The following is a 72,089-nucleotide window of genomic DNA, read 5'->3' as shown; positions in this document are numbered from 1 at the left end:
TTTTGTTTCATTCGTGTTCGTGTGTTTTGTTCCGTTATCCGATCCGAAGAGTTTTGTACCCGTGACCGTGTATGCATGACTTGTTTGTTCCTCAGCGTGCGAAATATGGATAAGTATTTAGTAGGATCGTACTCACTGTTAATATGGAGCCTTTTCTCCAGTTGAACGGTTAATAGTGCTTTATTTTAATGAGATCCACCTATGCTGCCTAGTGTGAAGGTTTTGAGATGACGTATGTTTAATATGGACGTTTCCTTTAGATATGTGGCTTTGGGTGTCACTTCTTATTGATTGGGGGGGGGGTGTGTGGGTGAGGATTGTTGTTGAGCGAGCGTCTTCTTTCGTTTTGTGTTCCAGGGGCTTGTTGAATCCCCCTCTTTGTGTGTGTCCCGTCCGTTGCTTGTAGGGTGTGTGGGGCGGTTTTGTGTTCTTTTTTTTTTGTGTTCCGGGGCTTGTTAAATCCCCCTCTTGGTGTGTATCCCGTCCGCCCTTTCTTGCGCCTGCGCAGTACGTCTTTTTGCAGCTACGGCCCATGGCCGGATGTGCCTGCGTCCATCATCCGGTTTAGCATTCTCGGTTAGTAATATGGATATTTCTAGGGCTCATCAGGGGCCTCATGAATAAAGGGTGTGTACGCACAAAAAATGTTGCATACAAATGTTGCTACGTTCAAATCGCGATGTGTAAAACCTAAACTTGGCCACGTACATTTCCACAGTAGCTCATACCCTGGCGTACGCAAGTTCTCCGCTTTGTTTTGCAGACTGGCGGTACCAAGCGTCAAAGCTGTGCTACTGTTCCAGTGTGGTTTCCCTTTCTTCTTTAGATCCACATCCCTGACGCGGCTTTATAAATACACTGAAATTAACCACATATTGTTTATTAGTTTAATGCATCAGATTGTAATTAACCAGTAACAATATAATGGTCCACAGAATAGTCAAACGATTCTAAATACAATAGCTGCTTTAGTGTTGTTACTCTCACTGCACTTTCTTCTTCTCCTTTCAGCTGCTCCCGATAGGGGTTGCCACAGCGGATCATCTTTTTCCATATTACTCTCACTGCACCAGTTGGAGTATTTATATCACTGTATCTGAGTGGGGAATCACAGCTGTACAGCAGCTGATCGGAAAGAGAATTATCGGTATACAGCATCAAGCACATGCTGCCTATTGAACTGCTCTCATATGGCAAACGCTTCAGAGCCTTTCCTCGTGGTTCAGAAACAGTTTCATCTCAAGAACTATAAACGCACTCAATCAGTCCATCAAGTCCTCCTTGTAGAACTGTTTGTACTTCTAAGTACAATTACCTCACTGTAAACTTGCGATACAGTTATAATATTGCACAACCTGAACCACTTTATAAAGTATGTATTTACATATGATGCCAATATCATTTTTAAATGAAATGCAGCAAAATATGTTTATTATATTATACAGTTAAACTTTAACTTAATTTAAATAACATGTGAGGACACGGTGTCGGATTGTTCCTGACTCGCGTTGTATTCTTGCTGGGACTGGCGCGACACTGGATGGATAGACTAATTTAACATGCACTACGAAGATATTTCAATGTTCCTTAAAAATTTTGAAGAATCGGCGTTTTAAGCTTACAGATGGCTTAACGTCTATTACCGAGCTGATTGTGTGGCAATTGGGTATTTGGAGAAAGAAAAATAAAGACAGGAATTGGGGGTTAGTACATTTGAAAGAGACAGTACTGCTGCAATAAATTATTTCATCGAAGGTCTCGCATGGCGAAGCAAGCATCCTGCATGAGGAATGAACAATTACTGCGTCATCATGTTCCCATGTTTAATAACATGCTTTAACTCCATCAGGAAAATGATATCAAGTATACATCTCAGTATTTTAATTATTCCCAGAGCTGTATTATCACGAATGTAATGGATTCTGTGTCCTATCGGAAGAAGAGAAAGCTGGTTTAAGAAGCACATAGTGATTTACACGCATAGAGCACATAGAAGATCAAATACAAAACAAAGCATTTAACGTGCTACTTTAGTTACGATGGGATTTGAGAAACTAGTAAATTAAACGATTTTAAGATGAAGTTTATGTTGTTCTACATTAAAGAGGAAATTTAGAGATGAAAGTTGACATTTCGTGCTTTTTTCCCACTGTGTGCCTATTTTTTTTTTCTCTGTACCCTAATAAGCTTTCATATGACACTCAGACGGTGGGTTACGACTCGCCTTTTCACAGCGACTTTGATATGTGACAACTTCTTTTTTATTTTGGGCACTGTGCGACTTTGTGAACTTGAGCTTTCGAGTTTCTCCGGCACTCTATGTCACTCAATCAACTTCCTTTTGTTGTTTATACCACTGTTTAAACCAACAAATAGTACATTTTTCCTTGCCTCCACTTGGTATTCGCTGAAATTCTTCTATTTTCCCCCATACTGTTGCCATTGCCTATTCACAGAACGCTGAGCTTAAGGGCTATTTATATGGATTTGCATATTCAACGAGTCGTAATTCTGGGAGGAGACAGGGCAGGACAGCAGGCGCGTGCACATGCGTTACTTTTCACGCTGACCAGGATTTATGTAGTGGAAGAACATGGAAGTTAGTGTTCGCACGAATTTATGCATCTGGATTTTTTTGTGCATAAGCACATTTCCGCTTTTGTTCGTATGTCATGTTATAGTGTGAACTCTTCGCACGGCGTTATGCATAAGGCCCCGGGTCTGCAAAAAAAATTGCACATGAGAATGAGAATGCTTGCTAGTTTATAACTGTAATAGGATTTTCTTTTGTTTTTTGAAAACATGTTAAGAAAATGCTAGGATTGTCCTGTTGGAAGTAATGTACCTTATATTATGAACAAATAGTATAAACGAATAACACCTTGGAGCAGTGATCCACTTTGCATGAAAATTAGCATGCAGAACAGTGTTGCCTAGTAAAAAATATTTTTAAACCCAGAGCAAAGAAACAGTTCCTTTATCCGGAACTGACATACACATGCAGTGGCAAATATCTGAATAAACAAAATGTGCAGTGGGTCAAATCCAGCAACACATTGTTCAGGAATGATCTGACCCACAGAGAGTGTAAAGTGGGGTACAAATGGCATCCCATTATATGTAACACACACACTATTAGAACTGGGTAAAGTTCTGGGGTCTTATGTATAAATGGTTCATACACACAAAAATGTTGGATACACCCGTCTCCACAAACTTTGAGATGTATTAAAACTAAACTTGGAGTAAAGCCATGCACATTTTCATGGCAACCTCACACCATGTGTATGCACTTTTCTGCTTGGTTTTGTAAATGGTCGGCACCCAGCATACAAAGCAGTACTACTGTTTATGGGTGGTCTCTACTTCTTTTTTATATTTGCATCCATGATGCTGGCTTTATCAAATACACTGAAATTAAATGCATAACATTTACAAATTTAAGGCACTTGATTGTAATCATTCTGTAACAATATAATAGTGCACGGAATGTTCAAGCTATTCCAAATATCATAGCTGTTTTAACGTTGTTACTCTTAATGCACCAATGGGAGTACTTTAACACATTGTATCTGTGTGTGGTATCACAGCTGCACAGCTGGTGATTGGAAACCTCTACAGTGGATTGTGTCAAGAGCAAACAGGATTATCAGGATATAGCTTCCAGCCCTGGAGGACATGTATAGCATATGCTACCTTAGGAAAGCCACTAGCAGTTTTGTTCCTGTTTTGATGATACATTGCAATTTTTTCATTTTATACTTTTATATATTCATATTTTGAATAGGAGACTAAAGGTTCCAAAACATACTTTAATGAAGACAACATGGTTTATACCTCGTTAAACTTGTTTAGTGCTGCAACAGAGACCACCTCAACTACCCTCCGATGGGGTCTCCTGCTAATGATTAAATATCCAGAGGTGCAGGGTGAGTTTATTAATGGAAACAAGTCCATAGAACATCTTTACATTATCTATCTATCTATCTATCTATCTATCTATCTATCTATCTATCTATCTATCTATCTATCTATCTATCTATCTATCTATCTATCTATCTATCTATCTATCTATCTATCTATCTATCTATCTATCTATCTGTCATATATTTTTTGCCAATAAAAGCTTACAAGTAACATGTAATTCTCAATAGTTCTGTGCAATACCAATATAGCCCATTTGCTCAGTATTTGATTTTGCACTATATCGATTTTTTTTTATCCACTAGAAAAAGTCCACCAGGAAATAGAAAGTGTGATTGGAAAAGAGCGCATCCCAGAGGCTAATGACCGGAAAAACATGCCTTACACTGAGGCAGTTCTGCATGAAATCCAGAGGTTCAGCAACGTTGGACCCATGGGCTTACTGCACCAAACGGCGGTGGACACAACCTTCCGAGGATACACAGTCCCCAAGGTGAAGTTGCTTAGGTACATCTCTAGGTGAGCTGCGAATGTGTTGTCGTATGCTACATGATTGATTTCCAGGATGCTACACCAATAAAGCAATGCTCTTTCTTAACTGTATAGTATGTTATCTTCCTGTGTATTTAGTTAATTGTTTTATTATAAAAAAAATAATTTGTAAGTAATTATTTTTCTGGCTGTTTGATCACTAATGAATGACCATTTTGATTAATTTCTCTATTCTACAGATAATAAGCAGTTAGTAAGCTTTCAATATAAACTTGCCTTGCATACTTACATCCAGGCAACTTGCTTCAATTTAAATAAACATGTCAGTCTTTTTTCTTTTCTAAGCAGTCTGAGCATTTTCTTCCTCACTGTTTATAAATGTTAACTGGAATTATTGACATTAAGAAGTACTTGCAATAAAGACTGAAGACACCTTAGTTAATTATAGGTTTACACTAAGTAAAAGTGGCACAGTCTGTCAGAGTGATATTTTTGCTTGCATACAGTAAAGTTTATTTTAAAGAATTTCCTTTGGTCAGCTTTACTCAGTAAGGATCCAGCTAATATTTGAAAAGGTGATGACAACACTGCAAGCTGCAGGCATCGAGTCCATCAGCTAATGAGTTGTGTCACTCATTATCACTGAACCTGAGAAATTCACATCACTGGTTTGTGTACCAGTTACTTGAAAATAGATTCCACATCATATCAGTACAATTCTGTTTTTATTTGCAGAGCAGTGCTTTTAATTATAGGGCTTGCTGTCTTTACTAAAAACTAAATCTGGAAAATATCTGTATAAGCAAAAGACTCAACCTTCTTTGTGAATCCAACTGAGGTCAGAAATATCATTGTGAATTATCTGAATTTAAGGTTAAATATAGATTTTTAATATTACAAGGGTATACTTATAAGGGTATATCGCAATTAAAAAAAAAAAGTGGGGATGCTATGTAAAATGTAAATAAAAACAGAATGCAATGATTTACAAATCTCACAAACCCATATTTTATTCATAACAGAATATAGAAAACTTATCAAATGTTGAAAGCGTGGCATTTTAAGATTTCATGAAAAATATTCACTCATTTTGAATTTGACGGCAGCAATGTGTCCCAAAATAGTTGGGACAGCGGCAACAAAAGGCAGGAAAAGTAACATTTTGCAACTAATTAATTTAACTCTCTGAGGGCAGAATATTTTTTTGGCTGCCGGCAGGAATGCTCAGCAGAGCGGGTTGCTTACCACCACATCTGTCTTCATGCAGGTGCCAGGCACTGGAGATAAAGGTGGATCTGGCGAGAGAGTTTAACAAATGCATGAAGCAAAATACTCCATGGGCAATGTTTTGAGTATTACTGCTGAATTGGACTCTGACTTATCAGACTCCGATTTTGATGCAAGTGATTTGGAGATCGAAAACAAAAGTGATGTACCAGCATAAGCTGATCATCCCCTTGCTGATTGTAGTGCTGAACTCGTGTAGTTGCTGGCAGTTGAAGGCACGGCTACATGTTTTGTGTCGACATTCACCTCAAAAGAGTTAATTGGCAACAGGTCAGTAACATGACTGAGTACAAAAAGAGCATTTAGAGAGGCAGAGTCTCTTAGAAGTAAAGATGGACTGGGGTTCACCAATCTGCAGAAACTGCACCTACAAATTGTGGAACAATTTCAAAATAATGTTCCTCAACAAAAAATTGTGAAGCCTTTTAATTTCTCATCATCTACTTAAATAATATTATTAAAAGTTTCAAAGAATCTGGCGGAATCGTTGTGTGCAAGGGACAAGGCCAAAATTCAACATTGGATGCCCGTGATCTTCGGGCCTTCAGGGGAAACTGCATTAAAAACAGGCCTGATCCTGTCATGGAAATCACTCCATTGGCTCAGGAACATTTTCAGAAATCATTGAATGTGAACACATTGTGCCATCTACAAATAGAGCTTAAAGCACTATCGTGCATCTTCTCTAGGCCAAAGCTCTCTTAAAATGGACAGAGGCAAAGTGGAAAACTGTTCTGTGGTCAGATGAATTGAAATGTGCAATTCTTTTTAGAAAAAATTGAATGCCGTGTCCTCCGGAGAGGAGAGAGGGACCATCCGGCTTGTTGTTAGCGTTCAGTTCAAAAGTCTGCATCTCGCATGGTATGGGGGTGCATTAGTACCTATGGAATTGGCAGCATGCACACCTGGAAAGGCCGCATCAGTGCTGAAAGGTGCATAAAGGATTTAGAGGCACATTTTCTCCCATCCAGGTGACGTCTTCTTCGGGGAAAGCCTTGCACATTTCCACAAGACAATACTAAACTGCACACTGCATCTATTACAACAGCATGGCTTCGTAGTGGAAAAGTCTTGATGTTGAAATGGCCTTCCTACAGTCCACACCTTTCACCAACTGAAAACAAACCTAGGACTGATGAGCAGCTAGAATCCTATATCAGACAAGAATGGGACAACAATCTTTTCTAAAAGTCCAGTAACTGTTCTCCTCAGTTCCTAGACGTTTACGGACTGTTTTTAAAAGAAGAGGGGATGCTACACATGTGTAAACATGGCCCTGGCCCAACTTTTGTGAGACGTGTTGCTGCCATCCAATTTAAAATGACCACCTTATTTTCTTAAAATGGTACATTTTCTCAGTTTAAACATTTAATGTTTTCTGTGTTCTGAATTATGAGTAAAATATGGGTTTGTGAGATTTGCAACTCATTGCATTCTGTTTCTATTTTACATTTTACACAGCACACCAACTTTTTTGGAAATGTATATTCATAAAAGTGAAATTAATGATTCTGCATGAAAAGCCACAGTTTTCATTTTGCTGCACAGACATCATTTAGGTCATAATATAATGTGAACTTCCCCTTGGGATTAATAAAGTATCTATCTATCTATCTATCTATCTATCTATCTATCTATCTATCTATCTATCTATCTATCTATCTATCTATCTATCTATCTATCTATCTATCTATCTATCTATCTATCTATCTATCTATCTATCTATCTATCTATCTATCTATCTATCTATCTAGTGCTAGCCCTGTAAACAGTAAACATGCTACAACTTGGCACTGTCACAAGAACATTTGGGAAAAAAAGAGACCCCTAAAAAGATGAAACTAGGAACAAAAAAAATGAGTTAGCAACCCGGCATCCTTCAAATGGATCAAAACATTTCAGATGATAAATGGTTGAAAGATGATTCATGTTCTTTCAGAATATGTGGGTGATAGGTATAAGTAGACTTTGCAGTATTGTTTTCATTCTTTCTTCGGTTGTAAGTGTGGCTGTAGTTGCTGTTGATGTTTTATATGACTGTTAAGATGTTTAGGTAAAAGCTGTAAATGTACAGAGAACATGCCTGTCACTGAGAGTGCAACATTTCTGCCTCTACATTTACAACAGTGTTTTATTATGTATGCTTGGAAATGTTATTGATGTCTAGAACTATCTCTATATATAATCTTCATTTGGATCTTGATCTTTGTTTGTCCGCGAATGAATTAGAAGAAGAAGCACTAGATGGCAGTAGAGAGACAGCTAAAACATAGGCATTGCATTAAGAATCTCCTCCAGGCTTATACTACTGAAGACTGTAGTACTCCAGTCACACCTCAAAACACAGACATTCAAACTAAAGAAATTGTTGTGCTTTAAATTAACTAATCTTTATATATAATCTTCATTTGGATCTTAATCTTTGTCCGCGAATTCCATGCATGCGTAGACCACCTTCCAGTTTAGTACATTGTTGTTACTCACAGATGTCAACAATGTGCCGGAATAACGAAAGGGGTGGTGGACAGTGTTACGCTGGTTAGCTCCTGAGGCCTGGTTAGAGAATGAGATTGCCAAAGATAAAAGATACGTGCCTACATAACATATGAATGCAAGAAAGACAGTGGGTAAAACGAATGACAATGTAACAGCACGTTCCGGAAATTATTATTGTTACGTTGTAGCCGGTGAGTGCTGCGCATCTGCTGCGTTGTACCCTGGCTTGCTCACATGTCAGTGAAGTGATCCCTATTTATGCTTTAAAGAGCCTGGATACCTATGTGTCCCCCTTTTATAACCATTGTTCCGTGTATATTGCCTTACTCTTTGGATTGCCACAAAGCAACCTGCAAGATTGGAGAAAGGTTGAGAAGAGATCATGAGAGGAAACGACAGCGTCATGAAAACGAGACGGACTATGAACGGAGAGAAGCAGAAATGCTCCTACACCACCACATAATTACTGTTCGGACAGTGATTCCGAGTAGGCCGTTCCTATCGAATCAATGTCCAAGGGTTTTGTTTTGTAATTTTGTTTCCCTTATAAAAAATCATAATGCTGTGCGATGAAGGGCCCAGTTAACGACTGGCAGCCGCATTTAAACAGGGAGCCCTTCATAGACAACTTTAACACGCGCAACATAGTTGGGCGCACATGGCTAGTACTGTATATTTTTTAATGTCATTTTCTTTTCCTCATTTTAGGGCACACCCGTCATCACTCTGCTCACCTCTGCTCTCTACGATAAGACTCAATGGGCCACGCCTTATCAGTTTAATGTTAATCACTTCCTGGATGACCAGGGGAAATTCATCAAAAGAGCAGCTTTCCTGCCCTTCTCAGCAGGTGAGTGTTTCTAGTCATTTTGTAAACACTAAAGGACAAAATGTCACATAAAGACATAAGACTGTCAAAGAGATGTTTAAACTTTGACATGCTGGATGTACCATTTAACTTTACAAAATCTCATATCTTTTTAGAACGAGGTCCCTTTTCCTTGTTGTTTCAGAGGAGAGAGTCATTCAAACAAAAACATGCCTAATTGGTGGGAGTAGAGTGTTGTACTGTATTAGCCATAGATTGATACAGGAGAAAGTAGGGTGAAATGACACCTTTTATTTTTCAGTTTCTTTGTTACACCTTGCCTGATGAAGGGGCCTTAGCTGCCTCGAAAGCTTGCACTTGTAATCTATTTAGTTAGCCAATAAAAGGTGTCATTTCACCCTACTTTCTCCTGTAATTGGTGGAAGAAATACTTTTAGGATCTTCCCCTGATAAGCAGAATGGGACAATCTTGAATAAATTCAGCCAGAAGTTTGAGCTCCGTCATTGAAGACCACCATAGGTGCACTGCCAATTCTTGAAGAATTCCTCACTCTTGAGCTGACTCCATAGAAGCTCCAGACATCCTTCACGTGCACAGAGTTCATGACATACTGCCAATCCCTGATGCAAAAAAGAGCAGAGCAGTTTTGGAGGCAGTAGGAGTTTTCAGTTCTATTTCCAGTACTGTCCTCTGTGCTCTCGACTCATTTTGCATGAGAAATCAGTGAGAGCTGTGATAATGTAAGATGTCACACCAGTCTGCAAGAATTAAAAGTTTCGTTGTTTGGTGAAAGTGAAATCCACATACGTGCGTGGCAGAGATGTGAATTTGCTGGTGCATAGTGCAGACAGGGTGGTTGGCAAGCGAAGTGAGCAGGGAGTGACGCCCCCTAGTTTATTAAAAAAATCAAAAACTGAGATAGTGGCTTAAGGTTTTGGACTTCAAACCCTGAGGTGGTGGGTTCAAATCCCACTACTGACACTGTGTGACCCTGAGCAAGTCGGTTTGATCTGCCTGTGCTCCAATTAGAAAAACAAAAGAAATTGTGTCAGCAATGTTGTAAATCACCTTGGGTGAAGGTGTCAGCAAGTAAGTAAGTAAATGTAAAGAAATCTCCATTCATGTACAATAAGTGTTCAGACCCTTTGCTGTAGCACTCCAAATTGGTGCATCCTATTTGCTTTCACTCTCATTGATTTGTTTATAGAACTTGATTGGAGTCCACCTGTGGAAAATTGAATTGATTGGACATTATTTAGTAAGGTGCACACCTGAGCATATAAGATACCACATTTCACACCACATTTCAGGACAAAAACCAAAGCATCCAGTCCAAGGAGCTCTCTGTAGACTTCCATGATGAAATGTTAGTTTGACATAGATCTGGGCAAGGGTTCAAAGCCATTTCTAAAGATTTGAATATTCCCAGGATCACAGTGGCTTCAAAAAAGATGTAACATATTTGGAATCACCAGGCCTCTTCCTAGAGTTGTCCAGGCAAGAAGGGCCTTGAACCCAACAGTCAGTCTAACAAATTTGTTTAGAAAGGAGTACTAGTTGGAAGGATGACCCTCTCAGCAGAATTATATCAAAAAGGCATTAATGGTAGAGAGCCAGATGGCATTCAAAGGACTCTGGAAGCATGGGGAAAAAAGATTCTTGGGTCTGTTGAGACAAAAATTGACCTGTTTGGGTGGAACTTCAAGCATGATATCTGGCGAGAACAGGCCTTGCTCGTCACCTGCCTAATACCAATCCTACGGTGAAGCATGGTGGTGGTGACATCATGCTGTAAGAATACTTCTCAGCAGCAGGGATAGAGAGACAGGTTACAACTGAAAGAAGGATGAATGTAGCCAGAAACAGAGACCTCAGACAGTTCAACTTTTTAGTGTGACAAAGACCGAAGCATACAGTCAAGACAATGCTGGAGTGGCTTTGGAACAAACCTCTAACTGCCCTTGCGTTTACCGACATTCCCCATCCAGTCTAACAGAGCTTACAAGGATCTGCCAGGAAGAAGAGGATAAACTTCTCAAATCCAGTAGAGACTTAGCCAAGAAGACTGATGGCTGTAATTGCTGCCAAAGGGACTTCTACACACTGCGAGATTAAGGATCTGAGTACTTACATGAGTGAGAAATTTGTTTGTGATTTTTAATAAAATTCCTAAACTTTCTGAAAGCAGTTTTTCGATTTGTCATTATGGGTTACTGAGTGTAGATTGGTGAGCAAAAATGACATGCTGATAAATTTAAATTGAAGTCTAGATCACAATAAAGCGTGCAGAAAGTGAAAGGGTCTGAACACTTTTTGAATCCATTGAATTTTGCTTGCAGTCTACATTTGAACTTTAGTTTTTACTTTTAAACACAATTAAATTAGACAAGTGTACAGGCAGTCTCCCGGTTACATACGAGATAGGGACTGTAGGTTTGTACTTAAGTTGAATTTGTATGTAAGTCGGAACAGGTACATTTCTTTAATAAATGTTATTGTTGACCGACTGTAACCAAGTGCTCTGCCAATGAATGATGGAGTTTCACCTCTCTCTGACCTTTTTATTATTTCTACTTTATTTTCAATGGTGATGGTTTTTCTCTTCTTTACTGTAGCACCAGCACTTGCATCAGATTTGTGTTTCAGAGACATTCTTGAAGGGTGAAGACAAAAGGTTAAGATGAGCTCTTCTGTACAGCACTGTACACGCTATCACAGCAGATTAGGCACCAGTCGTCAACGCGTTTGATGTATAGGGTGGTCCAGATCTAATTTTGCAATTTTCATTACGCTATAACTTACTCAGTTTATTACATAGAAAATCACACAAAAAATCCCAGACCATTGAGAAGCGTGTGAACTGACAACACGAAGAATCATCTTCGTGCCGAACTGGAATCGTCCCCGCATAAATCAAAGTCATCCAGACGATCTGGATCTGCAGAATTAGATCTGGACCACCCTGTACTGACAAGAGACAACTTTCTGCTATGTGTGTAACAGTACAAGCAGGCTTGCTATTGAGAATGAATGGGGGCAGCGAGGGGCGGTTCATCACCAGCCCACATCACAGTCACCTCCACTACAGTATGCTGCCTGTAGTGTCCGCCACACCACCTCCCCCATTCAACACGCAGTCATCCGAGGCACACTACAATGCATTACCCCCCCCCCCCCCCCCCCCCCGCTTCCCCGTTCACCCTCAATGGCCTCCGTTCAGCCACAACAAGGTCACCACTTGCAGCATTATCAGCCACCCAGCTAGAACGAACGGGCCAGCCATGTGTGGTGGGCGGGCAGTGAAACCGCTTGCCGCTGGGAGCCACCCGACGGACACTACACTGCGCGAGCAGCGAAATTGACCCCCTCCAGCCTTCGTCCAGCCACTGCTTGCAGCATCCCCAGGCCGAAGATGATGGAGCGGCAGTTACTGAGGTGCATGCGTCGCACCTGCGGCCCCGTTCGTATGTCGTAGGTCGGATGTCCGTAACCTGGGGACTACCAGTATATGACAAATGAGTCTACATTACAGTGCAAAGTACTGCCTCAAAGCACTGGAGTCCTGGGTGCAAATTCCCATCTTATCACTATCTAGGTAGAGCTTTTTTGTCTGGTTGTGATTGACCATCAGCAATCCAAAATACACAGATTAGTTTGGCTGATGTTTCTAAATTGTCCCAGTCTGTGTGTATGTGCCCAATGCTGGACTGGCATAACTGCCTTGGGTTAGTTACTGACTTGTATGGATTTTTACCCCCACTTGCATCATATGTGATGAGTGGTCCATGGCACAGGGCAACTTTTTAAATAAATAATCGTGTGCAGAGCTCCAGTCTGGTGTATGTGTGTGTGCAGGCACGCTTCACTCTGTGGTTAATTGGGTTCCTTGCCCAATTGCACCGCATACACGTGTGGTGGTGGGTGGAACTGTCAAACACCTCAGTTCTCTGTTGCGCCTGTACCCGGTTAGAGAGGAGAGATAAAATTGAGGCAACATGGGACAAGGGGTAGTTCGAGAAAGATGAAAAGAAAAAACAAGAGTGGAGGTTAAATGAAAGAATGAAAGGATGGACAGCAGCAAGAGACATAGAGAGATAGCTGATACAAGAAGGGAGGAAGGTGGACAGGAATGGCTGGCGCTCAAGAGGGGTCTCGGAGCAGGAGCAACTGCAAATACTCCAGAGGACCCCTACCACAAGACCAGATATGGCAGCAGAAGTCAAAGGAGTGGAGGCTTGGCGGCTTGGCGGTGCTCCATGGAAAAGCCATGGGATGGGCGGTGGGGACATGTGCAGGACTGAAAGTTGTCTGCGCCTTTTGGATGATGTCTCTCCATGCTGTGAGACACAAGTAGGGTATGCTGGGGACACGTCGGTTTTAAAGGGATGAACCTGGGCTCGTTAGTTTTCAGAAAGGACGGGTTCCTACCAACGTTTTAACCTTGTTTTTATGGATATTTATTCATTGGATTTTTAACCTCTACATTTCACTGTCATTTTACAGATCATTTATTTACTGAAGATTTTACCTGCACTTTTTATTTGGATGCTGTTTATTTTAATAAAAGTATTAACTCACTTTTGCACCTACCCCTTGCCTGGATGTTTGTGTCCTCAGTTGTCCGGCTCATCTCGGTTATGAATATTGACGATCCAGGTTCAAGAGGCTCCCGATTGTAGCAGGTAGCATGGACCATCACATCGTATTAAAAATCCATTGCAGAAAAAGGAACTAAATTGGCCACTAATGAAAATGTGGGTGCATATGTGAGCATGTAAATGTCATAGAAATGTATCAAGTAAGCATAAGGGTAAAAATACATGTCCATGAAGAGATTGCCTTTTGGGATTCCAGCCTGAACAAAAAATTGAAACTAGGTCATTTCTGTGGTTCTTATACCAAACCTTGTAGGGAGCTTAAAAATGTATTTGGATACAGGGCTTTCTTGCTCTAATTCCTCTTTTTTTATCATTTGATTCTGCAGGTCGGAGAGTGTGCCTTGGTGAAACGCTGGCTAAGACAGAGCTGTTTCTCTTCTTTACAATGCTATTACAGAAGTTTGTCCTTCGTCCACCACCAGGGGTCACTCCTGAACAGCTGGATCTCTCCCCTGTGCCTGGCCTAACGTTATCCCCTCAAGACTTCAAATTGTGTGCTGTGTGCCACTGATTTTATACAAGCCCACTGCAGGACACATACACACACAACCACACACCCACACACCAAGCACACACTAGGGACAATTTTGAATCTCCAATACACTTAACCTGCATGTCTTTGGACTGTGGGAGGAAACCGGAGCACCCACAGTCCTCCATGACACTGTAGTTAGGATATAGCGGGTTGGATAATGGATGGATGGAAGTTTATATTAGCAAAAAATGTCTTGAACTTGTAATAGTTATAATTTGGGATGGGAACTTTTTGTAGTTGGTATTACAGTTTTTCTCAATCGATTTGACACATTTCTCACACTGAAAAAGCCATTCTCACAACAGTTCTCACAGCAACAATGCATGTGGTCAAAGGAGGCTTTCATTTCTGTTTGTTTTTTTAGAAAATGTGAATGCCGAGGCACATGTTGGCCAGCTCTAAACACATTGTTCATTGTGTAGTGCATTTCTCATTCGACCCTGAGAAACGCATCGTAACGATTAGAACATCCAACAGTCAACTCAAAGACCAACTCTGTCACACTGAGCTAGCAGCTCATTACTATAGATTACAGAATATTAAACAAGTCATACGTGCAGCTTCTGCATAATGCATTCACAAAAGACAAAGCTGGTGAGAAGAGCAAATGTTTCTAGTCGTGTTTCCCCTGTGTCAGACAATTGAAAGCTGGTATGTTTATTGTGTTAATGGATCTACTTTTTTGTGGTGTATGGATACTGTTAATCATTATGTGTGGATATGCGCATTGATATAAGTTCTCTTGTGAATATAACAAGTTACAATAAAAAGAAAAACAAAGAAAGCGGTTACCTCACAGCGTTTCTCAATTTTACATAAGGTAGAATGTTGTAAGACACAACAATACACATGCTGTCAACTTCTCTCACTGGTGCATATCCATGTGAGTTTCTGCAGTGTGTAGAGCTACATGGATCAGCAAGCTGTCGCACAGGGGCAAGAAAAAACAAAACTGACATCCAGCCACTCATCATTGGCGGGGCCTGTGTGGAGAGGGTCCCGGTGTTCAGGTTTCTGGGTATTGAGCTGGAGGATGACCTGACCTGGAGCGCCAACACCAAGGAGCTGCTGAAGAAGGCACAGCAGAGACTGTATTTTCTGAGAATTCTCAGAAAGAACCATCTCCCCAAAAATCTGCTCCTTGCTTTTTATCACTGTTCCATCGAGAGTGTGTTCCCTAAGCTGTCTTCTACTCTCTATTGTCTGCTTCTCAGGGAGATGACTTACCCTGTTCTTCTCTTCCTCTACTTAAGTCTCATCTGGGACATCACTACTCTCTGTTATTTCTTTTATTTTTCCAGTACTTGAAAACGAATTACACTATTTCCTCCTACTTCGTCGCTTCATTCCTCTTCTTCTTCTTCCTCTTCATCTCTTCTTAGCTGTATGTTTACTGTATTGATCTTTTTGCATTTGTTTGCATATGATAATGGATAAATCTTAAAACTATGGCTGTTTTCTCTACACAAGTGGCAAATTATCCTCTCCCAACAATTTCTTGTCAGGTGACCTAACTCTCCACAATTTCTACATTTCTCTTGTTAACAATCCACTGTTATGTGCCTTCTTGTTCGCACTTTCTGCACATTTTACGTTATATTGTACGTTACTTTAGATTGTACGTTATAGAATAATATACCTCGTATAGCACCAATTTGTATAGTTGCCAGCAAGTGCTTTAAATCTCCTGCCTCACTAATTGTGAAAATTTCACTTGGAAATTGTAATACCCTGTCTTTATGCCGTGTTTGTCTCTTCCTGTCGTACCTCTCTCTATCTTACAAAATCTTTCCAACAACTGTTGGATATCTTCTATCCTTATTTTTTCAGATAGCATAGTGATTGCAATGGATTTTATATATCTCTGTGCCAAAGACTGAATGACCATATCTGCCAAAACCACTTCAACCCTCCTTTCCTCCATTCACAACTTACATCTTTCCACTAACAAGTCTCTTTTTTGGGGATGAGCATGATGACCCCATCTTTCCAAGTCTGTGGGGTGTCTTTCCATTCTGCTACTTCTTAGAGGACTTCCAGTAGTCCATATTTAATTTTGTCACAGAATGTCTTGTAAAATTCGGTTGGCAATCCATCGACTCCTGAGGTTTTACTTTGGCAGTTTTTCAGGGCTTCTTCGATTTCCTGTAGTGTTATTGGTTTTCCCATTTTTCCGTTGGCTTCCTTGTCCAATTCTTTCGTGAAATTGCAAAGTATTGGGTCATCATGTGCACTGATGTCTCCTTCGGGTGTAAAAAGCTCTTGGAAGCAGTTTTGTGTTTAGCTTCCAATAACTTTTACCCCTCTCTTCCTTTGCATTTTTCCTCCACATAGAAAACTTTTAAATGTGCGTTTCACCTATCTATCTAACTACATACCTACCTCTTCCGTCATTTTTTAGGAAAACTCCCAGAATCTATGCAGTACTGGGATCATGCCACGTCCTGGTAGAGGGAACCCCCCACCTGTCTTGTCCACTGTTCCCTAACTTCTGAGTAATGGTCACACATTTTTGAACACCTCAGTTTTTCCAGTTTTCCTTCAGATTTTATTAAATGAAATGCAATGAATGACCTAAATTGCTGACAAGGTATGCAATAAACTGCCAGAGGTTTAAATGTAAAGTTTTTCGTGGCAAAAACCAAAGAGAAGGAAATTTTGGAATATTACAAATCGGTCTTCCTCAGGGAACAGCCAGTAGGTTACGACCTACAGATTTGCTGTAGCAATTAAGAGAAATTAAGCTTTTCAATTTGAAGCAGGCAATTTGCACAGGGGTCCGAATTTCTGTTGATTACTTAAAAACCCTCACTCTGTCTTAAAGCAGAGTGGGAACAAATAGAAAAGAAAACGGCAATTAACAACTGAAATGACACAGGGCATTATTACCCACAGAAGTGTAAGCCTTTCAATTATAGAAATTGAAAAGAGTGTCCAAGTATCATTGAGTACAGTGGTGTCCAACACAATCCAAAGGCTATTGGAAAATGGAAGAAACTGTGATTGGAAGAGATCTGGAGGACCCAAAGCCACAACCCAATCAGAAGACAAGTTTCTGAAGGCTATCAGCTTGCACGATAGGCGCCTGACAGCACTTCCACTTCCCACTTCTGCAGGACATTCAGATGAATAGGCAGAAAAACATAAGGCACTTCCTCTTCCTGGTACCTACTGAAGTAAGATCAAACATTTCCTGTTCAATTTCCTAGCTAATGCTGCTTTTATTAATAAGTTGGCATGATGTATTTTCATTGAAGAAATTTCAGAAAATCTGCAAATGCTCAACTGGTGAAATAGGTAAAAAAAACCAAAACAGAGAGAGATAGAGAGAAATGACAGCTGCGAAAAGAGGGAGTTTGCTGGTGGGCAAGTAGATGAGCCATCTCATCAGTCACACAGGGGTTTGACGCATTTAGACCCATTTTTCTTTTGTTTTTTTGTATTGTTATTAAAAGCACTTTTCATTATACTTGTGTCACTCCTTGAATGTATTCTGGGTTAAGGTTTAGTTCAATAGTCCCCTCTGTCTTTCACAAGTACAATATAGTCACAAATTACACAGCACCTACTTTTTATTACAGTGTTAGTTTATTTTGTAGTGATTAGTTGGTACTGATTAATGTTTCTTATTTTTGTTACTGATACATTACATCATTCAAATAGCATGACTTTCAAATAAAACAAAGGCTCACTGAGGGCCTTCCTTTAAAGACTTGTCCTTTAGTTCTCTTCATTTAAATTTCATACAACTTCCCTGATCTGCATCATCCTAACAAGAATCATTTTTATTTACATTGAAAACCATAAGATTATATTAAAACCAGATTTGTCAGCAGACTGGAGAATCTTTCAGTGGATTTCAGCACACAGTTGGAAGGGCTGTGGGCTAGCAGTGAAGCCAGGAGATGGTGACATATCAAGCTGATCAACAGCAACACCTGGTGCTGGATGGAATTTAAATTTCTGCATCAACAGAGTGAAGTACAGGAAGAGTTCCATCATGGCCAAGGTTTCTCCAAGACATGCTCTACGACCTGTTAAAGATGAAAGAATCGATGTTGAATAATTAAATGAATTACATGATCAATTTAACAAATCAGAAGGAAACATCTAACTCAGACAAAGTCTATGGCCATGGCTTGATCCAATTGGCCTGGTTTTGCAGGAATTTATGCTAAGAACTGGAGTCAAGGCTTCACAGAAAAATTCCTTTCTGAAATTTCCCACCACAATGATAATACAGTGCCTGTAAAAAGTATTCGGGCCCATCAAGAAGTTTTCACATTTTGTTATTACAGAATATTGAAACATGGCAGATTTAATTTAACTTTTTTGACATTGATCAACAAAAAAAACTAAATGCCAAAATGAAAACAGATCTCTGCAAAGTGGTCTAAATTAATCACAAATATAAAGCACAAAATAATTGATCACATATGTATTCACCTCCTTCAACTCAGTATTTAGAAGATGAAACTCTGGCAGCCATGACAATCTTAAGTCTGTGTGCAGAGGTCTCCATCAGCTTTGAACATCTGGACGCTGCCATTTTCCCCCATTCTTCTTTGCTCTGTTCTGTCAGGTTATACTGTATCAGCACTGTGAGTGAAAAACCTTCTCAAGTCCAGCCACAAATTCTCAAATGGCTTGAGATCTGGACTTTGACTCAGCCACTCCAGGACTGTAACAATGTTTATAAACCATTCCTATGTACTGTAGCTTTGACTTAATACTTGGGTTTGTTGTCTTGCTGAATAGCACATCCTTCCCATGACATAGGTTTCTTGTAGACTGCATCAGGTTATTCTCTAGGATTTTTCCTTATTTTTCTGCATTCATTATACCCTTCACCACACAAGCCTTTCAGGGTCTGCTGCAGAGAAGCATCTTCCCGGCCGGATTCTTCCACTGTCATATTTCACAGTGGGTGGTGGTGTGTTTTTGATAATGCGCCATGCTCAAACATGGTATTTAGTCTGATAGCCAAACAATATAACCTTTTTCCAGCTGACATTAGGGTCTCCTATGTGCATTCTGGTAAACTCTCCTGTGAGTTTTCTTTGTTTGTTTTTTTAACAGTGACTTTCTTTTTGCCACTTTCCCATAAAGCTGTGACCGGTGTAGCACCCAGGCAAAAGCCTTTGTCTACGCAGTCTCTCCAATCTCATCCACTGTAGCTTGTGACTCCTTTAGAGTTCTCATAGGTCTCTTCGGGGCCTCCATCACTAGTCTTCTTCTTGCATGATCAGATTTACAGATTAGCAGATTTACAGCTCTGCCATATTCTTTCCCTTTCTTAACAATGTGGTCTAATTGGGCTCCAAGTTATATTAATTGACTTGTATATTTTCTTGTCTCCATTCCCTGACTTATTCTTTTCAATCATCTCTTCACAGAGTTACTTGGAGTGTTATTTTGTCTTCATTGTATAGTTTAGCCCAACACACGAACTCACCGCAAGTTGAACCTTTTACATACAGGAGCATTTAGACTGCAGTCCATTGAGACCCCAGACTGGCGATCTCCATTTAACTGGTGATGTGACTTGGCTGCAGCAGTGATGATTTAGGGGTGTCATATAAAAAGTGGTGAATACTTACTCCATCAGTTATTTTGTCTTTTACATTTGCAATCAATTCAGACCACTTTGTGGAGATCTGTTGTCACTCATCTGCTCAGAAAAACTAAATTAAATCCACTAATTCAATGTTATATAACAATAAAATGTGAAAATGTCCAAGGGGATGAATTCTGTTTTAGGCTATAGACACTGTAAGTTCTTAAAGCTCAAAGAAAAGGGCGGACCAGTGCCTGTGACTGAAGCTCAACCAGTATGCTCTTTTTAACTTCAATTCAGATGGTTCCAACCTATAACTCCTGCAGATATTGCCTGACAAATTTCAAGGCTGGGCAAAGGTACACTTTGACTCATTCCAGGTTCCTCTCAACAACCAGATCCTAATATGTAGCCATTTGAGAGCCACTATTGTTATGTGTGCAGTGAAGTTTTCACTTGTACATGCCAATCAACATGCAACACATCACCACTCTGCACTGTAAAAATACTGAGCATAACATAGATACAGTCTACATATAAAAATATATATATATTGCAAGAATGCTAGGGGTCGCTGTTGCCCCTTTCAACCCAACAGACAGATGTCCAGGACACAGGGTAAAAGCAATGAGAAATATTTTAATGCTTTTCCTCTCCTTAATAGTGCCCAAAGCACCACTGCCACAATAGATAGGCAATTCAATAATAATAATAATAAACAACACAAATCCATTCTATTCGCTCTTCCACACATCCCAACTAGCTCTGTCCTACTCCTCCCGACTCCGGCTCGCTTGCTGGCTCTCCAACAGTCCTTTAAATAGTCCTTGACCCACGTGACTTGCTAGCACTTCCGGGTCAGATGGAGAATTAGCTTTTTCTTCAGCCCGGAACTACTTCAGAACTCCCATTCTCATGACTTAGTAGATCTTCCAGGCTATGGTTGAGGCATGGCTCCTCCGGTCCTCTCACAGCTCTTTCTGGTGGCCCTTACGGTACCCAACAGGGCTGAGAAGCCACACTCCAAGTCTCAGGACGCCCTGTGGGAATCTGGGGCACTGTTACACTCCAGAGGAGCTGACATCTAGCATTTTGGGGGAGGCAGCATCCTGGAAAAGCTGCCTTCCCGCAATCTTCCATCTCAGGGGCATCCCAGCTGGGATGAGCTTCTGGCCGTCCGCAACTATATATATTAGTGAATAAAGGCACTATATAAGCATCCGACCTGGCACAGATTCACACTGAGGCACGTTTAAATGGAACAGAAATCTTTTATTTTTCTTCACCTGTGGGGCACGTCTTCCCCATGAACCCCACAGGTATAACACAGTCCTAAAGTACCTTTTTGTCAAGTCCTCTTTCTCCCGATTCTAGCCCTGAGTGGTGGTTGCTGGCTCCTTTTATGGGCCTCCCAGAAGTGCTACTGGTGCTTGCTCAACTGTTCCCAATTGCACTCCTGGGTGGGGCCGATGATTAGACCAGCTGGGCTTAACGATCTCTGCCTCGCCCCCTGGCAGCCATCCCAGGTCCCCACAGGGTTGGGAAGAACTCCATCTCCCATGAAACCCTGCGGGAAACTGAGGCATCATCATCAACCAGGGAGGCTGCCACCAAGCGTCCCGGGGGAGGTACTGAGGAGTCCATGGCTGCTCCCCCGGAACATAAGCAAAAGGGGCGCCCTGGCCGGGCATGGACCCTGGCCGTCCTCCACAATATATATATTACATATATATATATTGTGGAATATGGCCAGCCGTTCATCCCGGCCAATACCCCCAAGCGGCCAGGTGGAGCCCTGCCTGCAACATAGAGGTGCCCCGAGTTCCAGCAGGGCATCATGGACAGTGGAGTTTTTCATCACAGCCCTGCTGGATACCATGGGAACCTCCAGGGGACGCTGCAGGAAGACCCAGAGACTTTTGTTTCACCTATAACCCAGAACTGCGTATTAGTCACGGTGACAGAGCGAATGACTCACTTCTGGGTTGAAGAAATGAGTTTTTATCTGACCCGGAAGTGTTAACAATCACGTGGACAGAGAGAAACACTTCCGGGTCAAGGACTATAAAAGGACTATGGGAAATCCCAGACGTCAAGCTGAGCTGGGTGGAAGGGTGGCAACGCGTCTGGGAGAGGAGGATTGTTTTATTGTTTTGATTATTGATTAATTTATGAGTATTGTGGAGAGAAGAGTGCTTGGTGCACATTATTATTATAAAATAAATAATAATTGGATTTTTATCTGGTGTCTGACGTCTGATCTGAGGGTTCAAGGGGACGACAGTGCCTCTATATTTCACAATATTATATATATATATATATATATATATATATATATATATATATATATATATAAGTTTATATTTGTACAATTGCTATTGTTAATATGTTATAGCCACAATTATTACAATTCCATAACAAGCTGTTTTCACATCAGAATTTGAACATTTCTTAGCATTTACCTCACTGGTCTACAAAATTATTTGTTAATCATTACTGTAAATAAGGGTGGAGTGGTGGCTCTGAGACTAAGGTTCTGTGCCGGTATCTGGAAGGTTGCCATTTCAAGCCCCATTGCTGCCAGAAGAGATCGTACTCTGTTGGGCCCTCAACCTGAAAATTGCTCCGGGGCACTGTACAATGGCTGACCCTGTGCTCTGACCCCTAGAGGTTATGTGAAAAGAAATTTTCCCCTCTGGGATTAATAAAGTATTTCAAATAAAAAAATATATAAATGAGAAACACTGAGTGGTATCATACTTTCCTGAAAAATAAAGGTTGATGGTTTGGAAATTTCTTTATTATAGCATCTTTGTGGTGTAGAATGTGTGGAATAAGCTGTTGTGTTTAAGTTATTCGTGTTATGGGTATAGTTATGTGTTAATGGATGCCAGAGTGGTTTTAGTTTCAGCCCTAATCCAAGATGTACTTATTAATTTTAACAAACAAGAGTGTCCTGATTGGAAGATAAGCCGTTGGAAACCATAATTTACCATTCTCTGCCTTTTCCTCTAACATTTATGGCACTTTTGATTAATCATAAAGGCTACATTGTCCTTCATTTTATGGTTAAGCAGTTTGTAGCTTCTAATTCAGGAAATACCATTGTGTCCTGGCATTCATTTAGACAATTAAAAGCTTACCTGCTGAAAAGGGCATGAAAGCATCTTTCTTGACAAACTTGCCATCAGCATCCAGGAAGTGAGCCGGGTTAAACTCAAACGGGGTGGCCCACTGGGTCTTGTCAAAGAGAACTGAGGAGAGGAGCGGAATCACTTTTGTGCCCTGAGTAGAAAGACAAATAAAACAATTTGTCACATACTGTATGTGATATCTGGAGAGCAGTGACTACTCTGGGTGTGATCTGTAAAAACAGAAAAACTTTCACACATTTAATAAACCATATGCTGTATATGTTGTCTTATGATAGTAAATATTTAAAATACTATTTTAACAGACTTTGAAACATTTTCATCAATCTTTAGTTTTTATTGTAATTACCTTATTCTTAAGTGTGTTCATCTTTTTTTGTTTTCAATTTTCTACTACATTTTTTCAAGTGATTTTTATGCTTACCTTATGTTTTGGCTAGGCTGTTGTTACAACCTCAGACTTTAGTCATTATTTTTTTCTGTGAGTAGTGTCACACACGTGCGCATGGGAAACAGCTAAAGGGCCTAAATAATGGTAATTCTATGGGGTGGTGGAGTGTGCTAACTGTCTCTCTCAGTCTCTTGCAGACCATTCCCGGGAAATCCTGCTTGATTCTGGCACCACTGATGACATCACTTTCTGTTTCCAATGATGATGTAATTTCCGGCTCTGGCACCAACAGTGAAGTCACTTCCGGTCATGAAGACGTCACTTCTGGCTCTGGTGCCAACAATGATGTCACTTCTGGTCACGAAGATGTCACTTCCGGTTCCGGGGCCAGTGATGCCATTTCCCCTACTCTTGCTTAAAATGGCTATTTTGTCTCAAGGCCGGTCAGTTCTGTTTTGGACTCTGCTCTATGCACATTGTGCTTATTTCAAATCAATTTTTTGCAGCCAGGAAACAATATACGGGTGGCTGCCCCAAACCTTTATGATGCATATAACTTATTCTTATGACAGTAGTTATTGAGCATTTTCCATTTTGGCACTTAAAATTCTTATTATCCATCCATTATCAAATTATCCATCCACCCATCCATCCATCCATCCATTTTCCAACCCGCTGAATCCGAACACAGGGTCATGGGGGTCTGACTCAAATTAATATATTTTTATAAAGTTGTTAGCTTTTAGCGCTCCAAAGCGTAACAAGAGTGTCAAACTTTACAAAATTATCTCTGGCAATAACCATGTGAACAGAAGGGTACATGAAGATTAGTTTTCAGCGGGGTGTTAATGGCAATTCCAAACTATTGTATTAATACAGAACGTAACAGATTAATGGCAGAACTAAAGTTAATCATCACACAACAGTTTAAGAAATGAGGTAGCTTATTAGCATTCTTAGCATATGAATTATGAATTGGGTCAAACGTATTGTTTGGGGAAGACCTACTCAAGAGAAAGTGGAGTGCAAACAGAGCATTCTAGAACGGAAAAATCTTTAAAGCAGAAATGGATTTAGTTTGGTGGGGAGCGTTCATTCTAAAGCAGTGTTCAAACATTTTTCCATTCCGGAAAGACAACACAGCAGTAGCTTAATTATGATGGGTGATGTGGCTTTCGACTTACATTGTAACAAAGTGATCAATGAAACACTGCATATCATTGACAGGTTTAACACGTCTGCTGAGTCTGTAAGTGGAATAAACTGAAGTTTCACTTAAAAGTGGTGGTGCAGAAAGTGAAGAGAAATGAAGACAAGTGGAGAGCTCCTGTGTTTCTAACCATATTGTCCGATACATACTATAATCCCAGAACAACAACAACTGATTCATTCACGAACTTTAATGAAATTACATATGGTTGTTGTGACTTTACACATCTGTAGACTCAGAACATTCCTGGCTTTTATACTAGAAGTCATAATAAGAAGTAGCAGTGAAGATACTGTATGGTGGAGTACACATTTTGGACAGGATGAAAATGGTGCCAGGACTTTATTTCCAGTAGTGCTCATCCACACATTTAAAGTACTACAAAGTTCTTAGGGTGGTCTGTATTTGTAAAACTGGAATGGTGTTTCTGAAAATAGAAACATCGTAACACTGATAGGAGAGCAACGTGATCACTTGCCAAATATGTCTCAGTAAGTGTCAATAGACAGAAATATGACAGAAACAGCTACAGTTAGTGTCTAACTGGTTAAATGGTGACTTAGTTCATGAACTTGTGTCCATTTTAGGATTATTAAGCACAAGTCAGGAACCATTCCTGGAGGTAATGCGAGTCTGCTACAGAAGATAACATACCTACAATTATATATTTTATTTCTTTCTTGACTTATTCAGCTACGGTGGGTTGGCACCCTGCCCGGTATTGGTTCCTGCCTTGTGCTCTGTGTTGGCTGGGATTGGCTCCAGCAGACCCCCATGACCCTGTGTTCGGATTCAGCGGGTTGGAAAATGGATGGATGGATGGATGGACTTATTCAGTCCAATGAAGCTGTTTCAGGTTATAAAGTAAAGTACTAATCTTCCCTCTATAATTCCAATAAACCATCAAAATCAAATACAGTACCTCAGAATAGACATTTCCAGCTCAATATACAATTTTGTAGGTTCAATTTATTTTTTTAATTTGTTCTCAAAATTACAAAATCTTCTCTGTCTAACTGCTCTAAATTATCACAATCATTTTGGTCTTGTTTAGCTGTTATTGAAATGAATATTGTTACTCACATACTGTAAAGTTCATCAGTTCTATGATTACTCTTCCTCCACCTAAGACGTACTGGGTACATATTGTATTAAATCTCTTGTCTCACAGTTTATGTCGAGTGGCAGGAGACCTTCTATTAAATATTACACTTTTCTCCGTGATGGACCTAACTGGGCCTGTCTATTCCAGATCTGGACTTTTATCATCATGCTTATATTCCCTAGCCACGTTATTACTGGATCTCCTCTCCTGCACTTCCATTTTCTTGGAGTCTTATTGAAATAAATCTGGTTGCCCCCAGCAATTGTATGTTCTTCCTTTGGCTTCTTTAAAACTAAAGCCCTTCCTTTCTATATTAAGGCCCTCTTATTCTGTACACTGAAAAAATTTGAGATGGGGTCACAAAGCTTTGGGCACAGCTCCCCTCTGGCACACCCACACTTCAATTTTCAATAATGATGCCCTCTGAATTGGAGGGCACTCCATTTCTTTTTCTGCCTGGGCTGATTAGGGAGTGGGAATTCTTGGTGATATTTTCAGTGGCATGGGGCTACGGACATCTCAGTCTTGAAATTTGAGTTTCTCTCTTTTTTTTCTTTTTACTTCTAACTTCAGTTTATGTCAGTTCAGCTCTCGGGACTTGTGGGGTCACCCTCTCATAGTTTTTGTCTTTCCCTTTCCACTTCTTAAAAGTCCATCTCCTCACTTCATGCTGAGCTATTCAAAAACTCTTTGAGACCTTTGTGCTGTCCTGGTTATTTTTAAGATTTGAAAATAAGAAAAAAATTAAGATTCACACCATCTAGTAGTGAAGTTCAGCATTACTTAGGGAACAGCCTGTCTTAGGGCAATGATGTCAACAAGCAGAGCCTCAGAGAGTAGAAACAAACAGAGAGCACTTGCTTGTCTCACTTCTTTTGCTTTAAATGTTCAGTTTGGCTTTTGAAGGCATTGTCGATATGTAGAAATGTTTTATAGGTGTTTATTTCTTTGTATTAATGCACATTTGTGAGTCTGTTAAGTATTTAAAGTTATTTAGTAAAGTATTTTTAAAGTAAAAAGTTCTAGCATCTTATTGTTGTTATAGGAGTTTTCAAAGCATTAAAAAAGTACTTATGAGCATACCTCTTTCATACATTCTTACCAAGTTTGCCAGAGTATGCACAGATAATGTTTGCCATTTATTTGAATGTTATTTTTTATATATATATTTGTAAAGAATAAATTAACAGAGCAAGATGCAGAGGACAGGAAGATAATGGAAAAAGATGAGCCATTGTGGCAACCCCTAATGGGAGCAGCCAAAAGAAGAAGAAAAAGAAGATTTCTAAAGAATAAGTAATTCTGCCATTAAGTTTATTGTGTGGGTTTGTATGTAAGGATTTCTCACATTATTGTGTTTATAATTTACTTGTAGTTTTATCCTATTCCAACTGGCTTCAGTAAAGAAAGAAAACTGGAAACTCTTGTCTGCGTGGTCATTAGAAAGGACTGTTGACTCAGGGAGGTGCTTGAGGCAGAGGGTAGGACAGATCTAATTTTTCTTTTTTCAGGTTTCGGCCCAAGGCTGAATATATTTTGCAAAAAAATTCAGTTTTCTGGAAAGCACATAAAACAATAGTTTCACACATAAATCAACATAAAATATTTACTTATGACAAATGTCACTGTGTCTTATGTTCAATATTGCTGTGCGAAGGCAACTGGCCACCACATAGCTGTGTTTGTGCAGCTGGCTGCGCCCGGTGGCAGCCGCAGGCAGCTGTCCTTGACACACAACAGCTCTCTCAGTCTGCAGCAACAGACGCCTGAAACTGCGGCTCCAGTGTAACATATACTGTAAGCAGCATACTGCTAGCAAAGAAAGTCGAACTATAATGTAACAGCAAATTGTCAACGTTTACAGCTGATCTCCACCCTCTACCTCTGGATGTCGACTAATGTCAGCCCTATATGTCAATATAAGTCGACACCTGCCCTGAAAGAGTTAAGACCAATTCTTTTAAACTCAATATGGCAATGAGACCTTCCTCCTAATTTAAACCTATCTTGGAACACCATTTTTAAAACATCCAAACATCCAAATTATCAGCACACCCAATTACAAATTATTCATTGATTAATATCACCTCTCACAAGTGTTTTACCATGAGCCTTTCTCTTCATCCTTCCTGACAATCTGACCAATTCTCTCTACAAACATCGTTTTCTCTCCCCATATCTAGTTTTGGGCCTTTCTTTGCTCACTCTTACCTCCTTCCAGCAGAAAATCTTTTCATTGGGCACTTTACTTGTCTAACTACACCCTTGCATCTTGTTGAAGAGAGACTGATTCTTTATCCCAGAGTCTGTGGAATTCCTCCTTTTATAAAGTTTTGCTTCTTGAAATAACAGTCATGAGAATCAATGGAGCTTCAAAAAATAATCAGAATTGGTCCTCTGCCATATGTCACGTCAGGAATAAGATCACCTCATAGTGCCATCTAGATTATGTAGATATGGATATGGCTGTGTTCACAGGGTTCTGAGAGGAAGTTGGGATTTGCCTTGATTTTTTTCTTCTTTTGGTTTGGGTATTTTACTTATCAAAAATAAATTTTCTGTAACTTGTATGTTCTACTTTTTTATCTTTACAATAAAAAAAACAGATCACAAAACATTTTATATTAAATTTCTAAGATATGCATGTGCCTGAGCCATCTGGGGGTACACAAATGTGAATAGCAATCAATATAATTATTTTCAGTATTGTTTGCCAAACAATTCTCACATTAAAGTGCTAGATGGTGTAGGCATAAATTGTCAGGGAGATGCATTAATTTACAACTTGTTTGACATGGGGACCAGAGTCTCTATATAAATAACGTGAATAAGTAGCAAACTTTGCTTAAGTACCACTTATAACTGACACTTAAATTATTACGAATACCATATTATTTTTTAAAATCCAGATCCTCCTTAATGCCAAAAGGACTACACTTAATCAGAGAGAATGCAGAGCACTGCAGCTGCTGACCTTAGGGATTTTGTATCCTTGGAAGGTTGTATCCTGTGAGGTCTGATGTAACAGGTTCAGCGGCGCCACGTCTCCAAACCGCTGGATCTCATGAAGAACGGCATTTGTGTAGGGCATGTTCTTCTTATCTTCATACCTTGGACAACGCTCATTTCCAATGACATTTTCTATTTCTTGCCGTACTTTTGCTGAAAGATAAAAGCTCGCACTTTTAGGGCAAACATTTTTATAGAGAAATGCAAGTAATGCATGCTGTATCTAATAAAATAACTGTGATGTTAGATTTGAAACAATATCCACAAAATATTGCAGAAGCAAAGTTAGTACTGTGGTGCATGCAATTTCATTTTAAGCTTAAGCGGTGATTGAATGCAAGACTATTGCTGTGGTTTACTCATCAGTGACTCCTGCTTGCTGAATTGAAGAATGCGATACGATGGTTGCTAGTGTGAAAGGACAGAGTGGCAAATACAGTAGTTTAAGATGATAGCACATGCAGGGTAATAACATCATGGACAAACTGTTTTACAGTGAACAATTGAACATTAAAAAGTAGTGAACTTACCATGTCATAGTTTCTTGGGTTCCCATTTTTCATCATCTCTGGCAAGTATGTCTCTCGAGCGTGACTGAGAAACTGAGACCCAGATGTGAAGATTTTTCACTGTAATTGTTTATTGAAGCCAGAACTGTGAGTTCTTCTTAATGACTGTGTGGAATAAATTACTTTTTTGCATCTACATCTGCTATCTTTATTAACTTTATTTGGGTCCCAGTTGGTACTGAACTATTAACAGAGCACTGTGACTAATAATATTCTTTAACATCGACTGTACAAATGAACAACTTGAAAAAAGTGGCACATGAAGTACTGAAATCACAGATGTGGGTAGAACTGACCAATCTTTAGATCTGGATTTTCATTAAAATAAGTGGATTACATCAACTTGAAATATTCCAAGAGCAAATTAAAGGATATTAATATTTTATAATAGTTTACAGGACTGAACAGTGGTTCAGCTGCCTCATAGCTCCAGATTCCTGTGCCAGCTGTGTCTGCATAGGTGTAGACTAATACTTCAGTTGTCCTTCTATATTCCAAAGACATGTTAGGCTAATTAGCAAAGATAAACCGACTCAGGGAAGTATGGTGGTGTAGTACTCAGAATTAGTTTTTACTGTGTGTTGTGGTGTGAAATTTTGTATATAAGTTGATAGATATTTTGTATGTCTTTATTTGTAACTTAGACAAAGTAATGCAATATTAGTATTTCATTGGTGAGAAGCTTTCATGTTTACAGAACCCAGTCTTTAGGACTTATTGAGGAATTTTATGACAGAGTTGGGAGAAGAGCCTCAAACTGGTTTAGCAAGTGATTCTCTGCAGGACAGGAAGGACATCTAGTTGGAAAGCTTCACCTTATCAGATGGCCTTGGATGGTGGTGTGAAAAGGAAGTGTGTGGAATGGAGCATCAGACCAGATTTGGCAAGAGGGACTGTGTCTGGACCAAGATCCTAAAAACCAATAAACAGGCAACTACTAACCCCTACAGGAAAGCCAGTCTACCTAGCTGGCAAGCATCAGCTCAACAAATGGCTTTGGAGCAGGTGGGAAAGGTATTGTGTGCCCCCATTATTCTCAAGTATGGCTGTTTGGGATTGGTGTGAATAAGAGGCCATTTAGTAGCATGACACCCTATTGGTGTAAGGATTTGGACAAAGAATGTATACATTTGCTTGCTTTCCCCCTTTCTCTATCTCTCTCTCTCTCTCTCACACACACACACATACACACACACACACACCCCATCATGATGAAGGAGCTTCTTACACACCATGGGCTGAAAAGAAGACCACACTGAGGAGCTCAACTTGGCAGCAATATTGAGACAGGCAAGCGGCCTGTTCTGAAGAAAGCTGACTAAAAATGATGACTTAACTAGAGACATTTTAAGTAACTAAAAAGTCTGCATGGCACCTGAAATTACACATCAGCATTTATCAAGTTGTATGGTTGCCAATATTCACTTGTACTTTGCTTATTGATATCATTTTATGAATATTATCAATAATACATTATTTAAAGTTGTAATGTAACTCCTGCTTGTCTTTTACTCTATGTAATTGCCTGAGGTTATAGATGTAGAAGGGAAGGTGGGGAGAAGTTACAAAGTACAATACTTTATAAACAGTGTTACGTCTATGGGATTTGAGGCATTCTGACAAAGGCTACCCAATAAAGAATACAAAAAGGGGAAAGAAGAGTAATACAGAACTCTACCAAGGTAAAACACTGCTGAACAGGTTAGGGTTCAAATCCATGCCCAAGAATTGTTTGTATAATTTTTGCATCTTCTCCATGTGGGTATTCTCCAGGTATTTAGGTTACCTCAAATTCAAAAATCATCTCTGTTAGCTTGACAAATGACTTTTAACTGGCCCTGGTCAATCATGTACCTGCTCTATGATAGACTGGTGCATTAACAGTTGCTTCCTAATTTCCACACTATGCCTTTGAGGTAAACTGTGGAAGGTTGGCACCTTACTTATCTGTCTAGAGCAGTGGTTCCCAAACTCAGCCCTGGGGACCCACTGTGGCTGCAGGTTTTTGTTCCAACCAACTTCAGTTTTTCATTGGACTCCTAGCCTAATTAATTGAGTCATTATTTCTGAGTTTCTGTGTTTTGGAGTAAAAGTAGATATTACAAATTAAGTTTGGTAGATTTTTATTAAAATGTAATAAGCAGTTAAATGGGGAATATGTAGTTTTTTTAAGTCATTAACTGTATTTTCAGCCTAAGTTTTATTCTGCTTTTCCAGGTGTTCTGGTTATTTAATTGATTACTTACTAATTAGTGGATCTGACACTGAAGTCGTTGCAGCTTTTATCATCCTGGATGTCTTCTATGCTGGTCGCTAATTGTCACTGTTAGGGTTAAATGAAGGGTGCAAGCTACACAGGGAAAGGGGAAAATAATTGGAAAATAACAAAAGAGAGTTAAGCATTTATAGCTTTAGAAAAAAATAGAAATATTTCTAAATCTATACTAATAAAAGGCAAAGCCCTCACTGACTGACTGACTGACTGACTGACTGACTCACTCACTCACTCATCACTAATTCTCCAACTTCCCGTGTAGGTAGAAGGCTGAAATTTGGCAGGCTCATTCCTTACAGCTTACTTACAAAAGTTAGGCAGGTTTCATATCGAAATTCTACGCGTAATAGTCATAACTGGAACCTGTTTTTTGTCCATATACTCTAATGGAGGAGGCGGAGTCACGTATCGCGTCATCACGCCTCCTACGTAATCACGTGAACTGAAAACAAGGAAGAGATTTACAGCACGAGTCAAACGCGGGAACGAAGGTAAATGACGTTAATTGTTGAGTGTCTTTTAATACTGTGTAAGCATACATATTAACACATGTGCAATTAAACGTGTGCATTTACGGGGTGATTTCTCAGGCTTAAAAGCTTGCCTTTTATTAAAAAGGTAAATGCAAACTGTTTTCATTCTGAAGGGCACAAACCACGTTGGATTTCAGCCGTTAAACTCGCAAAAATGTCGGTACACCAGATAAATAAGCGCAACATATTATCAGTTGTATTGTATGCTTACAATACATATAGAAATGTGTTAATCGTTAATTAATAGTATGGGATGGTGTTTTTCAACTCACGCCTTGATTTAAACGATTCCATGTCTTGGTGGGTTTGCGTAGCTTATTGTCAATATCTTTACACCTGTTTTTAAGACTTATTGACTGAAACGGGCTTTCACGAAAAAAGTTAGGGCTTTGCTACAGGATACACCCTCCACAAGTTAAGGAAGTAAAAATAAAGGTGTATATTTCTGTTTTATTTAAACCTTTTAAGTTCGTATGCATAGCCCCATTTGGCTGTTTTAGTTTTTTTTTTTTTTCTTTCTTCAGTAATATTTAACCTCCTTAAAGAAAAACAACATAAGCATTTTACTTTTTTTGTATCTCTTTAGTAATATTTTAGTGTAAAAGGATAACCAGTATTTAAACCTTTTATGTTACTTTATAAAGTTATTTTACACAATGTTGAAAAATTAATAAGAAAGCTACATATTTTGGCAGCTGCTGCTTTAATTTTCAATGAAATGAAAAAAGCTCTCCAAGAGAAAATCTCAACGAAGAAGAAACAGTTTGCACTATTTAAAAAGGAGAAACCCACATTTATAAAGGTTTGCTGCAGATGACTTAACTGAAAATAAATGAATAGTTCCTATGTGTATAATACATATTTATCTATTTGACTTATGCCTTTATTCCAGCAACTTGCAACATCTGAGGTACAATTTGTTACATTACTTTTGTTTTTTGCAGCACAGGCAGGTGAAGTGACTTCCTCAGGGTCACACAGTGGTGTCAGTACCAGGATTTGAACTGACAAGCTCTGGGTTTGCTGAAATATTACTGAAGAATGAAAAAAAACGAAAACGGGCAAATGGGGCTATGCATACAAATGTCCATCCATCCATTATCCAACCCGCTATATCCTAAATACAGGAGCCAATCCCTGCCAACACAGGGCACAAGGCAGGAAACAAACCCCGGGCAAGGTGCCAGCCCACTGCAGGGCGCACACACCCACACACACCCACACACCACGGACAATTTAGAATCGCCAATGCACCTAACCTGCATGTCTTTGGACTGTGGGAGGAAACCGGAGTACCCGGAGGAAACCCAGACAGACACAGGGAGAACATTCAAACTCCACGCAGGGAAGCGAACCCGGGTCTCCTAACTGGCACCTTTCACTGCGCCACCATACCGCCCGCATACAAACTTAAAAGGTTTAAATAAAACAGAAGTATATACCTTAATTTTTACTTCCTTAACTTGTGGAGGGTGTATCCTGTAGCAAAGCCCTAACTTTTTTCATGAAAGCCCCTTTCAGTCAATAAGCCTTAAAAACAGGTGTAAAGCTAAACTTGCAGCACCGCTATTCAATTACACTTGCCTAACGCCTCTCCTAAGGGGAGATACTGTGGGATCTGGGCATCAGTCAAAGCACCAATCACAGGCCCGATTAGAAAGTGGGAAGCTGTGATTTGTCGTTTCCCTCCCATGTAACAATCACAGCCCGTGTTACAGCGCACTATGTATGTATGTGTATGTGTATATATGTGTATGTGTGTGTGTATGTATGTGTGTATATGTATGTGTATATATATGTTGATATGTATGTATATATATATATATATATATATATATATATATATGTGAATGTGTATATGTATATATATATATATGTATATGTAGATATGTATATATGTGGATGTATATATGTATATATATATATATATATATATGTAGATATGTGTATATGTAGATATGTATATATATGTATATATGTATATGTATATATATGTTTACATAACCTCTTTAACACACTACTTCTCCGCTGCGAAGCGCGGGTATTTTGCTAGTGTCTTATAAATGTAAAAGCCATGCTGCTGTGTTTTTCTGAATGCAGAATAAGAGAAGAGTAAAAAAGACCAGCTAATTAATAAGATCAGTTGTTATCGATTATTGTCACCAATTGTGAAATCTGGTTGGAACCAAAACCTGCAGCCACAGTAGGTTCCAGGACCGTGTTTGGGAACCACTGGTCAAGACTGTCATGTGGTATCAGGGGGGTAAATACCAAATCGGTACATTATGTGCAATAAAGACTTACCCTGAATGTCAGGATATCTCATCATCAAGAGCAATCCCCAAGCCAGAGTAATTGCGGTAGTCTCTGTTCCAGCAGCAAATAGATTTATTGCAACAATTTCAAAATTTGTTTCATTAAAGTAGGTGTCCTGCAAAAGACCATAAACTTGTTTACTATTGCTTTTGATAATCTCATATCATAAAATCCTTTGAGAAGTTAATTAAGAAATAACTACTAAATAAAATCCAAGGTTATGTGGACCCTTTCTAATCAGCATACAGAGCAAATACGGGGGTGGAGGAGGCCACAGCAACACTTCTCAATATACTGTTTGAGCATTTGGAAGGATAATAATACATTTTATTTATATAGCGCCTTTCCCATGGTCAAGGCACTTCGCAGAGTTTAAGATAGAACAGCAGGGTATACAGTATATAGCATTGTACAAACCAGATAAATAAATAAAGAAGATTAAGACAGTAAACTCAGAGAAAAAGCCTAACAGACAACATAATTGGTGGTACAGCACACACACACACAGGTTACATGAGCATCTTGACAAAGAGGTAAACTGAAAGAAGGGTAATAAAGTCAAGTAGAGCTAAAAGCCTTCCTGAACAGATGAGTTTTGAGTTGTTTTTTAATAGAATTCATGGAGTCAGCTGACCTGATTAATTTCGGTAGGTCATTCCAGAGTCTGGGCACTATACAGCTGAAGGCCCTGTCACCCATGGAGTGTAAATTAGTGTGGGGTACAACAAGATTGCCAGAATCAGAGGACCTTAGTGGGCGGACAGGCACATAGTGATGGAGAAGATCACTGATGTAGTTTGGTGCAAGGTCGTTTAAGGCTTTGTAGGTTATTAGTAGGATTTTATATTCGATTCTGTAAGACACAGGGAGCCAGTGAAGGCGGAGCAGAATGGGTGTTATGTGCTCGCTGCTGCTGGTTCGAGTAAGGACTCTTGCAGCTGAGTTTTGAATAAGCTGGAGCTGTGATAGAAGATAAGAAGGGGCACCTGCCAGTAGGGAATTACAATAATCGATGCGGGATGTGATAAAAGCATGGACGAGGTTCTCAGCATTAGAGAAGGAGAGGAAGGAGCGAACACGGGATATGTTACGGAGGTGAAAGTAAGAAGGTTTCTTAATGTGGTTTATGTGGGCGGAATAAGAAAGGGAGGAATCAAAAATGACACCAAGATTCTTTGCAGTAGAGGCAGGTCTGATGAAATCACCGCCAAGATGGACTGGGAAGGAGCTCATTTTATTAAGTTGCACTTTAGTCCAAATTTGCAGGAGGTCAGTTTTGTTGCAATTAAATTTTAAAAAGAGTTCCGCTCCATCCAGGTATTAATTTCACTGAGGCAGGTTTTAAAAGTGAGCTGTACAGAGCCAGTGTCAAGGGATGAGTTTATTATTGTTGTAACAGTTGGGATTATGGCATGAAAGCAGGAATTAAGTAGTGTGCTGGGGATGGGGTCCAGTACACAGGTAGTCGGCCTCATTTTACAAAACAGGTTATTAACAAACGTAGATATGACTGGTGAGAACTTAGAGAAGGAGCTGGATGGAGTGGGAAAACAAGGAGAGACAGATGATGTATTTATGTTAGTTGAATTATTTAGACCTTTAATTTTGTTACGGAAAAAGTGGAGGAATTCCTCACAGATTTCAGTAGAAGAGGTAGTTGGGCCAGATGCGGGTTCAATTAGTTTATTAACTACAGAAAACAAAGCCCTTGGGTTTTCATGGCCACTTTCTATTATTCTGCCATAATGGGTGTTCTTGGCAGCAGTTAATGCTTCTCTGTAAGCTCTTTGGTGGTCAGAGAAAGCCTGGACGTGCACAGTGAGGCCAGACTTATGTGACATTTTCTCAAGGCGTCGGTCAGCTGCTTTAATAGATCGCAATTCTGAATTATACCAAGGAGCTGAACACTTAAAGGAAACCTTATGTTTTAATGGAGCTGTTTTATCTAATGCTGAATGAAGGGTTGTGTTATAGTGGTCAACAAGACTATCTAGTGTTGACGGAATAGGTGCAGACAGTAAAAGATCTGAAATGGATCCAGAAAGGATAGAGGGACAGATATTTTTAAGATTTCTGTAAGAAATTTGTTGTTTACAGGTAAGAGGAGGGAGAGGTAATGAGACAGTGAAAAGTACTGCTTTATGGTCAGAGAGTCCCAAATCAGTGCTGTAAATGTTGGCAACAGATAGTCTAGAAGTGCTGATCAGATCCAATATATGACCACCAGAGTGGGTGGGAAAATCAACATGTTGTGTCAAGTCAAAACAGTCCAATAAGGATAAGAATTAATTTCTCAGTTTAGATGTAGTAATGTCAATATGGATGTTGAAATCACTGAGAAGGATAATTCTCTGAGAGTAAGACCTTAGGTGGATTAAAAGTTCAATCAGATCGGATAAGAAGGATGCACTGTATTTTGGAGGACGATAAAGAACAATGAGTGAGATGGGACCTGATTCCGTTATTAGTTTAAGAGCCAGGCACTCAAAAGACAATGGACAGTCAATTGGGATTGGTTTGATGTGTAAATCTACTCTGACAATTACTGCAAGTCCACCTCCTTGTCTTGAGCTGCGGGGTTCTGTGTGGAAAGTGAATCCAGGTGGTGTTGCCTCCATGAGAGATGTAAATTCATTCGGTTTTTGCCAAGTCTCCGTTAAACACAGCATATCAAGTTTGGTGTCAGTGATGAATTCTGACAGCACCAATGCTTTGCCATTAAGAGATCTCGAATTAAACAATGCAATATTAGTTAATGAGGCTTCTTTTTGCACAGAGCCGTGATCTGAGTTTATTTCCACATAATGTAAATTTGGCACACTGACATTTCTATTTCCAGGGCCATGAGAAGGATAGCATATTCCTGAGCAAATGCTGCCGGAGGTCTTTTCATTCACAGCCCGGCGGTGGCGGTGACCTACATATTTCGGGTGCCACAAAATTCCGGCGTCTTTTAGGATGTTCCAGTCAGACTATTTGATCTGGACAAACTGTTTAATAAGAAGGAGTTTGTCATGAGAGTATTTTAGCATGATAGTGAGTAATAAGATCAAGAGCAGTGGAGAAGCAGCACAGCACAGCACAGCGGAGCCGGTAGGACAGGCGGGTGTGGTAGTGTATATAAGCAGCAATAGCAAAGCAGCAGGAAGCATAGCAGAAGGAGGAAGCAGGATTTGGAGATTCCAACATACAGCCATAAACAATAATGCTGGGTATTAAAGGCATGATCACCGCAGAGCCACAAGCCAGGTGGGTATGAACATCAGATCAGTTCTTAGTCGTAGAGTACTGTAAAATGAATCGGGAGCAGACCAGGATAGCAAAAATAATCAAGGAGAAAGATTATCCCGAGGTTCTAGATCGACAGGTACAAATAAATGTTCGTAGGTCTCGTCCCGTGATCCACAGGCTCAGTTGTTCCCAGTCAAAATAGAGTCCATAAAATCTGTAAATATTAACCAAATCCATACAATTCGAGTCAGCTGCATCCACGAACTATACGTACAATAAAGGAAATAAAACAAGCATAAGAAAGTGTAGAATTAAGGTGAGTTTTGCGAAAAGTGTTGTTAGCAGGGAGGAGCAGTAACAACATGCGTACGCCAGCGTCCCCTCCCTGATAGGATCACAAAACCATGCAAGACTGCCTTTTATAGATTTTTTAATACAATCCAGCCCCACATTTAGTTGATAAACTCATCAGTTTCATATGGAACGTAACTTAGTGTCGTGTATTTTGGACTTTTTAACCAACAAAACACAAAGAGTGAGTGTTAATGGCTGCTTTTCTGATAGCCTAAATGATAGCCTGGTATAAAACACCAGAACTAGCTATGTGCTTTCAATTTATAGAAAACGTTTCATTTTAGAGCACAATTTTGACTCTGAAAAAAAAATTTTTGACTTGAAAAATACCAAACTTATACTTCAAAGGGGAGACAGTGGATATGGTAGAGCACTACAAATAACTAGGGACAATAATTGATGGCAGGCTAAACTTTAACCTTAACAAAGAAAACATTTGTAAGAAATGGCTTTCTTTCTTAGGTTTATGTTACATTACATGACTATTCCTGCAATTTTCAGTCATAGCCTTCATTTACATAATCTTAGACAGTTGGAAGCAGTTGGTAGCACACCCCCATGAAGCTAATCATCTAATGTGACATACCTAATGACTGAGACCAACTAATCTGGAACTGGCTTGGATTAAATTAAACAGGTTTGATTTTCTGTACGGTCGAAGTGGTGGGTTATTTGCATGTGAGAGTTGAGAACTAATGAGCACTGAGCTGGCAGAACAATGTATAGAATGTAGCAATAAGAAATAAACCCCGAGTGGGGTTTGAAACACATCCTTCATTGTCACCATGTTGACAAGACTGTAATTCATGTGAAATGAGAGGAATGGATACAATCTTACTTCATGGGCTCTTTTTACTGTTGGAGGTATATGTGTAATCTTTAATTGTCAAGCTGAAATGAGAAAAAATGGTGTCCATCATAGAATAAATTGTGAGTTTTCTGAGCCACATTTGAATGATTGATGTAGATGAGAAATTTCAGTATTGATGACTTTGGTCTACATTGATTTCCATGAGATTCATGGCATCTCTCTGTTACTGGGGAAGCATCATGCAGTGAAAGGAATATAACTTCTTCTAAAAAAAGTTTAACACTTTTGTCATTCTCCTTTATTATTCTCTCTCAATTAAGTTCAGCACTCAAGGACACAATCTAGTACTCCAGCATTTTAATCTGTTTATTAGTTTTATCATCTTTAATATTGTACTGAAGAAATCTAAACTTCTCCTAAAAGCTCTGCTGAACAGAACAGTGCTTAGTGACTAGGTGGTTCTCCACGGGTTTCTTCACATGTTCAAAGAGAGCAGTGATCTAACAAAATGTTCTGGTTGTCTCCTTTCAGAGCGTTTTTTGTTATTATTGATATGGGGACTTCAGCATGTTTTTATAACTCCAGGCAGCAGCATCAGAAATCACAGGGGAAGTAGATAGATAGATAGATAGATAGATAGATAGATAGATAGATAGATAGATAGATAGATAGATAGATAGATAGATACTTTATTAATCCCAAGGGGAAATTCACATTCTCCAGCAGCAGCATACTGATACAATAAATAATATTAAATTAAAGATTGATAACAATGCAGGTATACAGACAGACAATAAATTTGTATAATTTTAACATTTACCCCCCCCCCAGGTGGAATTGAAGAGTCGCATAGTTTGGGGGGGGTACGATCTTCTCAGTCTGTCAGTGGAGCAGGACAGTAACAGCAGTCTGTTGCTGAAGCTGCTCCTCTGTCTGGAGATGACACTGTTTAGTGGATGCAGTGGATTCTCCATGATTGACAGGAGTCTAATTAGCGCCCATCGCTCTGCCACAGATGTTAAACTGTCCAGCTCTGTGCCTACAATAGAGCCTGCCTTCCTCACCAGTTTGTCCAGGCGTGAGGCGTCCCTCTTCTTTATGCTGCCTCCCCAGCACATCACTGTGTAGAAGAGGGCGCTCGCCACAACCGTCTGATAGAACATCTGCAGCATCTTATTGCAGATGTTGAAGGACGCCAGCCTTCTAAGGAAGTATAACCGGCTCTGTCCTTTCTTACACAGAGCATCAGTATTGGCAGTCCAGTCTAATTTATCCTCCAACTGCACCCCCAGGTATTTATAGGTCTGCACCATCTGCACACAGTCACCTCTGATGATCATGGAGCCTGGGCCTCCTAAAATCCACCACCAGCTCCTTGGTTTTGCTGGTGTTCAGGTGTAGGTGGTTTGAGTCACACCATTTAACAAAGTCATTGATTAGGTCCTTATACTCCTCCTCCTGCCCACTCCTGATGCAGCCCACGATAGCAGTGTCGTCAGCGAACTTTTGCACGTGGCAGGACTCCAAGTTGTATTGGAAGTCCGATATATATAGGCTGAACAGGACCGGAGAAAGTACAGTCCCCTGTAGCGCTCCTGTGTTGCTGACCACAATGTCAGATGTGCAGTTCCCAAGACGCACATACTGAGGTCTGTCTTTAAGATAGTCCACGATCCATGCCACCAGGTATGAATCTACTCCCATCTCTGTCAGCTTGTCCCTAAGGAGCAGAGGTTGGATTGTGTTGAAGGCGCTAGAGAAGTCTAGAAACATGATTCTTACAGCACCACTGCCTCTGTCCAAGTGGGAGAGGGATCAGTGTAGCATACAGATGATGGCATCCTCCACTCCCACCTTCTCCTGATATGCAAACTGCAGATGGTCGAGGACGTGTTGAACCTGTAGCCTTAGGTGGTGAAGCAGCAGCCTCTCAATGGTCTTCATCACATGTGATGTCAGAGCAACAGGCCGAAAGTCATTCAGCTCACTAGGACGTGATACCCTTGGGACTGGGGTGATGCAAGATGTTTTCCAAAGCCTCGGGACTCTCCTCTGTTCCAGGCTCATGTTGAAGATGCACTGTGGAGCCCCCAGCTCCGATGCACAGACCTTCAGCAGTCGTGGCGATACTCCATCTGGACCCGCTGCTTTGCTGGCACGAAGTCTCCTCAGCTCTCTGCTCACCTGCGCTGTTGTAATTGTGGGTAGGGATGTCTCTCCTATGCCGGTATCAGCAGAGGGATGTGTGGAGAGTGCAGTACTCCGAGGTGAGAATGAGAGTGGGTTAGGGTGGTCAAACCTGTTAAAGAAGTTGTTCATTTGGTTTGCTCTCTTCACGTCTCTCTCGATGGTGGCACCCCGCTTCGAGCTGCAGCCAGTGATGATCTTCATCCCATCCCACACTTCCTTCATGCTGTTATTCTGCAACTTCTGCTCCAGCTTTCTCCTGTACTGCTCCTTCGCCGCCCTGAGCTGGACTTGGAGTTCCTTCTGCACGCGCTTGAGCTCATGAGCTCAGCGCTTTGAGTACTGAGAAAAGCGCTATATAAATGTAATGAATTATTATTATTATTATTATTATGCTGATCACCACTTTTAAAAGCCATTTTCTTCTGGTTCAAAAGGCCCTTGATGTCACTTGTAATCCATGGCTTGTTGTTAGCATAGCAGCGTACAGTTCTTACTGGAACTACAATGTCCATACAGAAGTTGATGTAGTCGATAGTGCAGTGCAGAACATTTAGAACATTTAGTTATGTTATTAGTGAGCTTTCATGAGAATGAAGGTACAAAATAGACTTCTGGCACTACCATGAGCAACTACCTGCCACAGCATCTTCTCTGTGTGTTTGTATTCATTGTTGTTTACTAATGTTTGATAACTTTTTTTGGGTAATATGGATAATAGAAGTTGTGTGGATCAGTATTTACCTGCAGGCAACTGCTAGACCTGCGCCCTTTGTCTCCAAGAGCACCAAAGCTAATTGCCAGACTGCCAGTAGAACTACTGTGTAGATGCTAAGGAAAGAGTACAGGAGCCCGACTCCATAATAAGAGGAGAAGGTATAGACCCTACCTGCCTTCTGTCGTCATAGGCAACGTAAGATCACTGGTGATTAAAATGAATGAGGTCTCAGCACTGATCAGGAGTTAAAGGGAATACAAACTCAGCAGTCTCATCTGTTTCAAAGAGAAGTGGCTTTGAGCTTCTGAAACTCTGGACTATGTGTTTACACTGGATGGATTTAAAATTGCATGGGCAAGCAAAATCAGGAGCAAAAATGGTATAAAGAAAGGAGGTGGACTTGCTGTTTTTGTAAAATTCCCCTTGGTATTAGTAAAGTTTATCTAATCTAAAGAAAAATAAAAATGTAAAAAACAGGTGGGCCCATGGGGGATGTTCAAGCAAAACTAAGGGTCACATGGTTATTACTATAAAATAACATCTTGTTAGGTACTTGTCAGCAAACAAAACAAAATAAATAAATTAAGAAAAGAGGACTTCCAGAATTCCACTGTAAAGTTTTTCAACTTCAAGGATTGAGCATATTTCTTTTCCTTCCAACAAAATACAATACTAAGTATTGATTGAGCCTTAATGGGGCATTCTCCATCTTAAAACAAATATTTTAGTTGATTATAGAGTTTGAAATTGAATATAAGAAGAACCCAAAAGAAAACTGTAAAACAAATGCCAAATTTCAAGGTCAATTTGCCAAATTCTAAGCAAAAATACAAAATACAATATGCTCTAAAGGAGTGCAAACCTTACAACAGGGACCTGATCCAAAGGCAGAAGCAACCAGTGTGAAAACAACATGGCTGTGGCTGCAGATGTCTTAAATAGCCCTCGGATAACTTTGTTCTTAATGAGTACCTAGGGCTGAAATTTAATTAAAGGCCATAACCCTAATACAATTAAGCTACTGAAATAAATTAAATAACAAACAAAAGACAAAAGATTATTTGTAAGCTTGAAAGGTAAATTCATACTAATGAATAGTTACAAACAAATTGAAACATTAAACACAAAGGCAAACAGGCACAAACAATTATAATTGTTTAATTGGTTAAATATAATCATGCATGATATAAAAATTCCTTCCTTCTTTTAATTAACAAAGAAAAAGAAAATGCATTGGAATGCAAAGACAAAGGCTTTTTCAAAAAGTGTTGGATTCTGTTACCTCCATCTGCTGTTTGAGCAAGAATGCATCTGTGAAACTCCTCAAGTCATTCTTGTCCACTTTATCTTTGTGATCATAATAAACGATATTAAAGTATTTTCTAAATTCAGTTATGTTTTCAGCAGCACGTTTGAGGTCTGACAAGAGAAATCCCAGAAATGGATACATGTTGTAAAGCTGAAAATAAGTGAGATGTGAACAAGAAGGTAAGAGAAACTTAACAGATCTTTAGCAATTGTGGACAGTTTCTTTATATGTATCTATATACTAATTTCTCCAATATGTTTCAGTTAATAAATACCATTAGTTTTGGGTTTTGGCATTATTATTCCAGGCTAGAATGATCATATCATAACAAATGTCACATATTCATTAGCCTGCCTAGTTTTTACCAAGATACATTCAATCCCAAGAAAACATAGTTAACTACACAATAAAACAAAATTAAATATCTCCAAAAGAGATCTCCAAAAGAATTTTGATATTTTTAAACTAAAAATAGAACGCTTGTCAGCCATATAAAAAAGTTAAACCTGTAAAAAGTCATCATGCATGATATAAAAATTCCTTAAGCAGAGTTGAGAAATCACAAAATGTTCTGGCCTTGCACATTTTGATAACTCACCTGCAGCTGTGGACTGCCAAGAAATCTGTGGTATTCGTTTAAGTGCTTTTGCAATCTGTGCAAATCAGAATCTTCATAGTCGAACCGCCTTCCAAGAACAATGATGAAAATGATGTTGGAGGTTGAAAATTTTAAGATGTTATTTGGACTAAATGCTTGGCCTGTTCGGGGGAATAAAGGGGATAACTCATGTAAAATAAAGTCAATGCTTTGACATCACTTGAAAGAAAGTGAAATTTCCAGAACCAAAACTTGTTCTGGTTTTACACAGCACATTTGTTTTTGTAACATCAGACGCATTCTCTTGGAGTATGTTTGTGCTATTTTTAAAAAAAAAACAGAACAAAAACAAAAACCAGAAGGAGCCTTTAATCATTCCTATCAGCTCCTATTCATTCCAGAGCTTGCAGGTTCCTACATGAATATCACTAGAAAAAGAAGGTTCCTCTTTCAACCAAGCAAAGCCTAAAACAAAAGTTCCTTATCATTCCCTACCCTCAAATTCTTGTTTAATGTCTGTTTTGTTAAATTGTGATATTTTTTCTATCTTAATATTGTTATTTACTTAGTTTCTGTGCATCTACTGTAAGTAGCTTTTGTTATGTGCCTTGTGTTTTGTGGGTGCTTCTCCAAGAGGTGGGACCACCTGCCCATCACTGCCAGGGACTGCTGCAACTCCTACAAGGGTGAGGATTTCCCAAAGTTTCTAGTCATTCATTTGAATACACTAGGGAGTCGGCGAATGTGTCTATGTGTCTCAACAATAACATTTATTTATATATCACATTTTCATACAACAGTGTAACTCAAAGTGCTTTACAAGATGACAACGAGCAAAGAGAAAGTTAAAAGAAAAGAAAAACAATTATGGTTAGGCGATAATATTAAAGAATCAGTAACAACAAAATAAGGTAAGGTCAAATGGCCAGGAGGACAGACAAAACAAAAAAACTTCCAGTTAGCCTGGAGAAGAAAAACAAACTCTGCAAGGGTTCCAAGGCCAAAAGACCACCCAGCCCTCACTGGGCATTCTACCTAACATAAATGTTCTTAAATCAGTCCTCTTTGTTTTTATGATTCACATGATAGGATTCTGATGAAGTTGGTCTTATGGACAGCTGGGGCTTCAACACAGGGGGCTCCATGGTGCCTTGATCAGGTGGTGGTGGCACAGCGCACCACAACAGAAGAACCGGAAAAGACAGCAGAGAATAGTGGAGATTAGAACAGATTGCAGATCCCTGAAAAATATAATAATTCTATACCCATATAGTCTATTGGGAATACAAATAAAATGTAAGTACGAAAAAGCCAAATTAAAATATTGGGTTTTTAGCAGTTTTTTTACAGTGTTCCATAGTACCCTAAGTTCTTGTCAATAAGCCGCGGCTTATCTAAGGAAAAAAGTTGTGAAAATGAAAAAATAGAATATCGGCTTATACATAAGTCCGGCTTATACATCCATCGCGGGGGTTGCGTTCCAGAGCCACCCGCGAAATAAGAATATCCGCAAAGTAGAAACCATATGTTTATATGGTTATTTTTATATTGTCATGCTTGGGTCACAGATTTGCGCAGAAACACAGGAGGTTGTAGAGAGACAGGAACGTTATTCAAACACTGCAAACAAACATTTGTCTCTTTTTCAAAAGTTTAAACTGTGCTCCATGACAAGACAGAGATGACAGTTCCGTCTCACAATTAAAAGAATGCAAACATATCTTCCTCTTCAAAGGAGTGAAACAAACAAATCAATATGTCTGTTTGGCTTTTAAGTATGCGAAGCACCGCGGCACAAAGCTGTTGAAGGCGGCAGCTCACACCCCCTCCGTCAGGAGCAGGAAGAGAGAGAGAGAGAGAGGGAGAGTTTGTTTTTCAGTCAAAAATCAATACGTGCCCTTCGAGCTTTTAAGTATGCGAAGCACTGTGCAGCATGTCTTTTCAGGAATCAGCTTTACAAAAGATAGCAACGTGAAGATAATCTTTCAGCATTTTTAGACGAGCGTCCGTATCGTCTAGGTGTGCAAACAGCCCCCCTGCTCAATCCCCCTACGTCAGGATCACAGCTAGTCAGCGCAAGAGAGAGAGAACAGTAAGCCGGGTAGCTTCTCAGCCATCTGGCAATAGCGTCCCTTGTATGAAATCAACTGGGCAAACCAACTGAGGAAGCATGTACCAGAAATTAAAAGACCCATTGTCCGCAGAAATCCGCGATATATATTTAAATATGCTTACATATAAAATCACAATTTAAATGACCGCTACGCGCTCGTGTTGACTCGGCGACGCCCAGAGCAGAAAGAACGCGCTCCAACCGCGCCATGCGGGGAGTGAGAGAGACGGCAATATCTCACACTCTCTCCCCCCTTAAAGAAATTAAATGGGCGCGAGTGAGACCACTGACCTCCCTCCCTTCTATTAGTTATAGGTTATAGTACGTTCGGCTTATCCATGAGTCCGGCTTATCTATGATACGATTTTATTTTAAAAATTCGTATGATTTTTGGTCTCCGGCTAATACATGAGTCCGGCTTATAGACAAGAACTTAGGGTATTAGCCTGGTGAATTTATATTGGTAAAGTACTCCAGATTTTAGGTGGATGACAGGAAAAGGTTGCCTCACCGTGTCTTTTAAACTTGGTACTTTGAATTATAAGAAGACCTCCATTCAAAGGTCTAAGGTTACAACTTGGAGTGTAGGGGGACAAGCATTCCAAAATACAGGATGTAGCAAGATCACTTAATGCTTCATAAACCATTAGTAGAATTACAAAGTCAATTCTGAACAACACAGGTAACTGATGTAACGACACTAAAACTGGTGAGATGTGTTCAAATTTTCTTTTCCAAGTTAAGATTTTGGCTGCAGAATTCTGCACTAATTGCAATCGATTGATGCCTTTCTTAGGTAGTCCTGTTAAGAATGCATTACAGTAATCTAGTCGACTAAAACAAAAGCATGAATTAATTTTTCAGCATCTTGTAAAGTTATAAGAGATTTAACTTTTGCTATATTCCTTAAGTGAGAAAATGCAGTCCCGTAATCTGGTTAATATGTGATTTAAAGTTTGGTCAGAGTCAATGATTACCCCTAAATTCATTACTTCCACCTTGACTTTTTAACATAAGGGATCAAGTTTTATTTCTCACTAGGCTCACCCGCCTTTTAAGGCGACTGACTTTTATCCTCAATTTGTGTGCGCTCCATGTATACATCAGGCATGTAAGTGTAGGGAGTGAGAACATCAAAGTGTCCATTCATCCCCTCGAGTGCCTGTCCAAACTTGGAGTGTAGGACTCCATAATAATATACTTGAAACTCATAGGGGAACAACTCTCCCGCTGCCATTAGCTCAGAAATGGTAGATAGATAGATAGATAGATAGATAGATAGATAGATAGATAGATAGATAGATAGATAGATAGATAGATAGATAGATAGATAGATAGATAGATAGATAGATAGATAGATAGATAGATAGATAGATAGATAGATAGATAGATAGATAGATAGATAGATAGATAGATAGATAGATAGATAGATAGATAGATACTTTATTAATCCCAATGGGAAATTCACAAAAAGTACCATAAGTTTGAGACTTTGACATTTCAGTGAGATACTGAAGCTCATTTGTATAAGAGATTCCTGACGGCATCATTGTAAATGGCTGAAACCTTGACCAATTACTTAAAACATGCCGTACAATGTCAGCCCGAATCTGTACCGTTAAAGACGGAGTTTCATGCACTAAATAAGCTATAGATGAGAATAAGCAAGCACCATCATCCCTGATATTTACTACGCCGTGAGGCATTTGTACTCTATCAAGATTAATTCTTTCCAGAGACATAATTTTGTCTATTTTTCCAGCGCATCGCGCACAAAAGCAAGGAAACAGTGGGAGCACCAGAACTCTGCTCACATCGCATCGCTTCGTACCGCAAGCCGCAAGTAGTAAGTCTGTGATAAGCAGAATACTGCTACACTTTGTACTCATGGGACAGAAGGACAATCCCGACCACTTTTATATAGTAGGATATCCTCACTATACTCATGTTTACTAATCACTAAGATTTCTGTTTTCTTCTTATTTACTTTGAGAAAGTTTCTACTCATCCATTTGGAAATTACTACTAAGACATTGGATGAGAGAGCCAAGAGCATCAGGGTCATCAGGTGCTATCGATAAATGAAGCTGTGTGTCATCTGCATAGCTGTGGTAGCTCACCTTGTGCTTTGAGATAATCTGAACTAATTGAAGCATGCAGATTGAAAAGTGCAGCAGACTCAGAATAGATCCTTGTGGTACACCGTATACAATATTACGGGTCTCTGAAGTGCAATCACCACCTCTAACAAAGAATTTTCTACATGGTAAGTAAGACTGAAACCAATTTAAGATGCTGCCAGAGAAGCCCACCCCATTGTCTAAGGTGATTTTTAAGAACACTGTGGTCTGTGGTGTCAAATGCCATACTCAAGTCGCAGAGAACAAGAAAAGAGACAGCCTCAGTCTGCATTAACCTGCAGATCATTTACTATTTTAAACAGTGCAGATTCTGTACTATGGTTTGTTCTGAAACCTGACTGAAACTGATTAAGAATAGAATGTTTAATCAAATAATCATTGAGCTGCTTAATAATGGCATTTTCTAGAATTTCACTTAAGAAAGGCAGGTTAGAAATTTGTCTATAGCTGTCAAAGACAGAGGAGTTGAGATTATTTTTCTTGACCAGGGGTTTACCAACTGCAGTTTTAAGGCAGTCAGGGAAGACCCCTGTATCTAATGAAGACTTCACTATGTCAAGTACATTATCAATAAGGACACTGCAGACTTCTTTGAAAAAGCCTGTTGGTACTGCAGGGTCTAGGGCGCAGGTGGAGAGTTTCAACTGAGGAATTACTCTACATAGTTTGGGTCGATCTATTCCAGGGACGGAATTTCATTCACTGAAAAGGGTATGCTGGGAGTCAATTGGATTAACTCTGGGGGGATGTACTATATTATTTCTAATTTCACTTATTTTGTGTTTAAAAAATATTGAAAAAGCCTCACAAGTTTCACTAGTAGTTTTTAGGAGGCATTCCATTGCGTGAGATGGGTTTAGAAGACGATCAATAGTTGAAAATAAAACTCTTGGATTACCAGCATTATCATTTATAATTTTAGACAATATTTTCTCTAAAATTATAAATGATAATGTCACTGCTTGTGCTTATTGTGTTTTATTTGGGATTTTTGACATTCTGCTCTGTTTTTTGATCTTGCCTTGGATTACTGTACTAGAGCTTTGTTTGCCTTGAATTGCCTTTTTAGCCTTTTTGTGTTCCACAGAGCTTCATGTTATTTCAGATCATTTTCTTTTAAAATAAATCTTTTATTTTATAATAGATTCTACAGTATATGGCCCTCTTTGTTACTAGCCTGTTTTTTGACCTCATTTCCCCCTTTTTGGAACTGATCAGGACTTATGTACTTTGGATCTCGCAAGCAGCACACGGGTACTGATGTTTTTATTGTTAAGCAGTAAAATAAAAATAAATTAATTAATAAAAACTACCATGTTCAAGGTAAATTTCTGACACAGGGAAAAAGTGTGGTTAGCTTTTAAACAAAATAACATTTGCGACATCATACACCGATATATGTATCTAGCAACATAGCCTGAGGCATAGCAACTTGTCTGCTTCCTAGCTGATGTAAATTTTTAAACAAATCCACAAGCATCAAGAAAAAAAGAAGGCAACAGAATGCAGAAAGAAAAGAAAACAAACAAGTGAATATCCTTTAGAAAAATAAAACCATGCTACAGCCAAATTGCTCCATATTGACCTTGGTTTGATTGTTATATGTGAAGTGTTCTTTTTAATTTTGCATTAATTTAGCCATTCAATTAACTTTAGAGTCAATACATACATAAAAAGACCATGTCACCAATTATAAATATTTCTACCTATACTATTTATGGATTGCAAATTCTGGTGGGGCTGTTCAGTCCTGGAAGTGTGAGAGGAAGAGAGAGAGAGAGAGAATGAGAGGGAGACAGAGAGAGATGATCAGGAACGTCAAGAACAACATCTACAAGAGCCACTCCTCTGCTTAAATCAATCGGCTTGAGAACTTAAAGGTTAGTGAGTCTCCACAGGATCCTGGGTTGTACCTGCTAACAATGTTGGGGAAAGTGACTACACAACTCACAACTGTACACTTTACTGGGAAATCCCTTAATGCAGAGACACCACTGATTTCTACACTGGTCACAGTCTGTTATGATCTGTTTCCAGAATGTTTTTTAAACCTTGTCATTTTTTTCTTGGGATTTATTTATTCTTTCCAGAGGTTTTGTAAAGTGTAGAATTCAGCTTAACTTTATTTTTTTTTAACTTTTATTTTGATTTGGGATTAGTCATTTTATATATTTATTCAGTTTTGGAAAGAGTTTTGGCACAATGCTATTTGAGTAGGCATCACATCTCCCATCTTTCTTGTGAATTATGTCTCTAAACCGGTCCCTTGTTTGCCAGTTAAATTGGTTTTCAGGTAGTTAGGAACTTGTTTTGCTTATTGTACAATGAACTTTCCTTACCTATTTGGCATTGGCATTTTGATTCCATAAAAGTGTTTGTCCTTGGCTAGTCTCCTGGTAAACGTTTCATCCTTCATATCCTTATTCTAGTTTTAAACTACTCATGTGCTCTGCCAGTTTTTGTACCTGTGGCAGAACACAATTAACTGATCAGTTTTTCTGTTTGCATCTGTCCATCCTTATACTGATCCAATTATAATTTCATTTTGAAGTCTTTGTCTTTTGAAATGTAATTGACATTGTTTTACTGTACTGTGATAGAAAAACTTTATTACTCTACTTATGTATGTTTTGTGTATACATTTTTCTGTCTAATTTCACTTTAACTTCATTACATTTTGGGCTACTTTTATTCTGACATATTTTGCTAGACACTTTCGTTATTGCATTGTTAAACAAAGAAAGAAATGAGCTGCACAAATATGCACAATGCTTTACTCAAGCAATTATCTTAAATAAAGGCCCTCCCCACTTTAGCAATATTCTGATATGCAAAGAATCTGGGACAATTTTCTCCATCATCTATGCAGTCATTCTAAGTGCACCTCACCACAGGCAGCCCACAGAATGGGGTAAAGCTGGATGTTTAGGGCTGGGTGGACGTTGATGGCACACTGTCTCAGTCTCAGTAATTTTCAGAACTGATGCTTATTTAGTTCAGCCACTGTCCTCATGGCAGCCTTTGAACGGAGTGAGGTTGAACGTTAGTTTTCACAGCTGGTGCTGCCACATCCTCCCTGAGTGGAGTTTGCATGTTCTCTCCATGTCTGCGTGGGTTTCCTCCGGGAGCTCCGGTTTCCTCCCACCATCCAAAGACATGCAGATTAGGTGCATTGGCAATCCTAAATTGTCCGTAGTGTGTGGGTGTGTGTGTCCTGCGGTGGGCAGGCGCCCTGCCCAGGATTTGTTCCTGCCTTGCACCCTGTGTTGGCTGGGGTTGGCTCCAGCAGACCCCCATGACCCTGTTAGGATATAGTGGGTTGGATAATGACTGACTGACTAATTTATGCAACACTGTTAACAAGTAAAGTTGAACTTTAAAAGCTCACAGTGATGCTGCTGTGTCAGTACTTTGATGAAACTTTGAAGACATTCTGTCTTTTCAGTTGTCTTAACTTGTCATAACTTTTAAGATCTTTCAATAAAAAACAAAAAGATTGTCACTTTAAAGTGAAAAACCAAGTAACAGATTTCTTTAGGGATGACTGAAAGAAAAAAGTCAGAGAAGACTCCAGATTTGTTTCATGTTGTTTTTCTTTGTTTTTGTCATTTTTCCCCTTTTTGCTTTCGGTTTGTGTATGTTGTGTTCTGGGTTGTCTTTTTATTTTCACTTTTACTACTTAGGACTCTTGGCCATTAATTTAATGTGCAGTATACTCAACAGTTCCATTTAAGACTCCTGCATATCATAATCGTTTTGCTGTGAAATCATTCTGCATCTTCAGCTGTGTTCTTCGGCTTCCTTTAGTACTTCCTTCAGTGAAGAGGCTGATATTCTGTTGAGACTTTTTAAAATTATGGAATGTTTTAATTAAGAGTTATAATTTCTTTTTCCTTTCTTTCCCTTTTTCTATTTGAGTACTTTTTACCTTAAATATATTTTTCTTTCAATAATTATGTTTGAATTTAAAATACTTTTGCTTTATGTAATACGTTAAATCAAATAAATAAGTATTGTGTAGGGCAAATTATTTGATTGTTTCAGGTTACTTTGTAGTGGGGCTACATAGTAATAGTGTTTTCAATATATGTGCTGAATGTGTTTTGTTTCCATCGTCCCATTTGCTGGTTATAATGTGTGCGTCAGTTAATGTTGTCCCCGTAAATACAGAGGGGACGGATGAGGGAGAGAGACCGCAGCCCCAAGATGGAAACATCTGTTCACAATCAGTTACATCCGGCTCTTTACTATTTAAACGATCAGGAGGGAAAAGAGAGGAGGAAGGAGATAGACGGCGATTTCAATTAACGATAACGAACCAGCATTACATGCTGCTTTTCACATCGTGCTTTGTATCCAGTTTGTTTTTCATTCCGCCAGATTTACTTAAGTTCAATCATCGCCAGAGACCCCAGGGTTGGACTTCATTATCCACCACACGCCGAGGAAACACGGTGAGACTGTTCCATTTTTCTGGGAGATTCAAACACATCCATTCTTTGTTGACCAGTCATCTGTATTCAGGACAGTAATATACCGGGACTCAAGTTCACGATCATTGTCATTTCTGTATTCATCCATTATTGTTATTTGTGTTGTGTGTGTTATATGTTACAGGGGCAAGGGAGGGTTTGTTATTGTATATATGGTGTTTTCACTTTGTTGCTTTGGTGGAGGGATATACTTATCTATCTATATATAAATTTTCTACGTGGGGAATGTGCAGTATTGTTTTGTTATTGTGTTTCATTTAATATATTTATTCACTTATTTGACATACCTGCTTTTGTGAGCTCGTGATTCACCGTTAATTTAGGGGAAAATATTATTTGTTAGAGGTATGGCTTGGTATATGTAGGTTAGCCTCAGTAATTTATCCAGGCCACAGGTCTTGGTAGTGTAGCTGCCAGCTGGGTACCGGGTCGGCCATTACATAAGTGGTGCCCTCTCTGAGGAATCTTTAAAAATACTATCGCTGTCTGCCTTTAAAAAAAAATAAAAATTCCCTATTAACAACATGTCTTTAGTGCGTGCCGAGCAGAACAACACCATTGCCTTGCGGGCTCGGATCAGCAGCTCCCAGGAGGAAATAAAAGAATATATAAAATAATCAAATTAAACTCCTGGGGTGGGAAATTGTGTTGTGCCTCCAGAGGCCAGATCAGCACTGGCAAGAATCTCTTCAGGAGGAGATCCGAAGGAGTCTCCAGAATTTACGTCAATCACCCTGTCATTCTACGCCGTACAGGTCTCCTGGGGGGGGGTTGGGGTTGAATACATCAATCGTCCCAACGTCCCTGGGGTGCGCCTCTCCTTTCCCAAGTTGGGGGCTCAATATAACATCAATGATGTCCTCAACTTTTGTGGAAGAAGGGGCATCCCTCTTGGGGCCGGTGCAAAGCTGGTGGCTGATGGCGAAGAAGAATATTCAAGACTGGGGATCCTTTCGCCGATCTTTCCTTGCAGCTTTTCTTCCGGAAGACTACGAATCTGAACTGGAGGACAAGCTGTGATTCATGGTGCAACTGCCTTTGCAATCCATCCGGGACTTCGTCTATGAATATCGGGCTCTGTGTTTGAAGTGGCGGCCGGCTATGTCTGAAGAAGAGGTGGTCCAGCGCATCCTTAATGCCTGTAACCTGCGGTTACCTGGGGGTCTCAGGGGGGTTGTGGGGTCGGTGGAAGACCTGGTGAAGGTGGGCTCGCAAGTGGAACGGGACTGGGGAAACTCAGAAATGTACTGGAACAAAGTACAAGCCAACATGAGAAACCCAGCCCCTAAAACCCCAGCGAGCCAAACCTGCCAGTCGGAAGCCGACCCTCTCCCAGTATATCCCTCCTAAATCGTCCCAGTGAAACTGCAGGGGTGGCAGGTGGATGTGGTAGTAGATACAGGGAGCCATCACACCTTAATACGTTATAGCATTTGGAAGAGGATTAGTCGACTGTCAGACAATTTAACATCTGCCCTGTCTGTCCAATTCGTATTGGCAGATGGGAGTGAACACAGAGCCCTGGGCAATGTCCCCCTTGAGGTACAGTGTACTCTCCACCACCTGGGAGATGGAAACCTATGTCCTGGATGACTGGCACCTGTTTGTCCATTACTCCTTGGACTGGATTCTTTGACCACCATAAGGATGACAATCCATCTCAGTCCCAGGGGGTATACGGTGCCCGGGGGAAGGGGTATGCAAATTCATTCATAAATCAAAAGAAGATCTGGGCACAGAATTCATTGGTTTTTATGCGGGCAGTGTGGAGCAACGCAAGAATCTCAGCGGCAACCCCCTGTGGAGGAACAGCCCCGAAGAGGTGAGGCCGGTGTTGAAGAAATGGGCCGAGGTGTGGACTGAAAAATTAGGAGTTGCCCGTGGGGTTACCCACGTGATCCACACCTCGGACGAAATTCCAGTAAGGCACTGAGCCTGCCGCGTTTCTCCACTAAAGAAGGGCATAATTAAAGAACATTTGGATTAAATGCTCACCAAGGGAATAATTGAGCTTTCTTCCTCTTCCTGGGGCGTCCCCTGTAGTCCTCGTGAAGAAAACTGATGACACCTATCGTTTCTGGGTGGACTACAGGGGGTTAACAGGAAGACGAGCCTGGACGCATATCCCATGCCCCTGGTTCATGAGATTCTGGAGTCACTACATGGAGCTACAGTTTTCAGCACACTGGACCTCCGCAGTGGCTACTGGCAGGTGCCGATGGACAAGAGGAGTAAGAAGAAGACTGCAGTCATCACCCCCAAAGGCTTGTTCCAATTCAAAGTCATGCCTTTTGGGCTTAATGCCAGGGCTACCTTCCAGCAGCTCATGGAACAAGTACTGAGGGCGTTGATAGGCAAGATCTGCTTTGTTTATATTGAGGACATCATTGTTTACTCCCCTTCTATTAAAGAACATCTCCAGGACTTGGACACCATCTTCCAACGATTTCATCAAGCGCACCTCACACTGAACACGAAGAAATGTACCTTCATTCAACCCCACATCCGCTTCCTCAGGCACATTCTTTCATTGGAGGAGGTCGCTGTAGACCCCGAGAAGACCTTAGCCATCCCGGACTACCCCACACCCACGGATTTGAAATTTTAACAACGTTTCCTTGGGTTAGTGGCGTGGTATCACAAGTTCATCCCCAGGATGGCTGATATAGCGGCTCCCTTGAACTATTTAAGGAAAAAAGATGTCCCGTGGGAGTGGACAACAGAGTGCCAGGACGCGGTCGAGCAACTAAAGAGCCATTTTCAAAAACCGCCCATTCTGGACCAGCTAGATCTGCAGGCTCACTTTCCAGGTACAAACTGATGCCAGCAACCTGGGGCTTGGGCCGTGCTCACTCAAAAAATCCTTAAGGCTGAACATGTCATCGCGTACAGCTCTGGAACATTCCACTGAATTATTCAAAGGATGAAAAGGGGTGTTTGGCCGTCTTGTGGGCTGTGGAAAAATGGAGACACTATCTGGAGGGGGTTGAGTTTGAAGTGTACACAGACCATTACGCTCTGACCTGGGTATTTAATCACCCGAAGACCTCCTCCCGTCTAACCAGGTGGGTACTCCGCCTCCAGAACTTTACTTTCAAGATTGACCTATCGGAAGGGCTGTGGCAATATCGTGCCTGATGCTCTGTCCAGAGTGTCAGAGACACTGGGGATGGTGTGTTTGGCAGAGGCAAAGAAGATGGTCTTCCCTCTGCCAAGATGCCTTCAAGACCTGACTCAAACACAAGCCACCAGTCTCTTCTGCCAGAATTTAAGGGAGGGACTGGAGCAGCAGTGCACTGACCGGGTACACTTTGTGGACCTCCAGGGGGTTCTGTACAGGACCACTCCATCCCCCCTTGGGGGTCTACAACACCAAATAGTAGTCCCAGAAGAGCTCATCCCCAACTTCCTGAGCTATTATCACGACAGTCCTTTAGGTGGTCACCTTGGAAAGACAAAAACTTTGTTGAAGATCCTGGGGGTTGCGTGGTGGCCGTCTGTCCGGAAAGACATTTGCCACCACATGAAGAAGTGCTTAACCTGCCATGCAGCTCAAAAACCCACCTGGTAAACCGGCAGGATTTTTACAATCGACAATCGCTGATGGACCAGGGGAGACTTTGGGAGTCGACCTGATAGGGCCCTTTTCTGTTACCAGCTCGAGGAAAACCATCCTGATGGTGGTGATTGATTATTTTTCAAAGTGGGTGGAGCTGTTTGCATTAACGGATGCCAAGACCAACAAAATATGCTCCACCCTGAAGAACGAAATCTTCACTCGCTGGGGGGTGCCGAAGAATATCGTTTCAGACCGGGGTCCGCAGTTCACGATCTCGCTATTGGATGAACTTTATACAGTCTGGGGAGTGAAGAAAAGCCTGACAACAGCTTACCATCCCCAGGCCAACATGACAGAGAGAGTGAACCGAACCCTGAAGAACATGATAGCCTCCTATGTGGGGTGAACGCCATCAGGATTGGGATAAATGGCTCCCTGAGCTCCGGTTTGCCCTGAACACTGCTGTGCATGAAGCCACAGGTGAGGACGCCTGCTTTGGTTGCGCTGGGCAGACAGCTGAAGGGCCCGCTTGACCGACTACTTCCCAGAACCCCTAGTCCAGAAACCAACAGCTACAATAATTTATTTAAGTTCGAGGAATTGCGGCGGAGAATCCAACAGAGGTTGGCGAGTTCAACATCCAGACACGCCAAGTTGTATAATGCCTGGCGTAAGGAAGCGCACTTTCAGCTGTGTGATTTGGTCTGGATTAGAGCTCACCATCTCTCGGATGCCTGCAAAAGGTTCTCCGCCAAGATAGCGCCTAAATGGTTATGTCCAGCACAAATCATTTCTCAAACAAGTCCAGTTAATTTCCAGAATCAAAGGGGTATCGGCACTAACTCCAAGCTAGACACTATTCATGTGGCCAATCTCAAGCTGTACTTCGGCCCTCCCTTGTCCAAGGTTGGGGGTGAGGGGGATGTAGCAGGGCTACATAGTAATAGTGTTTTCAATGTATGTGCTGAGTGCATTTTGTTTCCATCGTCCCGTTTGCGGTTTATAATATGTGCATCAGTGAATGTTGTCCCCGTAAATACAGAGGGGATGGATGAGGGAGAGAGACCACATCCCCAAGATGGAAAGCACCTGTTCACAATCAATTACATCCGGCTCTTACTATTTAAACGATCAGGAGGGAAAAGAGAGGAGGAAGGAGAAAGACGGAGATTTCAATTAACGACAACGAACCACCATTACCTGCTATTTTTCACATCGCACTTTGTATCCAGTTTGTTTTTCATTCTGCCGGATTTACTTCAGTTCAATCATTGCCAGAGACCCCAGGGTTGGACTTCATTATCCACCACACGCCGAGGAAACATGGTGAGATTGTTCCATTTATCTGGGAGATTCAAACACATCCATTCTTTGTTGACCAGTCATCCGTATTCAGTACAGTAATATACCTGGACTCAAGTTCACGATCATTGTCATTTCCGTATTCATCCATTATTGTTATTTATGTTGTGTGTGTTATATGTTACAGGGGCAAGGGAGGGTTTGTTATTGTATATATGGTGTTTTCACTTTGTTGCTTTGGTGGAGGGATATACATATTTATCTATATATAAATTTTCTACGTGGGGAATGTGCAGTATTGTTTTGTTATTGTGTTTCATTTAATATATTTATTCACTTATTTGACATACCTGCTTTTGTGTGCTTGTGATTCACCGTCAATTGAGGGTAAAATATTATTTGTTAGAGGTACGGCTTGGTATTTGTAGGTTAGCCTCAGTAATTTATCCAGGCCACAGGTCTTGGTAGTGTAGCTGCCGGCTGGGTAACGGGTCGGCCGTTACAACTTGAAAAATATTTTTCTTTAGCAAGACAGTTGTCTTTTAATTTTTAAACTAAGACCACCTTATCTATGAGAAGCAGAGACTGTCCTTGAATAACATCAAACACACTTTTTAGTGTCATATCACCAAAAGTATAAAGCAGAGAAGCCAGTAATGTCATCCAGGAAGACAATATGAATATTATAAGGTCAAAAATTATTTCTCACATAACAAATGAATAAAATAGACATCAAAACAACATTAATTGCATTCAGATCCTGACACTACTGGATCCCTAGTACACAACAGCATTTCATATTTGCAGAAGAAAGAACATGATATATTATAATGAATTTGCATATACTGTAGCAAAGACACAGGTCAAATTGCCAAATAGTGTACCAGAAATTAAATGTCAATAATATAATAGAATCACTGAGATGTTTTAAGCATTGTGTTTTTGTTTCCTTTTGCATCTGTGTTGTTGTTTCCACTAACATGCTATGCTCAAAGCCACTTAAGTCTTTTGTCTCACCCATTGTCCTTCTCTATTACAAACACAAAAATCTGCTGGCATCTTACTATTAATTTTAAATAATATTGTGTATTGAGTGAGTGAAGAGCTGCTTGGGGAGGGCATTGGACAACTTAAAGTGCAAGCTGAGTCTATGAGAAATTAAAGATGTGTAAAAAGTAAAGAGTTAATTTAATTAAATCACAGTAACTGAAAATATTAATTGTATTTCACTTTGAACATAAAATCTCTGGCAAAAAAAAAACCACACCATTACCTTTGTATGACTCAAAAACTTCCATCATTTTTTGACATTCTTCAACAATTTGCTCCTCAAGGCTGACTCTGCCCATCCCAAAATTCTTCAGTGTGGAGATGGCAAAACGACGCATAGCTTTCCACGATTCTCCTTTGCCAAACACAATTCCTGATGAATGACAAAAAATTGTTAAGAACAAAGTAAAGCAGTGTCTCCAAACAGTTCTTATAGAGGCGAAAAAATATCAACTACGTTTTTGGTTTTACTTTTGCTTGTTTGACAATAAACATAAAAGTCAAAGACAACATAAAACTCTTTTTGCTGCATCTCAAGGCATAGACCGTTTTTTTTCATTAGTTTATTACCTTCTTTCAGTTGTAATGCTTTAGCAGTGAGTTGCCAGGTAGGAACAGATGAGGACACTGCACTGGCAGCTGAGATTAAAGCCAACATGCCTGTATGGAAAGGGCACTGCCAGAGACAGACAGACCTCTATGTGGTCAGTGCCCATGAAGCAAATTACCTACTGCCACCAAAGAGAGAAAGTAACAAACTGTGAGAAAGAGGACAATATGATGTGGAGGGTTGGAGCAGGCAACTTTCACTAAGCTATAACTAAGAGAGACAGAGAAGCCATGTTGAACAGGCAGTAAGTAGGTTGGTGTAATTCCTCCAGACCTTAAACACAAGTATTCAGAATGTTAGGCTCATGGTTTTGCCAAAGTCTCCATGGTGAATCCAGAGACTTTACAGACTCTTGAAGTATCATTTTAAGTTTTGTTTCTATATTGTCTCCATTTTGGAGCTATTGGTTCTATATGATGTTATTGCTTGACACATGATCCACAGTGACTATCATATAAAAGATGATGATATTTCACAGTGTTTGGACTTTAATTAAAATATATGTTTGCAAGAAATAACTTCAATAAATGATTATTTTAGGAAAAGAACCTTTGGTTTTGATATTTGCCACTTAAAATAATGACAATTGTAAATAATTTAACTGTCACATGACATGACTCATTTAAAATTTACACTGATTTATACTTTAAATGGTAATTAAAGGATACATTTAATTTATTCTATATTTACATATTTGCACATTGTCAGGGTTGTCAGATGCATGCAGGCTTAAAGGCTTATGTGAATGTAATTCTCCACCGAGACATGTGGTGGCACTGTGTAATAACGACCTCCCTTCTCCTTTCCCTTCTGTAGAAAGGAAGACTGATATATTTAAACCCATGATGTCACTTCCGGGGTTGGACCACCTGGACTCACTTCTTTCTCCCAGAATCCTTCATAATAGGAAATGCCGTCATTTTGGGCAGTCCGACTGAACCTTAGAATAACCTAACATTTTCACTTTGCACAACACATTCTTTTTATGTCTTTTGCGTATCATGTAATATACAGGGTTTGCCGTATGGTACCCCAGACCTCTTTCTTTATTCCTTGTGTCTTTACAGAGTTTACAATAACAACAATATTTATTTCTATAGCGTTTTCATGAAGCTCAAAGTGCTTAAGATGTCAAACAGATACAAGCAAAGAATGCAATTTAAGTATCTCTGTAAATTTAAATAATCCTTTCAGTTATTTACCATTATCCCCGGTGCCATTCTGTGTTTAGTCACTTATCACGCTGCACATTGTTAGGGTTCATCTGCATTAATATACTCAAATTTCTATTTTAGTGCCTTTATAGCAAATCAGCAATAATAAATCAAGACGTGTTAATCTGGCTCAAAACTTTGTTATTCAGAGAGAAATCTCATCACATGAAGATTACGTATTTCCTTTGTTTTTTAAAATTTGTTTACAGTTTAAGATCCTTGATGTTTTAAAGATATTATTATTCCCACTTGCCCGCTTTAGTTTTGCTTGCTATAGTTTTTCTAAAGTACACTGATCTGGCATACCTGACTGCTCTTTTGGAAGCCTCCTTGAAAATGAACTTCTTACCACTCACTAAGTAATCTAGTCTCTTTGCATAATCACTCAATACCAACAATTACTTGAGCATGTGACACATTGATTTTACTTACATGTATTCAAACACATGCAATTATTTTTACAAGAGATAGAGATAGAGATAGAGATAGAGAGATAAGATAGATAAGATAGATAAGATAGATAGATAGATAGTAGAAGGAGCCCAGCTGGCAGCTACACCTCCAAGACCTGTGGCCTGGATAAATTACTGAGGCTGAATCTTGTATATCAAGCTGTACCTCAAACAAATAAACTTTTCCCCACAATCGACAGTGTAAACATAAGCACAAAAGAAAAGCAGATATGTAAAAATAAGTGAATATATTAAAACAGAACACAACAAAACACTATTGCACATACCCCATGTAAAATATATATGTATATCCCTCCACCAGAGCAATACCGTGACAACACTATATATACATATATACACAACAAACCCTCCTTTGCCCCTGTAACATAACAAACAACAACGAATAACAACAATTAATGAAACACATAAAACGGCAATGATATTGAACTTGAATCCGAGTGTACAACTGTCCTGAATGCGAATGACTGGTCAACTGATAAGAGATGCGTTTGTATTTCCCAGATTAAATGGAGCAAACTCACCGTGAATGCTCGGCTTGTGGTGGATGATGTAATCCGACCCCAGGGTCTGTTGATAAGGGCATTAAAGTCAGTCCGGCGGAATGAAAACAATCTGGTTGCAATGGCGCGATGTGGTAAACAGCAGGTACGTTGATGCATCGTGGTGAAATGTGATCCTCGTCTCTCTCTCCTCTCTCTCCCTGTTCTTTCCCGATTGTTTATACAGTATAGTACTGCTGGATGGAACTGATTGATCGTTAACAGGTGTTTTCCAATTTGGGGCTGCAGTCTCTTTCCATCATCCGTCCCCCTTGTATTTACGGGGACGACATTTACTGACACACTCAAACAGCAAACGGGACGATGGAAACAAAACGCACTCAGTACAAACATTGAACAACACTATTACTATGTAGCCCCGCTACAATTGTTTTTTTATCAGTATTCTGCTGCTGGAGTATGCGAATTTCCCCTTGGAATTAATAAAGTATCTATCTATCTATGTATCTATCTATCGAATAAGATAATATAGAGAGAAGTCTTCACATCCTGATTCTTACTGTCTCCGTGCTTTAACATCAGACCGCTATTCAGAAATTCACTGAATGTCACGTCTTCTAACCAAGACACTTAGACCCAGCTGAAAGGCCAGACACTCATAAACAGAGGAGAAACTCGTTTAAGTTTCTGTCGGGCCAAAGACTCATGTTCTGATGATGTGCTTTTTGTATTTACAGTTGACTGCATGCATGAAAATAGAGTTGAACTAAGAGCTACTTTTCTCAAATGTTTGAGTATTTTGTTTTGAAATGTGAATCTGTGTTTCTTAGATTACAGTTCAGTAGAAATAAAAAAACAGCAAATGTCATTCTGCAAAGCACACAGCCACATTAGACAGACAATGTAATGCCCTGTATATGCAGGCCCAGCAGGGCAGCAGAGTTTTTATTTGTGTGTGTGTTCTGTAGAGAAAAGCCAAGCAAAATGACACCTTTTATTGGCTAACTAGAAAGATTACAATATGCAAGCTTTCGAGGCAACTCAGGCCCCTTCTTCAGGCAAGGAATCTTGCCTGAAGAAGGGGCCTGAGTTGCCTCGAAAGCTTGCATATTGTAATCTTTCTAGTTAGCCAATAAAAGGTGTCATTTTGCTTGGCTTTTCTCTACATTCATAATGGCTAACACGGTACAACACCCTAGTACTGTGTGTGTTCTGTAAATTTTGAAAGTTTGTGATCTTCCTATTGTTCATCCATTTGTTTTCGGTTAAATAAATACACTCATTTGATTTATTTTGGAATTGTAGTGGTAAAGCTATAAAACAGGCGTTCACAATCTACCATGAAATGTGCTCGGTTCGAATCCCGTAAATGCCAAAAGGGACTCTGCTCTGTTGGGCCCTTGAGCAAGGCCATTAACCTGCAATTGCTGAGCGATTTGAGTAGTGAGGAAAGTGCTATATAAATGCAAAGAATTATTATTATTATTATTATAAGCTGCAGCAGTGGTTCTTAAACCTAAGAAAACTGAGACGATACTGGGACCCAAGAAAAGGACAATCACCATAATGACAAATAACAATAGCCATACAATAAAAAAAACATTTCTATTCAAGCACATTTCTTACATGACTATTACTAAAAGAGAAAAGTGGAAAGCAAACATTAATACAACAATAATTAAAATTCTAAACAGGGAATAGATTTCTGGGGTATAAGCTTAGTGTATGGCTTAGTTAAGTTACATCTTTCTTTGATTTGATTTCTCTGATTTTGGAAAGGATAGCACAAATGGTTACTTAACTTATTTGCTTGGCTCGTGACTCCAGATACGTAAAAGTATATGAAATTATTCATTTATTTACCTCACCTTAAACAACCTTTTTTTTGTTTTATATGATGTTTTTCAAATGAGCTCCACCATTAATACATTTCTTTGAATGAGTCCACAGATTAAGTACAAAGGTAAACCAAAAAGTAAAGGCAATTTGAAAATTACACAGTAACCGCAACAGTCAGAAGTGTATGTGCTACAACACGCTTGTGATGTCTTATGGGTAGTTTGAACACACATAGCACGGCACTCTGCTGTCAGTCTAGTTGAACTCAATGTCAAATGAATATGGTCTGAGGTCTGTCTGAGTGGCTCCGTCTGCTGCTGCTGTGACAGTCATTAGGAAAACTGGACTGAAAATGACAAGAAATGACAAAAAAAAAAAAATCACCAAAAAAGCAATGCTCTTAATTCAAAAATCATACATACCATTTCCTCTGGTGACCTCATTGTGCCATACAGTTTCACCTCGTTCTCCAAATTCATCTGCCCGCTCCACCAAAGCTTCCTTTACTGTTTTGTAGCCACATAAAATAAGGTGCTTTTCAGGCCCCAAATGAAATGTATACATATTGCCATATTTTTCAGAGAGCTAAAATATAATACATAACAGAAAAAGTCAGTAATTCAAAGATAGTTTTTGCTTCAACATCTTAGTCCATATTAAATGGAGAACATAAAGAATACAGAAAATCATTTTAGACAAATATAATGTCTTCTCATGACCTGAAATAAACAGTGTAAGGGACGAATATGTATTTAGTCCATCCATCCATCCATCCATTTTCCAACCCGCTGAATCCGAACACAGGGTCACGGGGGTCTGCTGGAGCCAATCCCAGCCAACACAGGGCACAAGGCAGGGAACCAATCCCGGGCAGGGTGCCAACCCACCGCAGGACACACACAAACACACCCACACACCAAGCACGCACTAGGGCCAATTTAGGATTGCCAATCCACCTAACCTGCATGTCTTTGGACTGTGGGAGGAAACCGGAGCTCCCGGAGGAAACCCACGCAGACACGGGGAGAACATGCAAACTCCACGCAGGGTGGACCCGGGAAGCGAACCCGGGTCTCCTAACTGCGAGGCAGCAGCGCTACCACTGCGCCACCGTGCCGCCCATGTATTTAGTCGTTTCATGAAATTTATTTTTTAAATTCAAAAGGAACAATAGGAAAAAACACAAAAAATAATAAATACACAACACTAGATACAAAATAATATCATCTAAGATGAAATAAAAAACACTTACAGGGAGACTTGGGCAGGAATCTTAACCAAGAAACAAGCGAGGGAGGTGAATCTTCAGTTTAAAAAGTCAATGATGTGTGCCGATTTTTCCAAACGTATCCACACTGTTTAACAATATTTTACCAAAAAAGCATGTGTTTTGCATGTTTTGAGCAAACGACTGGATAACTGACATGTGGATAATGCAACATGAGTAACATGAAATTTTTTTTTATTATTATTACTTACCACGCTTAATTTTACTTCACTTGTTTGTTGTCTGGTACAAATCTTGTAATCGATATTTAACCCACTTCCTATTGTCCAAATGACTTGAAATTTTGCATGCTTACTCACTTCCGATGACAATACATGAATCAATAATCAGTTTCACTAATTGATCAACTAATCCATGTTAATTAAGAAATGAAATTTTCATATGAAGAATAGTTTAAGATTTCACCAATAGATGGTGCTAGTAACAGTTAGAAATATTAAAGGAAGTGTTGATTACAAAATTATACTAAAACAAACCCAAGACTAAAAAGTTGAAAATAATATATATAAATAAATACTTTTTAAAAACCATGCTTATATTAAGTTAAAAAGTGTACTAAAAAGTAAAAAACAAGTCTCTCATACATCACTCGTAAAATAAAAGCATAGGTGCTTTTCATCAATTAATATTAAAAAAAAAAAATCTTAAAATCTTAGCAAAAGCGCCCACCTTCTATACAGGAAATCTGTATGCCAAAAAAAGGATCAGATTTATAAAACATGGCGTAAACATATTTCTATGCAATTTACCTTTCTAAATCACAATGATCTTGCAAATGTGCATACTTGAACGTGCCTCAGACACTGCCTGGTTGAGGCCCTGAAACAACCATATATATGGAGCATATTGCAGAACTTCATTGGCTATTAGTTCACCCTTCCTTTTGATGCATCAAGAACTGACAACTTGCATTCAACAGTACTTTGTTGTGCTCCACAACTGAGCACACAAGGTAAAGCACACCATTATAGCTCCTCTGCTCTGCATTCTGGGGGGTCAGGGAAAGGTGTAAGACACCAGTGTCTTAGCAGGTATCCACTACCAACATGATTGCTTTTACAATGAATAGTACAAGCCATATGAAAAACTGAGCATTCAGCAAGTTACCTTACCAACAAAACAGTTATTACATACAGCACCATCACATCTGTCAAAGCTATAGGTCAGGTCAGGTCAGGTTGGGGAGCATGCACTGGTACAGTCCCATCTTCCAGAAATGACCATCTATCTGCTGCAACCAGGTGTTACGTGGGCATCCCCTTGGATTGGTCCAGCCACTCGGGAACCTCAGCAATGAGGGTCCTGTGAGCCAGATCATCCTCAGGGGATTGTGCCACATGGCTGTGTGCCATAACTGATGCTCCCTCACAATGCAGGTGATGTGCCTTATTCGGGACTCCATGAACAATTGCTCACACAAAGTCAAACCAGTAGTATCCAAGCATTCTTTGAAGAGAGACACAGAACCGAAGGAGTCCAGTCTTCATCTCGGGATAATGCTCATCTCTTGCAAATCATATAGCAAGACAGGAAGTACCAGGACTCTAAAGCCTTGGACCTTTGACTTTTTGATATCAGGAGTACCACACACTCCGTTCCAGCGACCTCATGACCCCACATGCTCTCCCAATCCGTCTATTGACTTCACAGGAAGAGTCACCAGAGACATGAATGTCGCTACCAAGGTAAGTAAACCACTCAACAAGATCGACACTCTCTCCGCAGAAGGATACATTGCTGATGGCTGTGCCTAAGTGGTCATTAAAGGTCTGGATCTTGGTTTTTATCCAGGACACTCACAATCCCAGACACTCAGACTCCTTGCTCAGTCTCCCAAGAGCCCCAATCAGAGCTTCCATTGACTCAACGAAGATCACAGCATCATTGGTAAAGTCAAGATCAGTAAATCTTTCTTCACCTACAGATGTCCCACAGTCATTGGACCCCACCACCTTGCCCCTCACCCAGTCCATGCAAGCATTGAACAGAGTAGGAGCAAGAACACAAACCCTAGAATCAACTGGGAAAAACACAGAGGTTCTGCCTCCACTCTGCACAGCACTCACTCATAGTACAAGTGTACTGGCCAGCCATGATAGCCAGCAACTTTGATCATCATGCTGGAGAGAGAAGACTTTTCACATGCTTACCCAGATGGGCCGCCTCAAATTGAGCCCTGAGTGCTGCTATGCAGTGGGTGACGCCTCAGCACCAGACCAGTTCTGATCCCCAACAGTCCTGACCCCATTGGCTCTCTGACGGTTTTGACTCTTCAGGGGATGGGGCTCCTGAGGGCAATCCCTCTTCCTCTTAATAATGTGAGCCACCTTCCTGTGGCTGGCTGCAGCAGAACTGCTCCCATGGAGAGTAGAAAGGAGTGCTATCTGTCGTCTCAGAGCTTCATAAAGTTTGTTTTTTTTTACGGTGGCTGGAGTATCAGTCCTTCCACCAGCCCCCATGATTTCCCTGCAAGTTGAAGGACCGCTTGCAGGGTCAGATGCAGTTTAACATCAAAGTTACTTTGCCTCAAAATAAATGAAACATGGGTTGACCCAGGCTTCTGAGATTTGACGTTTGTCAGTCTCATCTGGGCATCACAGCTGTTGTGCATTAATGAAATTAAACTGTTTACAGTTAACAAAAGCAGCTTCCTTCTTGCTAGGTGGCTTTATTGCAATATGACTACAGTTAATTGTTCCAAATGTATTAGAACTGGACCCTACTAAAAATTACATTTTAGTGTTGTCAAAAATCTGTTAAGTTTTGTGTATGTACACCCACAACCAACTAAAACTGGATGTAGCACCTTGCCACTCAGTTAATGGCTTCCATCTCAGAGGGCAAGATGGAGTGAAGCTTGGCTGAGATATTAGTGACCTGTTGGCCTGTCCCCTGAGAAGTAACAACAAGTAAGTAAGTAAGTAAAAAATTATTTATAAAAGCGCCTATCACAGATAGAAGTCACAAAGCGCTGTACAATAAAACATAGAATAAAATTAAATATTAAAACAAAATACAGAGCAATAACAATACAATAAAAACACCCACAGATGAGAGTACTACCCATATGCCAGTCTGAACAAATTTCACCTTATGCAGTTTCTTGTATTAGGAATTAGTTAGTTTTCGCATACCCCTTGAGGTGAGAACGCAGGGTCAGCCATTGTACAGCACCACTGGAACAGGTGCGGATTAAGTGCGTCGTTCAAGGGCCCAGCAGAGTAGGATCTCTTTTGGCAGCAATGGGGATTCAAACCGGCAACCTTCTGGATCCTTACACTCAGAGACACCACTCCACCCTATTTTTTTTTTTATTCGTTAATGTGTCCCAAGTTGACACCCAAACAGTTCAACAGATTCTACTGATCTTAAAACCAGTGGAAGACTTTCTATAACCGTGGAATATGCAGGTGTAAGAGACCATCAGGAAACAACATGGCGATGATCTGAACTACTCTCGGTCAAAACCACATCCATCCCAGAAAACAAAGCCAGATGAAATCCAGTTCTCACCAGCAAAACAAGTGGGCTTTCCCAATGTCCAGCATCCTCTCCATCCCCTCTAAAGAGGATGGACTGGATAGCGACCGAGGTGAGCAGGCAATTCCGATAGAGGCGGTGGGACAGATGCTTTCTGTTCACCCAGGTCATACTCGATCAGTTCTTTGGCAGCAAGTCGAATGTCAGAGTGCTTGGCGATCAAAACAAAGCAAAGAAATAGATCTATGGACAAATGAGCAACAAAAAGAAAACCAAATGCAAGTAGAGCCGAGAGCAACAGACGGAAAACCGAACACAAACATCATCTTGTCCAAGCAAAAAATATATATATGTATATAATATATAATATGTAATATATAAACTGCTTGTATAAAAAAGGCCTATATACTGTAAACTGCCAGAAAACAAAAAAAGTCCTTCAGTGCAAATGCGCAGCATTGTTTCTCTTAAAAGGGAACTAAAGTACACTATGTACATCATGTTTGTCACTTCTGAGGTGTAATATGTTTGTTATATCAACGAACATTATATAACCTCTTGTTGTTATGAATTATTATATGTGTGAGTTATCAATCACCTGGTTTGGCTGCATTTTCCTACTTTTTCAAGAGTGTCATTATTTCCCAGGTTCTCCAAAATGTTACATAAGGATGAGTCAGAGTTGCCATAAATATACACACATTCCATAGTACACATTCTTCTTGGCTGCAGTTGGAGAATCTCTATAATCCCTTTATATATGGTGTCTCTCATGAAATGGACCCTTTCTCATTCAAAACAGAGGGGTTAATTTCATTGATAAATGTTAAGCACAGGTTGCAAACATTTTGTGCATATAAGGAAATACTATATTGTTCATGTAGCTTTATGAAAGCAAAGCCTATTATAACCACGAGTTAGACCCAGGGACATGGTGTGATGATTTCCTAGACTTAGTGGGATAAATCTGGCCAAGAACTGTGAAAGCACAAAGAGAAAGTTTTCCTTGTATCAGACCTATAATTTGGACTAAAACATGTGCAGCAGTGATTTACACTCTATGAGATTTTACAGAGCAAGTTCATGAAAAAAATCAGACAAAAACCTGAAGAAAGAACTAAATGGATTCTGTAGATGAAAGAGGAGACACCCTTATCTCATGAGTAAACATACCATTAACAGTCACTCATCATGAATTCAAAGATAAGAAATACTTTAAGAGACAAATATCTTGTGGAATGCGTTGTTGCAGTAGTGGCTGACCGGAGTTCACCTCTGGCTCAACCAGCTAAGATCGTTGCTTTCTGCAGTTGCTACCTAAGTTCTTGTCCCTGGACCTAAATGGGGATGACCTCTAAGGGGAGCACTGCCCAAGCACTGAGAAACTGACCACATTGGTGAATGGACTCAGATGTTCCAAGTAGAGTGGAGTTTGTACCTGAGTTTGAGCATCAGAGTGTATTAGAAATGTAATGTGAAAGGAGCAGGGACTAAGCAAAGCAAGGCACAATAAATAAACATTCACACCATATATGGAACATACATAAAGCCAAGGTCACATGTAAGTACAGTATATCAATAGTCACATAAGGTCTGTGGACAGGACTCGAGAAAGACATTTTCCTCAAATGCCTGTGTACTATTAGAAGGGAGAGAGCCACCTGGAGAAGACAGCCATAGAAGAGCCCTTATCATCAGACAAAAGCATAGGTTTTGCTACTTTTTCTCAATTAATATCAAACAATTCAGCTACTGAATATGTGATGATCTTGAATGTATTTATTTATTTCCAAATAAAACAAAAGTTAAATTTAACACATTACAACATGGTTTAAATAAAGACAAGAGTTTTATGGCCAAATATGAGGATTGTTTGCATTTCTCGGACTGTCCCAGACAATCTGACTACAGACCCACATTATTTTGAAAAACTCATCAGAACCTTCAAAAGACTTTGTTGGATGGTTATCTTATCAAAAGATCTTGACTATACACTGTTCTCCTCGCTTGCTAAATGAGTAGCCTGGCGAGATCTATTCATTTTTTGCATCTAAGATGTCTCACTTAAAGGTTTGCCTATGCTGTATCTGTCCTAGCGTCCATATATTACATCTTGCCTGAAGAAGAGGATAGAGTTGCCTCGAAAGTTTGCATATTGCAATCTTTCTAGTTAGCCAATAAAAGGTGTCATTTTGCTAAACTTTTCAACACATCCATAATGGCTAACATGGTACAACACCCTAGTACTAAAAATAAAACAACAAATTGAATCTTGAAAAGATTCTTGAAAGTCACACATACTCTCTAGTGTGGGTTCATTACCTCCTTGAGAACAATTGTCAACAAATGAGGAATTCATTTCTACTACACAGGGATTTTTTCTTTGTGATGGCTCATGACAAAAGGTCACTCACCTGAATCAGAGTCTTCTTTGGAAGTTTCCTGTCCAGGATATTCAGGTTGCCAATCAGAGGCAGTGGTCGGGGGCCAGGTGGGAAGCTGTATTTGGAATCTTTAGAAGAAGTCAGCAAGAAGCAGCAAAATATTATGAATACAAGAAAACACAGTAAATATGATGTTATGGTATCTCCAAGCAGTTCACTGAAACTGGACAGCATTCTTGCAAGCAGCACAGTCTTCTCGTGCAGAATAAAGTCAGAGCAGCTCAGCACTCACTACTGGCAAGTGCAGTCATTTATATAAAGGCAGTCTCCTCCTCTCCAACCCCTGGCAGGCTGCCAACTTTTTCTTTAAGGAATCAGACCTTGCACAGAATATGTGAGGCTTTCAAATACTTAAAAAACATTGCTTTATTATAAAAAAGAAAATAAAGGTTAAGGGATGGATGGATCATATATTGCATTTTGTGTATATGCTTTCAAGTAGAAAAATAAACTTTAAACTAATGAATAGCACATCAAGAACTTCTTCTTCTTTTGGCTGCTCCCATTAGGAGCTCACTGTGTGCCTCTTCCTCCACTTTTGTACATCACCCTATTTTCCTCCATCTTCTTAAAATACTTTTTCACCACAGCTGTGTCCATCCTTTTTTCAAAATCTACTACCATCTGACCTTCTGCATTCCTCTCCTTGACACCATACCTACCCATTACCTCCTTGTGTCCTCTGTTCCTTTCACCAACATGTCTATTGAAATCTGCTGCAAAATCAAAACTCTCTCTACCATGGGTATGCTCTCCAGCACTTCATCCAACTCACTCCAGAAATCATCTTTCTCAACAATCACACACCCAACTTGTTTTATATATGCACTAACATCACATTTTTAATTTCCAGCTTCATAATCACCACTCTGTCTGACACTCTTCTCACCTCTGAAACACTCTTCGCATTGGCATACTGTTCCTTCTAGATAACCCCTACACCATTTCTTCCACCCACAATATGGTAGAACAATTTGAACCCGCCTCTGATCCACCTGGCCTTACTCCCCTTCCATCTGGTCTGTTGTATGCACAATATATCAGCCTTCCTTCTCTCCATCATATCGGCTAACTCGCTCCCCTTACCAGTCATACTGCCAACATTCAAAGTTTCTACCCTCACTTCCACTCTCTTTATCGTTCTCTTCTCCCTCTGCCTCCAGACACATCTCCCCCCTCTTCTTCTTCTTCTTCTTTCTAGGCCAATAGTAGCCCAATTTCCACCAGCACCATGTTGGCTAACAGTACTGGTGTCGGTTGTTGTTAACCCGGGCTTCAACCGATCCGGTATGGAAATCTGTATTGTTGTCAGCATATTAATCTGCCAAAATTTTACACCGGATGCACTTCCTGATGTAATCCTCCCCATTTATCCAGGCTTGGGACCGGCATGAAGAAACACACTGGTTTGAGCATCCCCTGTGTCTGAGTTGAATAACACATCTGTCATAATCACAAAATATTTTTCATGAAACAAAACATATGAAATATGTTACACAATAATTAGACAGTTTATTTGATATTCAATTCATCAGTATTTTCTTAAATGTATAATTACATACTGCTAAAAAAATTAGGGAACATTTAATCATCACAGTCTAACACCAAGTCAGTTAAGCTTTGGGGATATCAGTCTGTCCAGTTAGGAAGCATAAACAGCACCAGGTGGAGAGGTAAGGCCAGCCAGCTAGTGAGCCAGCCAGCCTCCAGTGTGGAAAAGGCAGCACAGTCATTGGCTCTGCCAAGGAATGAAGTAACAGCGCTCTAGGGGTATTTCAATCCCCACTGAATTTTGGTGGTTGTTGTGGTGTGAAATTTCGTATATAAGTTGATAAATATTTGGAATGTCTTTATTTGTAACTTAGACAAAGCAATGCAATATTAGTGTTTCATTTGTGAGAAACTTTCATGTTTTAAGGAACATCGCCCCACCCAAGTCTTTACGACTGAGTGAGGAATTTTATGACAGGTTTGGGGGAAGTGCCTAAACCAGTCTGGCAAGTCACTCATTCCGCCCCCACAGGAAAGCCAGACTA

The 72,089-nt window shown here is 39.9% G+C and overlaps 1 protein-coding gene across 1 annotated transcript; it reads right to left on the bottom strand.

Annotated features, from left to right (window-relative positions):
- Positions 1-17,788: 17,788 nt before the first annotated feature.
- Positions 17,789-70,285, bottom strand: LOC114664813 (cytochrome P450 2K6-like). The gene is made up of 9 exons (XM_051918999.1): positions 70,024-70,285; positions 63,264-63,426; positions 58,429-58,578; positions 43,548-43,708; positions 42,923-43,099; positions 34,328-34,454; positions 28,612-28,799; positions 22,923-23,064; positions 17,789-18,256 (listed from the first exon to the last, which is right to left on the bottom strand). Exons 1-9 carry the CDS (start codon positions 70,225-70,227, stop codon positions 18,072-18,074), a joined length of 1,497 nt encoding a protein of 498 aa, XP_051774959.1. The 5' UTR covers positions 70,228-70,285; the 3' UTR covers positions 17,789-18,071.
- Between the last annotated feature and the right edge of the window lie 1,804 nt (positions 70,286-72,089).

Source organism: Erpetoichthys calabaricus, chromosome 14 (genome assembly GCF_900747795.2).
Source record: "Erpetoichthys calabaricus chromosome 14, fErpCal1.3, whole genome shotgun sequence".
In the NCBI taxonomy this organism is placed as follows: Eukaryota; Metazoa; Chordata; class Cladistia; order Polypteriformes; family Polypteridae; genus Erpetoichthys; species Erpetoichthys calabaricus.
This window is presented reverse-complemented; position numbering and strand designations above follow the sequence as displayed.

Bases quoted from the DNA above. Each gene is read 5' to 3' on its own strand.
- LOC114664813 (XM_051918999.1), bottom strand. From the start codon at position 70,227: ATGCTGTCCAGTTTCAGTGAACTGCTTGGAGATACCATAACATCATAT. The intron at 63,427-70,023 runs GTGAGTGACCTT...ATTATATTTTAG, and splicing joins CAAAGAAGACTCTGATTCAG to CTCTCTGAAAAATATGGCAA. The intron at 34,455-42,922 runs GTAACAGAATCC...GGTCTTTTGCAG, and splicing joins TGCTCAAACAGCAGATGGAG to GACACCTACTTTAATGAAAC.